At 42.2% G+C, this 71,556-nt stretch overlaps 2 protein-coding genes and 3 pseudogenes across 5 annotated transcripts; 4 read left to right on the top strand and 1 right to left on the bottom strand.

Moving 5' to 3' along the window:
• Positions 1-7,905: 7,905 nt before the first annotated feature.
• Positions 7,906-8,499, top strand: LOC142840046 (zinc finger protein 436 pseudogene; annotated as a pseudogene).
• A 5,256-nt stretch (positions 8,500-13,755) lies between these two features.
• Positions 13,756-24,421, bottom strand: LOC142840000 (uncharacterized). The gene is made up of 4 exons (XM_075956454.1): positions 24,309-24,421; positions 16,512-16,635; positions 16,253-16,313; positions 13,756-15,108 (listed from the first exon to the last, which is right to left on the bottom strand). Exons 1-4 carry the CDS (start codon positions 24,309-24,311, stop codon positions 13,971-13,973), a joined length of 1,326 nt encoding a protein of 441 aa, XP_075812569.1. The 5' UTR covers positions 24,312-24,421; the 3' UTR covers positions 13,756-13,970.
• A 15,745-nt stretch (positions 24,422-40,166) lies between these two features.
• LOC142839888 (BTB/POZ domain-containing protein KCTD20 pseudogene) lies at positions 40,167-41,114 on the top strand (annotated as a pseudogene).
• A 444-nt stretch (positions 41,115-41,558) lies between these two features.
• Positions 41,559-70,681, top strand: Mettl21c (methyltransferase 21C, AARS1 lysine). 4 transcript variants are annotated; one of them, XM_075956284.1, is made up of 6 exons: positions 60,132-60,176; positions 60,626-60,745; positions 62,569-62,659; positions 65,511-65,662; positions 68,967-69,084; positions 69,541-70,681. In XM_075956284.1, the coding sequence occupies exons 3-6, from the start codon at positions 62,578-62,580 to the stop codon at positions 69,933-69,935; spliced, it is 747 nt and encodes a 248-aa protein (XP_075812399.1). In that variant the 5' UTR covers positions 60,132-60,176; positions 60,626-60,745; positions 62,569-62,577; the 3' UTR covers positions 69,936-70,681. The 4 variants fall into 4 exon arrangements, with proteins under 4 accessions (XP_075812398.1, XP_075812400.1, XP_075812399.1 ...); XM_075956286.1 differs by having other exon boundaries at positions 60,150-60,176; positions 60,644-60,745; XM_075956283.1 differs by lacking the exons at positions 60,132-60,176; positions 60,626-60,745 and adding an exon at positions 41,559-41,686.
• LOC142839925 (far upstream element-binding protein 1 pseudogene) lies at positions 51,906-55,236 on the top strand (annotated as a pseudogene).
• Positions 70,682-71,556: the final 875 nt, after the last annotated feature.

Below are 71,556 nucleotides of genomic sequence, written 5' to 3'. Positions count from 1 at the left end.
GGGCCGGAGACAGAAAAGTTTAGAAAAAAAGGAGGAGAAAGCCGGAAGCACCGAACTCCCGGTTGTGGGTGACACAGGCCTAGGCCAAGGGCAAGAAGCAAGGGGGGGGTGTGGGAAAGGAGGTTGGCGACCCAGTCCGGGACACAGCAGAGAAAGCCGGCCAGACAGTCTCTGAGCGCGCCCCGGGGGAAGGGTAGCCAATTCAGGTTAACTCACGGTTGAGGATGAAGCCGTGGCAAACAGGTGAAGTTGGCCGCAGGTAATCGGTCAAGATGAGTCAAACGGCACCAAATGTTAAATATTAAAAATCCTGGGTTGGCTGTAATGTAAAAGCGGAGGCGGTTACGCGAGGAAAAGACACAAACACGCGGCGATCCCACGTGGGTGCACTTTAATGGGGGGAGGGGCAACGGGCAGGTACAGGTGTGCAAAACACTAGGAGAACAAGGGGGGAAGGGAAAGAGAAGAGAGGGAACTCGTAAAGACCTTCGCTTTTAACGGGGAATGCAAAGGCTTCTGGGAAATGTCCGTATCCAGGAGAATGCTGGGAACTGTAGTTTGGCAAAGGAATAACACGATCCACATAGTTAAACTTAAATGGAGATTCTATGTAAGTTAAATGCAAAGTGCTCAATATCGAGAAGATGCTCAAGAACCTAGGCTTCACTGACTTTGGCATATTGAAGTTGACAAGATGTTTGTACACACCGCACCCTGCTCCCAATTCTCTAAGCGGATTAAACCCAAAGCGCAAAGTTATTTAGAGGTCTGTCCCTAGGTCTAGGAATTAACAGGACCACGTGGGACTTCACAATGCAGAGGATCTGGCGGCAGGTTCCCATGTGGATCCTGGGAGGATGCACCATGCTGTCTTCCGCACCTCACCCTCTGCTCCTCCCCATCTGGAGACAGCATTCCCCTGCTCACCATGTTGTGGTTTCTCAGCTCGCCAAAGCTCTCAGTTTATCAACTCCCTGCAGCAGCAACTTCACCGGAACACAGAAACTTCACCGGAACACAGAAAACAAACAGCCCCAGCTCCTCTGCAAAAACGAGACTGAAAGCGGTGCCCGGAAGAGCCCTGCATAACACCTGACTGGCAGGTCACCTGGAGGGCCTGATTGGCTAGTGAGGGAGACCTGAGTGACAAGAACTCCTCCCACAGGACTGAAGTGCGCTTAAAGAGACAGCACAGAGATTTTGGGCCTCTCCAGCCACCCCAGTCAAAGATCTTTTCTTGATTGGCCGAGATATGCATTTCAATAGCACTTGCCCCTGGCTATAAAAACCGACACCATCTTAATCTTGCACTCCACAGGAACTCTCCCTTTTACCTCCAGAATAAGACCTGGCCAGTTAGCTTGTACAGTGCACTGTGCTGTGCTAGGTGGGTGTAGGGATTTCCTGTCCCACAGGGGAAAGATGCCCAGAATATTAACAGCTAAAGAGAGTTTTAAGGTCACAAAAGGAGATGTTTGTTCTGTGGCTTCATGCTGAGGTCAGATGAACTGAAGATACTTTTTACATGGTTTTCATATGGATTCACACAACAGAAAAGAGAAAAGGAGGAACCAGATCTCAAACAAGATGACTGGTCTTTCCCCCATCAGAAGGCTGGATGATGGCTCCATTGCTTTATGGGTTTTATTACTGAAATTTGAAGCAACTCCAGGAAAATGAATAATAATAAAAAGAGTAGTGTTCATGGAAATGTGAATATGTAGAGAATAATGGCGCTAGAAGGAACTGCAGTATTCAAGATTCTTCACATGAGCAGAACAGGTAGAATGAATCTCAACATGTGTGTAAAAAGTGGGCTTAGTAGAATGTCTCACAAGCTGTGTTTCAGGTTGTCTAAAAATAGCTACTTATAAATGACAATTAAAGAATTCCGTAGATTGCTTCTCAGCTTTTTCCCAAAGATCAAGTGAAGAATCCAGTAGTTGTTCAGCCCATGAGGCTTGATGTCTCAACTGATTTTAAGTATTCACCAAAATTTCAAAGAAGTAGTCTCTAGTACTAGTAAAGGAATAGCTTGGTAGCCAGAGCAAGTTGATAAAAAAGAGACTTTTCTACTTCAATATACTTTATATGCAATTGCTGGTACCAGAAGGTGAGAAGGTTAAAATTAGATCATACTCTTGTTTGATTCAGATTTTCTTGCTTTTGTGATTTCAAAACAGGATTTTTCTGTGTAGGTGTGGAACTCATTCGGTAGGCCAGACTGGTCTCAAACTCAGAAAATCCCAGTGCCTCTTGTTGTGCCCAGACTATGACCACCAGAGAGAGACCACCAGATAGATCCAGTCTGTAATAAGCAAGGTTTAATCAGCATAATGCAAACATGTTTGGAACTCATCTCCATCCCCCTTACAGCAAGGTAGAAAGGAGTTGTATCTCCTCTGTGGGGTAAGTTTTAAAGCCTTAACTACAAAGAGAATCTTTGATGTTGCCTTGGCATGGGTACAAGGACTTTTGCTCCCTCCCATTCTGTTAAGTCAGCTTTCTCCTTGTTCTTAGAGCAAGGTCATTGTCCTTGAGTTAGGCCATCTTTAACAGCCTGTACCAGGTGGCTGAGTGGGCTGACCTAGGTGACCTTCTGCTTGGAATCTTGCAGGTGGGAGAGGGGAATTCCACTATCTTCCTGAGAAAACATTCTGCTAGGAAATTTCTTTTCTTCCCTTTGATAATAAGGGGTGAGGGTCCCACACCTCTTGCTCCTGTGTCGTGGTGTTAAAGGTGTGCATGGCCACCAAGCAGCTAAAGGTGGGTCCTATTATTTCAAACTATCCAGATTAGTGGAGGATTTTCTCATTTCAAAACCTTCAAGTAAAATCTCTCTCAGGTATAATTAATTCTTTGTGTATTGATTAATTCCAGAGGTAGTCAGTTTGACTACCAAAAATAGCCATTTCTACAGCCAAGACAAAAGACATGAAAAAATTTATTCTTGCTGGAGGCACAAAGTGCAAGGGAGTTATTTTCAAAACAAAGGAAGAATGGGGATTTTCCTTAGGATGTCTGAACACACTCATGGTATGTTCTCCCTTTTCTTAAGCATGCTAAATTAACAAATCCACTAGTGAACATGATTCTGATGTAAAAACAGATATTTAGGGAATTCTTACCATGAAGTCTTGTAGGAACATATCTAAATTAGACAAATGATGGAAAAAAATGTCTCTGGCATGTTCATATTTTACCATAAGGTCTTAGTTGAAAATCAAGTAGATGACATTGTGAAAAGTTGATTGTCAATCTTGATGATCAATCTAAAAGATAACTGTACCAACACCATATATCTCACAGACACAAAAGATAGAGAACACAAAACCAGAAAACTTCAAGGAAAAGTCACCTAAAAGCCCTCTATACAGTGCTCCTAGATGAACGGTTATGATGATCTCTGTTACTCTCAGAGCAAAGCTGGTTTTGCTCTGAGCAGGGTGGCAAAACAGAAGGCCACAGCTGCTTCCATGCAAGGTAAGAAGGAGTCCATTTTAACTAGACCTGGCTTGCTCGGGGTCAGGACATCACTGTAGAAAATTTCATTTTTTCTTTTTTCTAACCTTAAAAACTCTTTAGTTATATAGTGTTTTGCTTGCATGTGCCTGTGCACAGCACCTACAGAGGGCAGAAGAAGGGAGGAGATACCTGGGACGTGAATTAGAACATATGGTGAGCTAGCATGCAGGGGCCGGGAATGGAATCAGGGTCCTCTGAAAACACCCAGTGACGAGCCATCTATCTAGCCCCTCTTTTTAATTTATAATTAATCTTTAAAAATTGTTAATCAAAATACAATACATCACTTTTTTTATCTCTTTATTCCATCCCTGCCACAATTCCCTTCCAACTTCATCCTTGTTAAGTGTGGGTAAATATGTATGCTGAAATACATAAATATGTTATACCCAAATCTGCAAAGTCTCCAAAAAGCCAACAAGGAGATCAAGTCCTATACATAAAAGCAAAGAGCCTTTATTTTATGCAAGTTTGCAAACTCGGTCTCTCTGCATGTCCTGTGTATTGGAATAACTGGAGAGCCCTGAGCTGAGTTAGAGTTTGGTTTTTATAGTAGTAAAGGTGGGGATGAGGGGTTTCTAAGGTTCAGGACCCCTGATTGACTGACATTTGCCTAGGGGTGTCCTGGTGAGTGTGTCCTGGCAGATGATCCAATCTAAAATGTTTGGAATGTTAGGCATTTCCTTTGGATGGTCTATTTTTGGGTGGTGCTTGGGTAATCTCAGTTTATATTGATATGGATTTTTGTAAATTGATGCAAATTTACAGTTGTTTTGTTAGAAAATTATATATATACATATATTTGTTTCTAATCTCAATCAAAGTATTGTACCTATATACCTTATTTAACAATTCAATGCAAATTTGTAGGCCTTGAAAATTATTATACCAACTAACTAGAATATCATGAAATATAATTTAGTAGTCATCAATTATAATCCATCTTGTAGTTATATTAGGTATATTTTCAAGGTCAGGCTGAGATATATTTTATATAGCCTATGACAATTGGCATGACTTACCATGGGTATGTTTTTCTCTGTAAATGTGACCAGAAAAAGGGAGTAGGAGTTTATGTTCTCTCTTTGTTAGTCAGAGCTGGTGCAATCCTGGCTGTTGGTCATCATAGCTCTTGGGAGAATTACATGACAGGAGCATCTAGAACAGTGGCATCTACCTAGTTCTCTATTTCTGAGTTTGTTTTTCCTTTGATCCCTGAATAAATTGTTAAAAACACTTTTGTGGGTTCTCACTTCAATAGGAAGCCTGGTGGTGTGCACGCAGACTTGGTACTAAAGAAAGAGCTGAGAGCGCTACATCCAAATCACCAGGCAGCAGGTAGTGAAAAATACTTATATGTCCCTTGACCCAAGAATGAACAAGGAAAGTGGGCTACATTTACACAACTGGGTACTACACAGTAAAATAATGACATCTTGAAATTTGCAGGCAAATGGATGGATCTAGAAAACACTATATTGATTGAGGTAACCTAGACCCAGAAAGAAATATTGAATATATTCACTCATAAGTAACATTTAGACATAAAGCGAAGAAACACCAGCCTAAAATTCACAATTCCAGAGAACCTAGACAACATGAGGACCCGAAAAGAGGCATACATGAATCTAATATACATGGGAAGTAGAAAAAGACAAAGTCATGACATGTTAGTTCTCAGTCACAGTTGTGTTTGTTTATACAGCTTGTTCCCATGTAATAGACAAGAACTTTTTCAATGCTGCTATTGACATGATATTTTTATTAATTCTGATGTCATCATCACATTTCTAAACAATAATTATTCAGTTTCTACATTTCCTTATGCTAGAGGACCTGACAGACCCATCCATGCTATATATATATATATATAGCATGGATGTCATATATATATATATATATATATATATGACAAAGCCTATTCCTGATTATATCTTGAACCTGAAGAAACAATGGAGTCAATTCTGCATCATCTGGTATAAATTCTGTGGTTTCAATATGCAAAGTTACTCTTTCTGCATATTGCAAATCAATAACTATGTTGAGAATTCCTTTAAATTCCCTTAGTACAGTAAATAGAACAATAAGACAAATAACTATTAAAGGGACTAAAGATAATCTAAGATAAACTATAATTATGCTCTAAACCTACATCATCCAAACCTCTCCAGAATCACAAAAGTTCTAATCAATTGATTGTTCCTGCAGAAGGCCCAGTGTAGGTGTGGCGTTCTTCTGAGAACAACTGTTCACAGTTGTTTAGTCCTGTGCCATTAGGCAGAAATTCACAATGACTGGAAAGGTTAGTGAGAAGTTTCTTTATGACATGGGGACTAGAAAGCAGAGAGAAGGAATACACGAAAGGCCAGGGAAATATATAACTTGCACGACACATCTCCAGTGACTACTTCCTCCAACTATACTCTAAAGATCACACTATCCCCAAATGGTACCACTATCTGGGAAACAAGTCAATAAGCATGTGAACTATGTGCTCATTTCATTTTCAAACTCTAACCATGGCAATGAACTCCTAAACACTAAAGCTAGACTTCACAATTGCTAGCCATTCTGTCTCATCTGTTTATCTAACATCTATCCATCTGTTCACACTGTTTTCATAACCTGCTTTCTAGGAGATGGCAGTGGGGCATGGGGGGATGTTAAAGTCCTTAGTGCAAGAATTAGATACCTGATATTGGGTTCCCAGCACCCACATAAAATGTCAGGTTCTGGATGCCTATGCCTGTAATTCCAGGTCAGGGGAAGAAGCAGACAAGAAGATTCCTGGGATTTATTGATTAGATAGAGTAGGAGAATTTGAGCGCTCCACGTTGAGATACTGTCTCAAAAAAATTAGAAAGACAGATTGATAGGTACATAAATAGGTAGGGAGATAAAGCACTTGGAGTCCAATCTCAAGGCTACATGGAACTATCTGACAAACTAAACCAAAACTAAACAATGCTGACAGAATATCTGTAGTTGAGAGGGCCAGAGAAGACAGGTGAGATTTTCTTGTAAGAAGAAGGAACTCAGTTTGAGCACAAGAATCCATGCTGAAGAGAAAAACGAAAAAAGTCACAAGGACTTTTAACACTAGTAATGGGAAAGGGACATGGAGACAAATGAGTACCTGGGGCTTGTTGGTCAGCTAGCCTAGTCTACTTGGAAAGTTACAAAGCAATCAGAGACCCTATGTGAAAAGAAATAGAAAATAAAAGTTTGGTCAAATCAAAGGCCTGAAACCAGAGATTCTCTTCTGTCTTCCAAATATATACACACACATATATACAATCACTTACTTATATTTCCACAAGTATATACACACAGAATGCCCAAACATACACACACAGTTGTACAATAGCACATACAAATTCATACAATAGTACATACAATTCATTGCTAGCTCTGATTGTGTCTTTCTATGGTTATTTATGCTGGTTTATATTTGTAACACACATATTCTCAGCTATTGAGTAGGTCTGATGTAAAAAAGATATCAACTTTGTGACAGGTTTTGAGTATTTTGCAAAGGAAATCCCATGTACAAGGAACATCTGTGGTGGAGTGATTATTCTGTTGTATACTCTGAAGATTTGTCACTCAATTTGCTTTAATAAAACAATGACTGGCCAGCAGATAGGCCTGAGACAGAGGGAGCATGTCTAGATTGTGTAATGCTAATAAACGTTCTCCTATGTGGAGAATATGTGTTAACTTAAAAATCTCACAGGCAGTTAGTAATAACCCTGATATATTGGTCAAGTATTTTCAATTATTAAAAGCCTCTATGTAGTTACTTTGAACTGATATGTAGGGAAGAAATGACTGTTTAAAAATGGCATTCCGGAAGAGCAGAGGTGTTCTGTAGGGCTGGGTTGAACGCCTCTGTCTAATAGCATCGGCCTGATCCCCAGTTCGGGGGGGCACCTCGCCAGGGGCTGTCCTCCCTTACTCTAGCCTTGCATGTACTTGGTATTAACCGAGACATGGAGAGCGAGCCTCGCTCGGGGGTCAGAGAAGGAGGAGAGTGACCAGTCCTGGGCCTTCCTGCATACCCCGCGGCCACCATAACTCCAGCCCTAGGGAGTGAGCAGAGCCTCTAGCCAAGCCTCGCTCCCTGCTTTTCCTCTCCTTCAGCATTGTCTACTACCTACTTTTCCTGCTCTCTTTCCCAGCAGACGAACGTTTGAGCCTGAGATGGCAGCCACCCTGCTCATGGCTGGGTCCCAGATCATACTTAATGCCAATGCCTTCTCGACATTTCTAACCATGTTTCTAATTTCAAGAAGAAAGGCTGGGACTAAACTCCTAGATGCTAAGTAGTGAGGAAGCATTGTGTGATTTCAGGCCCCTGTGACATTTGAAGATTTGGCCATGCACCTCACTCGGGAAGAATGGAGACCTCTGGATCCTACACAAAGTGACCTTTACAGGGACGTGATGCGGGAGGATTACGGAAATGTTGTCTCACTGGACTTTGAGATCAGGAGCGAGAACGAAACAAATCTGAAAGAAGAGCTTAGTGAAGATGTGGAGTTTGTGACCATGTCCGAAGAGCCTATTGGGGATGCTGAGAAGAACGCGGAAAGCGAAGAAGTCTTTGAAAGTGGGGACAGGTCCGAAAGACAGTGGGGAGAGCTGACCGCAGAGGAGTGGGTCGGCTACCCTCTCCAGCCGGTCACTGACCTGCTGGCCCACAAAGAAGTTCACACAGGCATCCGCTATCACATGTGTTCTCAGTGTGGGGAGGCCTTCAGTCAGATTTCAGACCTCAATCGACACCAAAAAACGCACACGGGACACAGACCCTACAAGTGTTACGAATGCGGCAAGGGCTTCAGCCACAGCTCCCAACTTATCCAGCATCAGAGAACACGCACGGGCGAGTATCAAGGTTATGATAAAAATTTTTACTTAAGGCTAAAGAAAACTGTGATGTCTAAAGAAAGTAACCAATTGTTGTCATGAATTGAACTTTCTTTTTTCTAGGAGTGTGTTCCTATTTCCAGACTTCAGAAAGATATAAATAGACTAAAAATATATGAGGCACTAGAGTCATGCCTAGGTGAGAACTAAGTCAGATGTTTCACAGCTTCCTATAATTTCTTCTGCAATAATATCCAAGGTATTATCCGTAGTGAGCCGGACAGGATCGCCATTACAAGATGGTGCCGACATCCTGTCTTGTTGGCAATAACTCCATATTTGGCTATGGCTTTGAAAGCTGCGCGTCCAGCTTCCCGCATGCGTGGTGGATGAGGATCCTTGAGCCTATCCTGATGCGGTCTGGTGTCAGCTGTTGGTGGCAGCCAATCACAGGGCGACCCGTGTGCCAATTCCCTATTTAAGCGGCTGCCTAAGTGCACCCCTTCCCTTCGCTTCCTGCTGCCTCTCCCCTTCGCTCCCTGCCCCTCCGCTTCCTGTCCCTCATTTTCCTGCCCCCTCCTTTCCTGCTCCCCATCAATCAAGGGCACTCCAGTAAAGCGTGATCTGAGTGGAATCCTGATGTGGTGATCGTTCTTCCATTGCCGGTCGAGAAGTCCGCCACAATTATGTTTATGTGGATACAGAATGCACATTCAAATACACACAAGAAGATGCAGGACTGGTTCAACATATGAAAATCTATTAATGTAATCCATCATATAAATAAACTGAAAGAAAAAAACTATATGATCATTTCATTAGATGCTGAAAAAGCATTTGACAAAATTCAGCACCCCTTTATGATAAAAGTCTTGGAGAAATTAGGGATACAAGGGTCATACCTAAACATAATAAAAGCTATATACAGCAAGCCGACAGCTAACATTAAGTTAAACGGAGAAAAACTCAAAGCCATCCCACTAAAATCAGGAACACGAGAAGGATGTCCACTCTCTCCATACCTCTTCAATATAGTGCTTGAAGTTCTAGCAATAGCAATAAGACAACATAAGGGGATCAAGGGGATTCGTATCGGAAAAGAAGAAGTTAAGCTCTCGTTATTTGCAGATGATATGATGGTATATATAAGCGACCCCAAAAACTCTACCAAAGAACTCCTACAGCTGATAAACACCTTTAGTATTGTGGCAGGATACAAGATCAACTCCAAAAAATCAGTGACCTTCCTATACACTAAGGATAAAGAAACAGAGAGGGAAGTTAGAGAAGCATCACCTTTCACGATAGCCACAAATAGCATAAAATATCTTGGGGTAACTCTGACCAAGGATGTGAAAGATCTATTTGACAAGAACTTTAAGTCTTTGAAGAAAAAAATTGAAGAGGACACCAGAAAATGGAAGGACCTCCCTTGCTCTTGGATTGGGAGGATCAACATAGTAAAAATGGCAATTTTACCAAAAGCAATCTATAGATTCAATGCAATCCCCATCAAAATCCCATCAAAATTCTTCTCAGATCTGGAGAAGACAATAATAAACTTTATATGGAAAAACAAAAAACCCAGGATAGCCAAAACAATCTTATACAACAAAGGATCGTCTGGAGGCATTACCATCCCTGACTTCAAACTCTACTACAGAGCTGCAGTATTGAAAACAGCTTGGTATTGGCATAAAAACAGAGAAGTCGACCAATGGAATCAAATAGAAGACCCTGACATTAACCCACAAACCTATGAACACCTGATTTTCGATAAAGGAGCTAAAAGTATACAATAGAAAAAAGAGAGCATCTTCAACAAATTGTGCTGGCAAAACTGGATGTCAACTTGTAGAAGAATGAAAATGGATCCATATCTATCACCATGCACAAAACTCAAGTCCAAATGGATTAAAGACCTCAACATCAGTCCGAACACACTGAACTTGATAGAAGAGAAAGTGGGAAGTACTCTACAACACATGGGCACAGGAGACCACTTCCTACGTATAACCCCAGTAGCACAGACATTAAGGACCTCATTGAATAAATGGGACCTCCTGAGACTGAGAAGCTTCTGTAAAGTAAAGGATATTGTCGCTAAGACACAAAGGCAACCCACTGACTGGGAGAAGATCTTCACCAGCCCCGCAACTGACAAAGGTCTGATCTCCAAAATATATAAAGATCTCAAGAAACTAGACCATAAAACGCTAATCAACCCAATTATAAAATGGGGCACGGAGCTAAACAGAGAATTCTCAACAGAAGTCCAAATGGCCAAAAGAAACTTAAGGTCATGCTCAACTTCCTTAGCGATCAGCGAAATGCAAATCAAGACAACTTTAAGATACCATCTTACACCTGTCAGAATGGCTAAAATAAAAAACACCAAGGATAGCCTTTGCTGGAGAGGCTGTGGAGAAAGGGGTACACTCATCCATTGCTGGTGGGAATGCAAACTTGTTCAACCACTTTGGAAAGCAGTGTGGCGGTCTCTCAGGAAATTCAGGATCAACCTACCCCTGGACCCAGCAATACCACTCTTGGGAATATACCCAAGAGAAGCCTTATCATACAACAAACATATATGCTCTACTATGTTCATAGCAGCATTGTTTGTAATAGCCAGAACCTGGAAACAACCTAGATACCCTTCAATAGAAGAATGGATGAAGAAAGTATGGAGTATATACATATTAGAGTACTACTCAGCAATAAAAAACAAGGGCTTCTTGAATTTTGCATGCAAATGAACGGAAATAGAAAACACTATCCTGAGTGAGGTAAGCCAGACCCAAGAAGAGGAGCATGGGATGTACTCACTCATATTTGGTTTCTAGCCATAAACAAAGGACATTGAGCCTATAGTTAGTGATGCTAGAGAAGCTAAATAAGGAGAACCCAAAGAAAAACATATAGGCATCCTCCTGAATATTAACCTTCATCAGGCAATGAAAGGAGACAGAAACAGAGACCCACATTGGAGCACCGGACTGAAATCTCAAGGTCCAAATCAGCAGCAGAAGGAGAGAGAGCAAGAGCAAGGAACTCAGGACTGCGAGGGGTGCACCCACACACTGAGACAATGGGGATGTTCTATTGGGAACTCACCAAGGCCAGCTGGCCTGGGTCTGAAAAAGCCTGGGATAAAACCGGACTCACTGAACATAGCGGACAATGAGGACTACTGAGAACTCAAGAACAATGGCAATGAGTTTCTGATCCTACTGCACGTACTGGCTTTGTAGGAGCCTAGGCAGTTTGGATGCTCATCTTATTAGAACTGGATGGAGGTGGGGGTTCCTTGGACTTTTTACAGGGCAGGGAACCCTGATTGCTCTTCGGGCTGAGGAGGGAGAGGGACTTGGTTGGGGGAGGGGGAGGGAAATGGGAGGTGGTAGCGGGGAAGAGACAGAAATCTTTAATAAATAAATAAATTTAAAAAAAGAAAAAAAACAAATACACACAAGAGACACACACATACATCACATATCTACAATGAACACAACTTTTAAGACAGTTTTTCACTCATGAAAACTTTTCTCCTGTAAACATTCATTCATTTCTGTAAAAGAGGAGCTGAGAGTCATCGTACAGCTTACTTACACAATGAATTGGTTCATGTAAAGAAAAATCAAACTTAGACTTGAAGTAAAAGAAATTAATTCTTCTAAGAAAGTTTTCCAGGCCGGGCAGTGGTGGTGCACATTTTTAATCCCAGCACCTGGGAGGCAGAGGCATTTCCAGGACAGGCCCCAAAGCTACAGAGAAACCCAGTCTCAAAAAACAGAAGAAAAAAAAACAAAAACAAAAGAATGTTTCCCAGTAGAAATATCTGGTGCTGATCTCCTCTACTCCCAAGGGAATATTTCATAATATATGTCCAATTCTTCTGTCATCTTCTGAACTAAGTTCCCAAACAGAAGCATTAATTGTATCTTGGCTCAACTCCAGGAGTTTCTGAAACATTCCAGTAAAAGAGGTATTCACATAAATCTTGAATCAGATTTATTTGAGAAGGAAGAAAACATGAGTATGAATACCTCTGCAAAGTGTGGAAAGGGGCAGATGTATACGGAATGAGCATATGGCTCAAATAGGACTTCTTAATAACAGAGAGCAAAGGAGATTTTGATGGTGGGAATTTGCTGGATTTCAATCCCTGATCCTGAAAAAGCTCCGGGATGGGCTTGATTTTATGCTGAGGGATTGGTTGCTTTTGTGCTCAGTTGTCAGGAGCCAATTTCCTCCTAAAATCATTACAGGAACCATCACCCTGGGGAGTCTGCAGAGAAGCCCACACCCTTAATTGTGTTAAGAATGGTTCTATTGACAGAGCCTACCCCACGCCCAAATTGGCTGTTAATGAGAGCTATCTGTTAGCAGAACCCACCCCACATTCCAAACTATCTAGGGAGCTAGGCGTGTCAACTCGTAACTTCTTGGCCTACAGTGACCTGACCAAAGGTAACCTGGCTACGTTACCAACGAGAACCACGTGACCAACGAGAACCACGCAGCAAGAGCCCAGACCCCTGTGCCCATCCCCCAACTCTTTACTCTATATAAGTTGTCCCCCATCTCTAATAAATGGAGGCTCTGACAAACTTAGCATGGCCTTCTTCCTGTCTCCTAGCCCATATCTTACAGGTAGTGCCTCTCCCGGACCCTGGAATAACTGATTGCAGGGTGGGTTACCAACCCCTAGACTAAGTAACCCCCCAAAAGGCAATCGACAGAGTTTGTTTTTATGGATCTCATTTGAGAGGCAAATTGTGTGTCTTTACTGGCCCCCTTTTTTTAAAATTATTATTTATTATGTATACAATATTCTGTCTGTGTGTATGCCTGCAGGCCAGAAGAGGGAACCAGACCCCATTACAGATGGTTGTGAGCCACCATGTGGTTGCTGGGAATTGCACTCAGGACCTTTGGAAGAGCAGGCAATGCTCTTAATCGCTGAGCCGTCTCTCCAGACCCCTTTTAATGTTGGCTCTTTTCAGAGAGTTGTTATTTCTTTAACTACTTCTAGATTCAGAGACAAGGTACTTTCTTTTGGCTCTGGTTTCAGGACCAATGTATGTTTCTTTGAATACCCTTTCACCAACCAAAATGCTTCATAAAATGTTTGTCCATTAGTTTGCTACTTCAAACTAAAATAATAAGTGGTATCATGATGCTTGAACAAATTGCTGACACTATAAAATAACTGCTTTTGGTTAAAGAATAATTTACAATAAGCCCTCAGTTTTTTCCTCAGGTCAAAAGATTATGGTAATATGCACAAAATTAATCAGATTGATTACACACAAAAAGTTATACTCCTATATGAAGCACAAAACATGCTGACACTGATTTTCATAGAGTATCACTACAGTATGATTTTCGTCATGATTTCATAGAACACACATATTAAACTCAGAGTTTCTCTATAGGATGTCTTATTTTACATATTTGGAGATGATTGGGAAAAAGGATTCACGACAGATTCCATTCACATGTATCTCTCCAGTATGTGTTCTTTTATGCAATTGAAGATGATTGTGACAGGCAAAGTCCTTACCACATTAATGACATTCATAGGGTTTCTCTCCAGTATGTGTTCTTTTATGTGTTTGAAGATGACTGTGTTGAACAAAGGTCTTACCACACTGATGACATTCATAGGGTTTTTCTCCAGAATGTGTTCTTTTATGCGTTTGAAGAATACTGTGTTGAGAAAAGGTCTTACCACACTGATTACATTCATAGGGTTTCTCTCCAGTATGTGTTCTTTTATGCATTTGAAGAGTACCACGTTGAGCAAAGGCCTTACCACACTGATTACATTCATAGGGTTTCTCTCCAGTATGTATTCTTTTATGGTATTGAAGGTGACTATGACGTGCAAAGGCCTTACCACACTGATTACATTCATAGGGTTTCTCTCCAGTATGTGTTCTTTTATGGTATTGAAGGTGACTATGACGTGCAAAGGCCTTACCACACTGATTACATTCATAGGGTTTCTCACCAGTATGTGTTCTTTTATGGTTTTGAAGAGTACCACGTTGAGCAAAGGCCTTACCACACTGATTACATTCATAGGGTTTCTCTCCAGTATGTGTTCTTTCATGCAATTGAAGACAATCCAGACGTGCAAAGTATTTACCACACTGATTACATTCATAGGGCTTCTCTCCATTATGTGCTCTTTTATGCATTTGAAGATTACAGTGCTGAGCAAAGGCCTTACCACACTGATTACATTCATAGGGTTTCTCTCCAGTATGTGTTCTTTTATGTGTTTGAAGATTATCCTGACGTGCAAAGCATTTACCACATTGATTACATTCATAGGGTTTCTCTCCAGTATGTGTTCTTTTATTCTTTTGAAGATGACTGTGATCAGGAAAGGCCTTACCAAGCAGATTAAATTCATATGATTTTTCTTCATTATGTGTTCTTTTATGACTTTGATGAGTGTTATAAAGAACAAAGTCTTTATCATCTTGACTATATTCATAGGGTTTCTCTCCAGTGTGTGTTCTTTCATGCACTTGAAGATGACTGTGATAAGCAAAGGCTTTACCACATTGCTTAATTTCACAGCATTTTTCTCTGGTATGTGTTTTTTCATTCCTTAGAAGGTGAGTGTCATAAGACAAGGCTTTAGCACAGTGAGAACATACTGAAAATTTCTCTCCAATTTGATTTCTTTCAATCCTGCAAGAATAATTGACACATATAAAACCTTTACCACATTCAATACACTGTTGAACCTAAGATCTGTATGAATTAATTTCATAATTTGTTCCAATTATAAAAATGAATCAAATATTAATGTCTTATAACTTCGTTTAAAATCATGTTTTCTTCTTTCATTAGGGGTCATTTTGCATCTGGAAAAATATTTGTGATGATAAATTCCTTTGTGTCATGGTTTACCATTTCATCTATACCTATCCCTATATTTTTCTATGATATTTTTCACATTTTTGAAAAGAACTGCATACACTGAGTGCCTTACGAACTTTACTGCATTCATAAATTTTACTATGAATCATTATACATTGGCTAAGTGAACTAAGACACCAAGAAGTATTGGCAGAACTAGAACTCATGGGGCTTTTTTGTAATGTGAAGTTGTTTATGTATTAACAATGATGGTAGAAAACCAATTACTGTATACATGGACTTAACTGAACAAGTATACTCTCCATGGAACTACAGTTTATCTTCTAATTGTTCTTAATGAGACGTATGCTACATCTTTCCATATCCATATTCTCATATGCTTGTATCAAGAGGAACATATGATATACATAGTAAAGGAAGAATAGTAAATAAAAGATTTCCACTTTGTATCCACATGGTTTGACTTGCTATTCCTCATAGACTTGTGGTATAGATATTAAGGTTTCTCCACAACAACTGCCCCTTGACTCTAACTGCCACTTTCACTAAACTTAGCACGTCACAAAAAGTATATGAGTAATCCAAGTCTTACCATGGGCTATTGATTTAGTAGAAAGTTTGCAGCTATACCCATCACTGAAATGTGTATACAGTTTTGTCATGAGTAGCAAGAAAGGAATGGACTGGCAGATCTACTACATAGCTCTCACGTTGCTATGATTCAAATGGTGATATCTGCTTAGTCATTGCTTCCTTGACTTTTTCTTAAACGAATGCATTGCAAATGCAATTAACATATGAGAAATTGAGGAATATGGATTTGTGAGAATTTAATAACCATCAATGCATTTAAAGCTGTGCTTATTTACACTGCTGCTTTTAATTCATTGTTCCAGGACATATTACAAACTCATCAGAGGCACATTGTTATAAACTTGCACAGGAAAATTACCTTGCAGGTCTTCTAGAACATTGACTATGTTCTTCAGTGTTACAGTCCTCCAAAATGTACCCTGAAATACAGTACCAGAATATGTATGTTATATTATTTAATATTGTACAACAATTAGCTCATTAGCTTAAGTGCACCTAAGAACTATGATTGTGTTATTCATCTCATTTTCTTCTTTCTAAATCAAATTACAGAACAACATTATAAGGCAAGGAAAGGTTGTCTCCAAATTTTGAAACATGAAGGAAATTCATTTTACCTATAGTAGTGAGGTTCCTGAAGGTCTCCAGCATCACATCTTTGTAGAGATTTTTCTGGGAAGGATCCAGCAAATCCCACTCTTCCTGAGTGAAGTTGATATGTAGATCATCATAGGTCACTGCCTTCAAAAATATACCACACATGTGTACAACGTAAGCATGACAGTGACATCATTGGAAATGCATACTTCTTTGAAAGTACAGTTGTATGATTCTGGTGTTCCCCATTCTTATTCTGTGATATAGTCAGTTACTTTAGAAATAAATTGAAAAGGAGAGTCAATTCTGTCATTTCTATACACTTTAAATGGGATTTCACCTTATAAGAACAATATCTATTAACAGGGTGAGACAAGAAAAAAGATCAACAGTAAATTGTATGCATGAGAAAATTGTATGAAAAATTACTTATTATTAAGGAAAAAAGATACACAAATGGGTGAATTGGTGTATTGTGCCTTTAACCACAACACTTAGAAAACAGAGGTGGGTATATTTGTCTCTGAGTTGAATGCCAGTCAAGTCTAAGCAATCAGGTCCAGGAGAGGTGGCAGTAAAGACTCTGTCTCCATTGCAAACCTCAATAACACAAACAATGGGATAGAAAAACTAACAGGCTTTTATTGAAGTTTCTACAAAGAGTTGTTTTCACTCCAGTTCTGTAGTCTTCTTCCAGACCCTGAAGTACCCTAATATAAACTGCAATACCAATAACATTTTGTAGAAAAAGAACTTCCTGTATAAAACAGTTACAAGTGGACAGATGAAAACAGTAGAAATATAAATGTTGGTCGTAAATAATCAACACAGGCCTGGAGAGAGGGCAGATTAATTCAGCACTCTGGCTGATCTTGAATGGAGATGGACAAATTTGCCTGTCCTTACATGGGGATTACAACTATCCATTTTTCCATGGTCAGGATTTCTGATATCCTTTGATCTCTCTCATGGTACATATCCATGCAGGCATATAAAACAGTCATATTGATTTAAAAAAATCAAAGCAAGCATAACAAGCAAGAGGATGTTCATACAACTGTAATTTAATAACTCAAAATACTCAGGCAGTATTAATGCTATCAATCCATGGGATGGCATCCTGGGAATCAGAGAGATACCCTCTGTCAAATTTTTTTTAAAGATTTATTTATTTATTATGTATACAACATTCTGCCTCCATGTATGCCCGCACGCCAGAGGAGGGTGCCAGATCTCAGTACAGATGGTTGTGAGCCACCATGTGGTTGCTGGGAATTGAACTCAGGACCTCTGGAAGAGCAACCAGTGCTCTTAACCTCTGAGCCATCTCTCCAGCCCCACTCTGTCAAATTTTAAAATTCAAGATAAGCATGAAGCTCAGCACAGCAGCATATACTTGACATAAAAAATACCTGCATTCCAGGGCCATCATCCAATAACATAGAACAAATAGAGCCAGGAATGATGCCTCCCTTTACTTTCAGGAATTTAGAGCCACACAATTACTTAGATAAGCAAACAAAACAATTAAAACAGCAGGTTACCAAACTCTTGAGCACTGAATAACAACTGTTTCTGCTCTATCTTATGTGATTTAGAGATCGAGCCTATAATGATGGTAATAGCATTTCAGTATAAGTAGGAAGTTGGCTGATTAATGTCAAGCATAACACAGTATATAAATGTCAGGAAATTACTTTAGGGTATTGAAACTCATAGCATACAATAAGGAATTTCATCTAGAAAGGCTTCTCCTACTAAAGATCCACAGAAAATTGAAATAAAGCCAATAAAGAGAGAAAGTTATTCAAACTCATTATGTTTTCTGGGAGGTTGTTCATTCAATCAAGTACATTCTGAACCCAGTCACTATTGTTCCATGGTCAATAACTGAAAAAAATCATTTCATCACTTCAAAGATTCACATTTAATGATCCTTAAAGAAGGACTCTTAGAACAAATGCAATACTATCTCAGAATTGAGAAATAGAGGTTTATTTATTAGGGATAGACTCACAAATCAGAATCCTATGCTTGAGCTGAGTTCAGAAACCGAATCATGCAGCCAGAAAGAGACTGGACTCATGCTCTATACTGGTATATAATATAAGAGGCCATGCCCCAGTGATCAGGAAACCACTGGCTGTAAGACTTCCTACAGCACATTCTCCTTTTGTTTAAATAAGAGAGTTCTAAGCCCAATACACAATTCTATACAATAAATAAGAACAATATATTCATTAATTATCCTATCCTAACTAATTTATGTCTTGTATAATAACTTGTCCAAGTCATGAGAGGAAAGTAACTTCAACTATCTAGTCTTCAACCCCATAGAAGATCCAAGAAGGGAAATAATATTACTTGAGTAAGCAGGAAGTGCAATCTAGCAACTTTCAAAATGTGCAACAAATTACACAGACAACTGGCTCCCTGGGCAATCATCCAAAGTCTCATTTGCAATGTTGAAGCAACCAACTTTGGCAAAGACCTAGAATAACTGACTGACCACTTAAGGAGGTAGGAAATTTTTAAGAATCATCTTATCCTGTCTTGGCAAGATTTAACAGTCCTGCTTGTCCATTTTTGGATATCATGTATCTTGTCAGTAGTTGAGATATGTACATGTCTTTGCCTAAAGGCCAGTTTTGCCAAGAAGAAAACAAGCTCCAAGTAAAATGACTGGTGCTCAACATTCTCTGGGGAATAGATCCGTGCTACCAGAAGCAATTGTGTCTCACTTCAACAGTACCCTAAGTTATTAAAATGTCATATTCTACAGCTCTTTCAAGTGGTTGAAGATTATTTATCTATGCAGAATATAATCTCTACTTATCTAAAAACCCTGACTAGTCTAACTATAAGTATGACAAACATAGATGACTATTGATCTATAATTCTTAATACCTATATAATTTAAAGACTAAGACTTCATAAGAGAATATTATACAATAAACAACTGTGCAACAAATGAGGACAATGAATTCAAAATGTAAACAATGTATAAGTATCTCTATCAGAGGTAAATGTACATTGCAATATGATAAATATATTTCAATATATAAAAATGTTTGAAGCAGAGGTAGAAATATGGATGATTCAATATTCAATATAATTGAACATTGTATCAATGTACAACAATCTATACCAAAGTAATTGCCTGTAAATTATAACTCACAAGCATTCACTCTATTACTCACTATTATTAGTGTGAGTAAGCTCACACTATTCTATTATGCCATCCAATTTTCCCTTTTTTTTCAAAGAGATCATTGAGCCTATAAAATTTCCCTTCCAACCCACAACACTATACCAATTATTATCAACCCTTAAATGATGTCCCTAACCCTGAGGACAACCTTTGTTGGGAGAGGGGATGTCATCTTTTAGAATTACTTCCAGCTGTCATGGGGGTGATATTCTTTCTATGGGAGCCTATGAAAGTAAAATGATGGTTAGGTTCCAAGATTACTGTCTGGTATAATTGCAAATAGTCTCTGAGTACTTGGTAGGGTTATTCTGACTTCCTATTGGGAGGTTTGCCCAGAACATTGTAAAAAAGTGCACCATTTCAGCTAAACAAGTTGGAGCCATCTTGATGAGCTGCTAGGCAAAACAGGTCTAGTAGTAGTGCTATCATCATCAAGATGTAATATCAATCAGGTTGAGTTGTTGTTCCTGGAAACTTCAAAAATTACTGCAGGAAAATTCATTGTTCATTGTGGAAAACTTAAACTTTATTTATATAGACATATGCAGACATATATATTCAATGACATGTACAATAGAGACAAAAATTAGATATGAAGAAAAGTAAAATTTTTTCTAAATTCTTTTTTTCTTTCTTTCCCATATTATGGCTCCTAACAGGAGACAGAATCTCTGATTTTTATTTTAACAACATGCTTGAATTTATAGAGGGACAAAGCCTGTGGCCAACTCCAAAGCCAACTCTATAGATTCATAAATATACATCTACCTACAAAAGGCATCCAATGAAATGAGGATAAAAGTGTAGATTATTGAATCTGCTCTAAAAAGAATAAAGGGGCATATATATGTATTCTGATAAGATAAAAGGGTAGATCATTAAAATTAATTTTAAAAAGTAACTACTTATTTATGTATTTTACATTGATATAGATATGGATGCTTCCTTTTGATACTAATTTGACATTATTTTTTGTTAAAACATGTCTATAATTTTATATTCTTACTCAAGATATTTAGTAATATATAATATCTAATACAACTCACTTAAACATGTAATGAAAATATCTAGTCCTTGAAAGTTATTATTATCAACTAACTAGAATATGAAGTACTGCATGTTAATAGTTTGTTACTTATATATAATTGAAATTATATTCAAGTTAGGTATGTTTTTCAACATTATACAGAATTTTATTAGCTGATTCATATGTACATACTTTAGAGAAAATGTTTGCTGAAGTAGAGCAAACTTTGTCTCATTGGGGATTACAAATTACTTCTGAAAATATACAAAAAAATATAAAAAAAACATTCTAAGTGAGGTAACCAAGACACAAATGCCAATGGTGTGAACTCCCTTATACATTAATATTAGTTGTAAAGGGTAATCATGCTACAACTCACAGACACGGAGAGGTTAGTTAACAACAAAGGCTCAAGGGGGGATACATGGATCTCCCTCAAAAGGGAAACTAGAATAGGTCTTCTTCTGGATTGATGGGGGTAGGTGGGGATGGGTATAGGAGAAAGCAGGATCAGGACGGTTGGATGTAGTGAGAATGAAGAAAGTCTACAGGAATTGGAGAACATTTGGGAGTTGGTATTGTACCTAGTACAGTAAATACTCATTAGAGTGTATGAAAATGCCCCTAGCAAGGACTTTTAGGAAAAGGGGATAAGAAGCCTGTGGAGCCTTCCCTAAGCAGGCAAAGTTTTCTATGTTAAGACTGAGACACCAACCCAGCAAGAGTACCTTCACTCTACATCTAGTCCTGCTTACAAGATATGTTGAGTTATTTGATTCCCAGAACTTGTAGAAGTAAACAACAAATAACTCGTGAAACTTCAGGCCCATTCCATTAGAGGGAGACAATGCCCATCCTAATTGGATGACCAAGAACCTGAAGCTCACTACACTACAGGTCTATGATAGAACCAAACAAGATAGGAAAAAAGTCCAAGAAATGATTTTTCATGATATTCTGCTATTCTCATAGAGTGGTGCCTCAGCCAATTGTTATCAGACTGGCCTATTCCAGGAACTCAAAGCAGCAGGAGCAGACACAGGCAGTCAAACAATAAGAGGAGCTGCTAAGGAGACCCTGCTGCCAATGGGGAGGAAGTATCATAGCAACCACCTCCCACCTTGGTTGAGGACACTAGGTTAACACAGCCCACAGAATCAACTAAGCAGGAGTTATTGGTGCTCACAGAGACTCATGATCCTATAGGGGCAGTGCTAAATGCTTTTCATATATGTTATCAGTTCATACTATGGTGTTTTGTGGGACCTGTAAGACTGGGTGTGTATATGTGGGGTGTACTTTAACTCATTTGACAGTTCCTTTTTTTTCCACTTCTATTTATTTATTTATTATGTATACAATATTCTGTCTGTGTCTATGCCTGAAGGCCAGAAGAGGGCACCAGAGCTCATTACAGATGGTTGTGAGCCACCATGTGGTTGCTGGGAATTGAACTCAGGACCTTTGGGGGTTTCTTTTTTTTTTTTTTTTTTTTTTTTTTGGTTTTTCGAGACAGGGTTTCTCTGTGGTTTTGGAGCCTGTCCTGGAACTAGCTCTTGTAGACCAGGCTGGTCTCGAACTCACAGAGATCCGCCTGCCTCTGCCTCCCAAGTGCTGGGATTAAAGGCGTGCGCCACCACCGCCCGGCTTCTCAGGACCTTTGGAAGAGCAGGCAATGCTCTTAACCTCTGAGCCATCTCTCCAGCCCCCCATTTGACAGTTCTTGAGACCACTTTCCTTATACTGGCTTTCTATATTCAAGCTTGATATGGATTCTGCCTAGTCTTTATTTTACATTATTGTGGATTTTTTATATTAATACATATTTGAGAATATTTTTGTTATACTGTATAGATTTCTAATTTTGTTTAACATATTTTTGCATATTTACGCAAATTCAAGGTTATTTTTTATAAAAACATACTGTACATATATTTCTACTCTTATGTAAGGTTTTTGTGCCCAACAAGTCACTTAACGATGTAAAATAAATCTCTAGCCCTGTTGCCAAATAAAGAGGTTCAGGCTCTTTCTAAGAGCGGATCTGACCCAAGAAAAACAGCCTACTGAAGGTTCCCAGGCTTACCGGGTCCTGTGGGGAGGAATTAGCACCAGCTTGGACTCCGCTGGCATGTGTTTCCACAGGAGGCCTTAGTTCCGTGACCCTGGCACTAGCACCGGCTACCTCCCCTGGGCAAGGGCCACAGATCTTTGGCACGAGGCTTCACATGGCGCCTGCAGAAGGGAGGCTGCCATTCAGTCCCGAGCACCTTAGTTTCCAGGGAGAACAAGCCTTCTCTTTGGAAAGGAGACCCTCCCTCACTCCGGGAACCCCACTGGGGATCCTCCCAGGACCTGGCTCCAGCCTCAGCTCCATCCACAGTGAGCTCCTAGCTGTATAGCACAAGCTTCCCACACCCCCACCTCAGTACTCACAGCAACCTAGCAGCTTTTCTCTGAATGGGATGCCAGAGGCCCCAAGAGGAATCCCCTCCAGGGAACTTGTCAGGTCAGGATTGGTGGGCCACCTGGAAGCCTCAACTCAGTTCCTTGGGAAGGCCACATCCTTCACCGTGGGAGGCTCCTCTTGAGCCCTCACACTAAGCCCAAGGATTGGGGAGCACCAGGCCTGGCTGAGGTGGCGTTTGGGAAAGGCTAGCTTTTTCACATAGGCAGTGGGCAGAAGTGGAAGAGGAAGGCCCTTGAAGACACTCCTGCCTGTAAGAGCTGGGAAGACCTTGGCATTGGCTGCTATAGGGGAGGGAACACCCCGGACTGTCTAAGGCAGCCCTCCTCCCCCCGAGTCCTCCTGCACGGTGCTGGTGGACTCCAGGTCAGCACAGGGACTTCAGGGGCAAGCATCCCCCTCTCGTGGATGCTCTGGCCCCAGTCTCTACCCGCTGTAGCAGGGAGAACTAGCTGTGAGCAGGGGTGGGCAGGATTACACAGCCCAAGAGGAATGATGAGCCATCAGCTGGGCTTATTCCTAGCAGCGACTAAGGGAGCCAAAGCCTTTGTTTGGTTTTAATACAGCTAAGACGGCTCTCCCGTTAGTCAGCTCCCCTGTGGTGTGGGGTGCGGAGGAGGCTCAGTGCCGCCCCAGGACCAGGCACTGAGGGAAGAGTAATGCGCCCTGGGCTCCGGAGATGATGCTAGGAGTTCGAGCGTCAGCGCGCCGGCGACAATAGCGGAGGCGCCTTGCCCAGGCAACAGTCCTTGACACCGTCCACATAGTTAAATACAAATGGAGATTGTATGTAAAGGTTAAAGGCAAAGTGCTCAATATTGAGAAAATACTGGAGAAATTAGGCTTCTCCGAGTTTGGCATATTGAAATTGACAAGAAAGATGTTTGTACACACAGCGCCCTGCTCCCAATTCTCTAAGCCGATTAAGCCCAAAGCGCAAGTTATTCAGAGTTCTGTCCCTAGATTTAGGAATTAACAGGACCGCATGGGACTTCACAACACAGGGAATCTGGCGGCAGGTTCCCACACGGATCCCGGGAGGACGCACCATGCTGTCTCCCGCCCCTCACCCTCTGCTCCTCCCCATCTGGAGACAGCATTCCCCCGCTCACCATGTTGTGGTTTTCCAGATTGCCAAAGCTCTCAGTTCATCATTTCCCTGCAACAGCAACTTCAGTGCAGCACACGTGGCCACTGGCGCCAGGTTCTCTGCAAAGTCCGTTCTGAATGGGACGTCCTGAAAAACCCGGCACTACTCCTGACTGGCAGGTCACCTGGAGGGCCTGATTGGCTAGTGAGGTCTGAGTGACAAGAACACCTCCCACAGAGCTGTAGTGTGCTTAAAGACGCAGCACAGAGGTTTCTGGTCATTTCTTCCACCCCAGTCAAACATCTTTTCTAGACTAACTAAGGTATGCATTTCAATATTACTTTCCCTGGCTCCAAAAGTAGACACTGCCATCTTCTTGCACTCCACAGGAACTTTCCCTTTTTCCTCCAGGATACACTGTGGCTAGCTAGCTTGTACAGTGCATGGTGCTAGGTGGGTGCAGGGATTTCCTGTCCCACAGAGGAAAGAATGCCCAGAATATTAACAACTAAAGAGAGTTTTAAGGTCATAAAAGTAGATGTTTATGCTGTGGCTTCATGCTGAGGTCACATGAACTGAAGGTACTTTTTACATGGTTTTCACAGATATTTCACACAACAGAAAAGAGAAAAGCAGGAACCAGATCTCAAACAAGATGATAGGTCTTTTCCCCATCAGAAGGCTGGATGATGGTTTTATTACTGAAATCTGAAGCAAACTCCAGGAAAATGAATAATAATAAAAAGGGTAGTGTTCATGGAAATGTGAATACACAGGGAATAATGGAGCTAGAAGAAATGTGTTCATGAGCACTATTGTTAGCCAGCACATCTTCCTCTATGGTCAGGTGAATAAAATATTCAACTGCAGTATTCAGGATTCTCCACATGAATAGGACAGGTAGAATGAATCTCACCATGTACGTAAAAAGTGTGCTTATTAGAATATCTCACAAGCTGTGTTTTAGGTTCTCTAAAAATAGCTACTTATAAATGACAATTAAAGAATCCAGTACATTGCTTCTCAGCCTTTTCCCAAAGATCAAGTGAAGAATCCAGTAATTGTTCAGCCCACAAGGTTTGATGCCTCAGCTGGTTTTAAGTATTCACCAAAATTCAAAGAAGTAGTCTCTAGTACTAGTAAAGGAATGAGCTTGGTAGCCAGAGCCAGGTGATAAAAAAGAGACTTTTCTACTTCAATATACTTTCTATGTAACTGCTGCTACCAGAGGGTGAGAAGGTTAAAGTTAGATCATAGTCTTGTTTGATTCAGATTTTCTTGTTTTGGTGATTTCAAGACAGGATTTTTCTGTGTAGGTGTGGAACTCATTCGGTAGGCCAGACAGGTCTCAGACTCAGAAAATCCCAGTGCCTCTGTCTCTTGAGTCACAGTGTTAACGGTGTGCATGGCCACCAAGCAGCTAAAGGTGTATCCTATTATCTCAGACTATGCAGATTAATGGGGATTTTCCATTTCAAAACATTTAAGTAAAATCCCTCTCAGGTATAATTAATTCTTTGTCTACTAGTTAATTCCAGAGGTAGTCCGTTTGACTACCAAAAATAGCCATTTCAACAGCCAAGACAGAAGAAATGAGAAAAAAATTCTTGCCTGTAGAAGACATCAACATCTACGGGATTCTTCACTTGATCTTTGGGAAAAGGCTGAGAAGCAATCTACTGGATTCTTCAATTTTTATTGGTAGGCAGGTATTTTTAGATAACCTGGACCACAGCTTGTCAGACATTCTAATAAGCCCACTTTTACATACATGATGAGCTTCATTCTACCTGTCCTGTTCATGTAGAGAATCTTGAATACTGCAGTTGTATATTTTATTCATCTGACCATGGAGGGAGATGTGCTGGCTGACAGTGGTGCTCATGAAGACATTCTTCCTAGCTCCATTATTCTCTACGTATCCAAATTTCCATGAACACTACTCTTTTTATTATTAGTCAATTGCCTGGAGTTGGCTTTGAATTTCAGGAATAAAAACTTAAATCAACGGAGCCATCATCCAGCCTTCTGATGGAAGAAAGATCTATCATCTTGTTTGAGATCTGGCTCCTGCTTTTCTCTTTTCTGTTGTGTGAAATCCCTGTGAAAACCATGTAAAAAGTATCTTCAGTTCATCTGACCTTAGTATGAAGCCACAGTATAATCATCTTCTTTTGTGACAGAAAAACTTTCTTTAGCTGTTATTATTTTGGGCGTCCTTCCTACTGTTGGACAGGAAATCCCTGCACCCACCTAATATTGTGCACTGTACAAGCTAGCTAGACATTGTGTCCTGGAGGAAAAAGGAAAAGTTCCTTTGGAGTGCAAGATTACAACAGCGTTTGCTTTTGGAGCCAGATGGAAGTGCTATTAAAATGCATATTGTGGCTGATCTAGAAAAGATGCTTGACTGGGGTGGAAGGAATGGCCAGAAACCTCTGTGCTGTGTCTTTAAGCACACTACAACTCTGTGGGAGGTGTTCTTGTCACTCAGGCCACACTAGCCAATCAGACCCTTCAGATAACCTGCCAGTCAGAAGTCGTGCAGGGCATCCGCATTCAGACCCGACTTTGCAGAGGAGCTGTTTTCAGAGGTTTTTTGTGCAGCGAAGTTGCTGTTGCAGGGAGATGATAAACTGAGACCTTCGGCGAGCTGAGAACCACAGCATGAGAACCATGGTGAGCGGGGGAATGCTGTCCCCCGATGGGAGGAGCAGAGGTTGAGATGCAGGAGACAGCATGCTGCGTCCTCCCGGGATCCGTGTGGGAACCTGCCGCCAGATTCCCCGTGTTGTGAAGTCCCACGTGGTCCTGTTAATTCATAGACCTAGGGACAGAACTCTGAATAACTTTGCTTTGTGTTCTTAATCCGCTTAGAGAATTGGGAGCAGGGCGCTGTGTGTACAAACATCTTGTCATCTTCAATATGCCAAACTCGGAGATGCCTAATTTCTCCGGTATGTTCTCGATATTGAGCACTTTGCATTTAACTTTACATACAATCTCCATTTGTGTTTAACTATGTGGACGGTATCAAGGCACCTGTTGGGTAGCACTGCACTTCTAAGCCGCAATGTATAAGAGAATTGCTGATATAAATGATTTTCCAATGCCTTGGGAATAGTTCAGTCTCACAAAGTAGAATTAGCTGAGGGAGGACTGCCTTTACATCACCCAGAAGATAAATGTGTTTTAATCAGGGCTGTTAGAGTTTAGGATGCTAGGATACACATTCTTCAACCGGATTGTCCAGATATTTGGCTCCAAACCATGACAAAGAAGCCACCACTGATTTAAAACCAGACACCAGGCACATCCCCATATCAAAAAACAAGCCTCTAACAAGCTTTTCAAGGTGGTTTTACAGGGTCACAACCAACCTTAAGGCCTGATGTGCCTTAAAGTTCCAGTTTTCTTTTTGAGAAAAGCACAGTTGTTCCAGATGGGCAATAGGACACCGGGTGACATATATTGAAATGCAAAAACATTGTTGTGAGAAGGAGTTACCTGATCAGTAAAGGCTTTCATTTTTGCTCTCAGTCAGAGAGGAGGGACATTCTCAGGTCTCCTAGTAACTGTCTGGGACCTAAGCCTTGTGAGTTTCACTAAGGACCTGATGTATTGATAATAAAACAGAGCTCCTTCTCTAAAACCAGGAATATGCACTGGAGACTCATAATGATCTGGTGTCAAGGCCTTTGTGAAGCAGTTGCTTCAGATCTTGAGAACCCAACTCTTCCCACCATATTGAGCTATGGTTGTCAGTCCCAAGGCCACTCTGCATTTAGTAAAGTTCTTGAGATACCCTGTGTTCCCCTTGTGTAGAATTGTTTGAGTATCCTCCTCCTCAATTTGTTTGATAGTTTCTAGTGACTTCTGATAATTCTCCCATTTGCTTCCATTTCCCCCCTGGAAGTACACAAGATGCTATTCTTTTTTTAATTTTTGTTTTTATTTTTTAAGAGAGGGTTTCTCTGTAGGACTGTCCTGACTATCCTGGAACTCACTCTGTAGACCAGGCTGTCCTGGAACTCAGAGTGCTCACATGGCTCTGCCTCCTGAGTCCTGAGATTAAAGGCGTGGTTCCCCACCACCCAGCAAGATGCTTCTTTTCTTACGAAGCTTACTAGGCATCTGCAAGACCTCCTGACCCTAGCTTTTTATCTTTTTTACATTTTAATTTTCCTATCTTTCTCATCCTCTGTGACCCTCACCTCAGGACCCTGTCACTGAAGCATGACCTGCTGATTCCTGTTACCAGTGTAATGAAGAAATTACCCTGGGAATACCTTTGCTCTGTAACTCCGCTATCTGCCTAAATGTCTAGCCTGGCAAGGTGCCTGTTTCTATTTCAGTTGTTCAAAGTGTAACCTGGAGCCTGAACCTAAAGGAGGCTTAAGGACAACAGCAAATGTGGAATCTGTCTAGCTGGCTCCTCTTTGAGCACTAACCAGAGATTGATGTCTACCATCATTAAAGAGGTTTTTCTTTATTAATCTCCAAGGTATGTGAAGTATTTGTCAATGGAAAGGCATATTAATTCTAGAACAGCTGCATTTCCATCCTGTTAAAAAAAATTGTTCCAGAGACAACTTCCCTTACATTGATTCAGGTGTCCTTGGTCTGTTGCTGTCCAGGGCAATGACCTTGCTATCCTTGATATTACTCTTTTAAAAATCTTTTAAAAAATGACTGTACCATCTCACAGTTTCAAAGTTATGTATTTGAGGCATGTAGTTGACTATCCAATGCAGACACAGGAAAAGGATTTGCATATGGAGCATTCCTTCTGTCCTCAGACCACAATAGGAGGAATAGATTATTGTGTGCACTGCAGGGGGCACAGCATAGGCAATCAGCTGTTGGAGCCACCACTATGGAAAAGGGTCTGACTATAGTAGTGGGAATGATTTGTAATTTCCCAGCATGTTGAACTTAATGTCATGTGAATGAACACAGACCAGATTGTGTGGGTATCCAGATTGGAAAGTTTATATTGAGCCAATGAACATTGAATTTGCAATTAGGCCACTATCCTATGCAGATATGATTGATTTTGCTTGACACAGTTATGCCAGCTCAGAAATTTGAGAAACAGGCCATTGATTGTAACTCTATGTGTCAGGTTACAGATCTCTGCAGCCAACATATGTATATGGGCAACATCAATCTATATCTTGTTAATGACATCCCGTCTCCTATAGAAAGGATTACTCTTTTTCAAAGTCTATATAGAAAGTTTTATTTGACCTTTAAAGTGCAGTATTTTTATCATTTGAAAATCACTTATTGGTGTGATACTTTCAGATACTTTCTTTTAAGTGTATTGCTGCTTTTGTCTTTATTTGTTTCTGTTCTCCAATATTTCAAAGTCATTAAGAGATAAATTTCATTTCTCTCAAGTGATGTTTACTGTTGATTTCTGTGTAGAGCAATGTCTCCTATAATTTATGCTTGCCTCATGGTATGTTTTTATTTATTTATTTATTTATTATGTATACAATATTCTGTCTGTGTGTATATCTGCAGGCCAGAAGAGGGCACCAGACCTCATTACAGATGGTTGTGAGCCACCATGTGGTTGCTGGGAATTGAACTCAGGACCTTTGGAAGAACAGGCAATGCTCTTAACCACTTGAGCCATCTCTCCAGCCCCCCTCATGGTATGTTTTTAAGAATTATTGTGAACACCTAATTCTGCCTCTGTTGCCCAGTGCTGGGAAGACAGTCCTGCAATTACTTCCTGGTTTGGCCTTGACTTGTCAGTGAGAAAGAAAAATAGAACAGTTAATGAGTGTCTGCTAATCTTTCTGCCTTTTATTTGGGGACTTAGAAGCAGAGGGACCTGTGTAAGGGTGGAGCTCATTGACTAACTTGAAGCTAATGAAGACACAGAGTAGAAATGGAGAGGTTGAACTGAGCGTGAGAGCTTTCGTCCTTTATAAGTGGTTGGGATTAGCTATGTGGAATCAGGTAGTCAATTGTAGATGCTCTGTGAATGTCCTGATGGACCATTGTTTGCAGTCCACAGACCAGGGCAATCAAGAATCTGGTTAAGAGCCTGACCTTATCTTTAAACCTAATTGCTATATTTACAGTAGCTCATCCAAAATAGAAGGTCTGTGTAACATGTTGTAGCCCTTCTTAACAGAACTGTTCTTTTCTGGATTAAGACATTCATCTTTAGAGAAAATATAAGAGAAATCTTTACTTTTTTCTTTTTTTTGGTTTTTCGAGACAGGGTTTCTCTGTGGCTTTGGAGCCTGTCCTGGAACTAGCTCTGTAGACAAGGCTGGCCTCGAACTCACAGAGATCCGCCTGCCTCTGCCTCCCGAGTGCTGGGATTAAAGGCGTGCGCCACCATAGCCCGGCTAAAAGAAATCTTTAATGTGCTCTAATACAAATCCCTAATCTCTGGAGTACATGGTCATAAAGTCTGTCTCAAGTTTTCAAAATAGTTTTTGAGATGACAGCTACATCATATTTACATTCTCCTTGCTGCCTCCAACCCCTAACATGACCATGAATTGTTTTCTAATTCATAGTCTGTTTTTATTTAACAACAGTTACAAAGTAACCACAGTTACACAGTAACAGTAGTTGCTTTATGACTGTGACCTGTGTTTGTCTTCAGGATTTCCCATCTCTGAGGGAATGGGATGGATGCACTGGAAAGTGAGTGTGCAATGCAATGTGCACACAAAGGACCCTGTGCTTTAGATGAGGAAGAGGATGTGCTATAGGGGAGTGGAATAATGTGTACTAAATACAAACTGTCTAAACTGCTGGGCTGGGAGGGCAGAACTGGAAGGACTGTGCTGTCTAAGTAATTTGATCTCTGATCCTCCTGTAGAGGAGCTGCTAATATTGTGAGTCCCAGCTGGGTGGCCCTAGCTAGTGAGGGATTCTGGGAAGGGTTAGCAATCAAGAGTACTAGTGGCAGGCAGTTTGTGGGTTCTTTCCATGATTCTCTTCTGTCTCTGCTATACGGAGCAGTAAGGAACCACAAGCTATCACATAGTGAGTGTTGGGTGTTCAGAGCAGGTCTGGTGAACTGCCATTTCTGCTGGGACTTGGAAGGACCACGAGCAAGACTGTAGTTTTGTTGGTCCATGTGGTTCATGTTGGCAGTGGCCCTTGTTCTCTGAGCCTCCTGTGTGTGGATTTAATGGGGAAAGGGAGACTCTGCAGCCCTGGAATGGAAAGATATGATGCTGGTTGTATCTCTGTCCAGAGTATACATGGGCACTGTTTTTGTTGTGCAGTGGAAAGAGAGATTAGAAAACTGAAGGTCTTCATCCCAGAAGTTCTCAATATTGCATTCCAATTTCAGGTTTGTGTTCTAAAGATTACAAATAGTTTAGGACCTGGTAGAGCAATGCGTGATTAGAATGCTTTTAACATGGTGTTACCACTAGCCGCAATGGTGTGATCCAGTGAAGCTTAGTTCCAGGGCACAAAAGGAGTTTCTAATGTGCAGAGATTTCTTAGGTGTGCCTTGTGTTAGACAAGTAGATAGGCACAATCCACACCTTCTCATGGAGCAGGATGCAGATTTTAAATCGTTTTTCTAGGTTGTTTTGGGATTGCGCATCAGTGGAACTATATTTAACTGAAGTCCAAGAAAGCACAAGGGTCTGGAGAGTCATAGCAAGAGATCTCTCTGAAAAGAGAATATCTATATTATGATGCTTCTGTCTTTGGAAGACAGATCAGTAACCGGGGGTCAGAGACAACAGTTTAAGGGTCACTTTGTGATATCTTTCTGAAAGTTGTGAAGTGTATGTTTATTTAATTTCTGTACACATATAATCAAAGATAGCTGGGTAACCTTGGATTATTGGTCAAGATCACACTTGTCCTTGTGTAAGTTTATTTTGGTCTTTTGATTAAATGTTGACTATATCTTCCTGCTTTTGTTCTGGTCTTTTTCTCTTTATCATCTTTATTCTTTCACAAACATTGTATACGTTCTTGACTGATGTCTCTATGTGGCAAGTAAAGAAGTCATATTATGTAAATCTGTATACTATTTTTCCTGTAATCTAATTATTCAGTTTCTCGAATATGATGGATCTTCGCTAATTTCATTCAGAAAATTCCTTACCTCATCAGGTCCTTAAGTTTTGGGTTTCTGGAAAGTTTCTGTGCAGAGACTGTTTTTTTCCTCTTAAATGTACACATATGTAAGGCATTTTGTCTCATGCACAGACACTCTCAAAAAACAGCAATAACCTTGTTTTCAAAAGTGGTTGTGACTTATAAAGCAGTCAGAGTAAAGCAAGTTACTTTATATGTCAAATGATTCTTTAAAAATCTGTTCTCTTGAAATTTCTTTTAAAAAAGTTTTCACTTTCTCACTGTGAGGCAGACTTAGAGGCAATCACCAATTGTAGGAAATGAAATGGTGTCTAAGTGATCCTAACAGACATCATTTTCTTTATCATAAGAGAATGAGGTTCTTTTAGTAATCAAAACTATTTTCCACAAAGCAAAACATCAGAAGGCGTCAAGTGAATATTGCAAATTTTGGCAGAAGAGCCCTTCTCACCCAACCCATTCTCTGTTATTGGTAAAGGAGAGAACTGGAGTGTACAGGATGAGGGATGGCCAGTGATTTCTTACAGTTTGACTTTGACTAGAATCTTGTAGTTCTTGTTTGAGGGACCATAATGTATATTCGTAGCTCTGTCTTTGAGTCTTGTTTAGTCAGTCTGCCACGTATGTTCTTGAGTTTATGAACTGTAATCTAATTATATCATTCATTTTTTTTGAAAAGGATGGACCTTCACCAATTTGTATTCAGAATATTTCTTCTGTTGTCAGTTCCTTAAGTTTTTGTTTTGAATAGTTTCTGTGGAGTGACAATTTTAGTTTTCTCTTCTTGATCTTAGCTGCTTCCCTCTTTCCATTTTCTGGCATGTCTGTGTTTTTCAGTTGTTATCTTCGGGTTTAGGTCTTTGCTGCTTAAGTGAATGACAAGAATAATACCTTGTCTTTTGTTCTCTAAAACCTTTCCATATAATTCTGTCTCTGTGTGATAATTAGCCTCAGCTGTCAACAAGACAAAGCCTAGGGTCATCTGAGGAATTATCAATTGAGTCTGTGCTTAGATCAGAATGTCTGATTTCTGTCTGAAAGAGACTGTGTTGATTGATATTTGATGTTAGAAGAAGACTCTTCCGCTGAGTTGGCAATGTCTCTAAGCAAGTGGGCTTGGGCTCATTAAGGGGGCTAGCTGAGCACAAGACAGTGACAAAGAACAAGAGAAAACCAGGAATCAATGGTTCCAAATGTTTTGCCGCCAGTGATTAACTTGAGTTCCTATCCTAAGCTCCCACAGTGGTGGATTCTGACTTAAGGGTAACAACCAGATAAACCTGTTCATTACCAGAGTTCCTTTTGGTTAGATCATTTAATCAAAGCAACAACGAAGAAAGTTGGAACAAAAGTGGTACCTTTAAAGTGGTTTTGTTGCTGCAATGGATTTGGGAATATTGACTGTGGAAGAAGTTTCAAGATAACAGGACTTTAGATGGCAAAAGTCATAGAAAGCTCTACATGGCTTAATTGCCTGTTCTTGTAGGACCTGAAAGACGGGAATGTTGAGAGTAATGGCAGGCAGTGGAGGTCAAGGTCATAGCATTTTAGTGGGCACAAGATGCTGTGGGGAACAAAGGAATTGGATTGGCCTATGTACCCTGTGAGACATGTGTCTTAGTTTTTTTCAGGTTAAAATCCATGGCTCCTGGGGCACACTGCCTTTCAGTTGCTGACATGGTGATGCACCACTCCCTTAGGCAGTGAGGCATTCAGGCTAATCTGTGTTTCTCTGAGTATTCCCTTAGTGGTCAAGGAAGTATGGAAGTTCAACAGGACACTTGGTCAATAATCCTGTATTCCTTGTATAGCTTGCGATCTTCACAATATCCTGGCAACTACACTGTAGTGACCCTGGAAATTTCTATTATCTTCTATTTCTGATAAAGATATAAAAACTCTGATTACTCTCAATAGACAGTCCTAGCCTTGGCTTGCTGTGGCCTCTCCAGCCCAAGCCTGGCTTCATTCCTTGTGGTCCTATTAGGTGATCTGTTCTGGTAAGTAAGTGCAGGTGCTTAGAAGACTTCATAAAAAAATAAAACTAGGGATCATTTGTGTGATATTTTGGCCCCAAACCTATCTTAATTTTTCCATGTCCCAAGAATAAAAACACTAGGTAGTTTCAGATGGCAGTGCAATGGTTAAAAAGAGGCAGGGATTTTCGAGGATCTTAGCACCATTAAAGGAATTGCTCTGCATTTAAAGCCTAGGAAGGTGCCCTAAGTCTAAGACTCTGTCTATGCTCCTAATTTATGGAAGGACTATGCAATGTAATTCCTTGTCGCAGGAGCAGCATCATACAGAACCTGCAGTAAATTTATTCCAAGGTTGGCAGGGTCCATCAGACCTTGGCAGGATCACCTATGTTTTGCTAATTCTGGGAATAACAGAGATGCAAAATGTAAAGGTCACAGATTCTTCTTCTGTGGTCTGTTCATCTCAATTGTAGCCATATATGATTGGAGATTCAGAGCCCTAGTGAAGAGACTGTGGGAGTTCATTGTGTTAAGTGTTGAAGATGAAGCTGGCTTACATTTGAGACCAGGATATTGAAATTTCCCAGCTATGAGACATCTGTCATGGAGGTCTGCATATGAGGAATAGAAGTAGCAATAGAGTAATATATATGAGAAGTGGCAGGGGTTGTGTAATAGTTTGACCTTATTTTGATAATAAACTTCGTTTGTAGTCAGAGATCAGAGCTAGCCATTAACTGAACAAAATATCATAGAGGTTTTGAGAACTGCGAACTGGTAAGAGACAGGAAGTAGACAGGTGGGGCTGGGAGAAGATCTTTCTCTCTTTACATGGAGGAGGTCGGATCACTGGTGGTGCTCTGCTGCTTCTCTGATCTCTCAGGTTCACACCCCCATATCTGACTCCTGATTTTTTTATTGATAAAGATTAATTAGATTAACACTTCATCAAGCATCTTAAAATATATGCTCAGTTAACAGAAAGGGGTAATTAAGGCCCGCAGAGATAGGTTACAGAATAGATTATTAACTTTTAAATTTTTAAATGCTAATAAAAAGGAAACAACAGCTGTGAAGAGACATTAGACAATAAAAAAAAGCCCTGCTAAATTAAATCAAGCTGTTTGCTTTAAAGATATGTTGAGCTCAGAATAAAAACCGAGCTATGTATTAAATTGGGGAATAAAATTATAGCGACCACTAAAATCGTTAAAAATTAGTTTCAAACATAAAAATCTCTTGAGTAAAAGGGACAGGAGTTCATCAAAGAGCATTGCCATTCAATCCTTACTAATTTGTAAGACTAACAGATGTTATCCTTTTGATTAAATATAATTGCCAAGAATCTAAAAACCACTGGACAACAGAGACATCTAAGAAAAAAAACCCAACACATCATCCAAATAAAATGTGCCCCTCAAACAGAAAAAATTGGCCTAACAATCACTTATTATAATCATACTTACAGTCGTGTTAGGTACATTTTCAAGGTGAAACAAAAAGACATTTTCCTTTTTTTTAGAGACAGATTCCTCTGTGTTGCTCTGGCTTTCCTGGAACTCACTTTGTAGAATAGGCTGGCCTCTAACTCAGTGAGATATACTTGCCTCTGCTCTGTGAAAGTGCTGGGACTGAAGGCATGCATCATCACAGCCTGGCAAAATTTTAATTTAAATAGACAGGTGGTGTCGTTTCTTCATTTTAAATGTTACCCACTTTACACTTCCTGTTTACACAGGTAATATTATCTCCTTCTGAGTTCTCTGATGGAGCTAAAGACTCAATCATTGTAATTATGCATGTTACCAAATTGAAAAAAAAAAAAAGAACTCAAAAAAATGTGCCAGCGTCTGATTGCAATAAGAAAGGAATCTGGGAGAGCAATCTGTGTCCAGCAGAGGGCACTCTCTTTCTCTCGCAAGTTAAAAGGGATGCATTTGCCTTGCTACACATCCTTCCAACTTCTGTCTTGTATCTCCTTCAATAGCACATTTTCTGTATTTTGTTCAAACGTATCTTCCAGAGCAACACGACAATGAAATTCGATAAAGGAGAAACTTGAAAGGAGGAAGCTGTAGACCTGGATTCACTGCTCTCTGCCAAAGGGCTACCCTGGGTACATTAGTCTCTCTAATCAAAATCATTTTTTTATTATGACCAATTCTGTCTGGCCTTAGTGCATTTACCACAGAGTATTCTCTGCTAACCTTTGTCCAGGGTAATTACCCAGCCGGGAAGCCATTGTTAAATGTTTACCTTTGGACAACTGTGGGATGTCTGCTCTGAAGGCAGAAAGCCATTGTGAGAAGGTAACAGTTGCTGTCAGCTTCAATTTTCCCAAAATACGTTTAGACTTACAATCTTACATGTTGGGCTCTTCACTTCAGAACTTTCCCTACAAGTAGAGTAAATATGATTTTAACTGTTACATAAAAATAGAAGGAAGTTATATTTGTGGGGTACCATTCAATACATACATACATTGTGTAAAGTTGAAATCAGGTTAAATATGCATGTCTAGTTAACATGGATGACCACTTTTGCATTTAAATATTTACTTTTCTCAAGCCGCGCGGTGGTGGCGCACGCCTTTAATCCCAGCACTCGCAGAGGCAGGCAGATCTCTGTGAGTTCAAGGCTAGCCTGGTCTACAAGAGCTAGTTCCGGGACAGGCACCAAAGCTACAGAGAAACCCTGTCTCGAAAAAAAAAAAAGTATTTACTTTTCTCAGTCTTTTTTCATAATAAATGCTTTTAAGTCTACATGTTTCTTGGGAATATTTTTTTCTGTGTTCCCTATATTTTTGTATTTAGCTCCTTTACTGTTCATTTTGATAGTTTATAATTTGTATTTTATTAACATATCATAAAATGCTTTCAGTAATTCTCATTATGAAATATTTTAAACAGCACCAATAAAAAATAATGGTGAACTCTGTGTAAAAAAACGAGGCTGAGAACCAAGCAAACTTGATTTCAATGTGCTTAGACTGCTTTATTGGAACAGTGAGGGAGCCCAATCTTTCTATAGGATGAAAGTTGAGGAACTTTACAGGGGCTGGGACACATATGAGAAAACTGTAGCTAACTGTGTGTGTGTGTGTGTGTGTGTGTGTGTGTGTGTGTGTGTGTGTGTGTGTGTGTGGTTTCACTTGGATCGAAGTGGATTGTTTGGTTTTGATACCTGAGCATATTGTTTTTGCTAGTAGAATGGTCAGGCTGCAGTTTTTTATGGCTAGAAGCTATTGTTCAGTACACGCTGATGCAGTTCCTCCTTACTTGATACTATCACCCAACGCTAACATTCTCTCAGATAACGAAAGTTACCAAGTTTCTTTTATTTTTATTTTTTTATTTTTTTTGGTTTTTCGAGACAGGGTTTCTCTGTGGTTTTGGAGCCTGTCCTGGAACTAGCTCTTGTAGACCAGGCTGGCCTCAAACTCAGAGATCCACCTGCCTCTGCCTCCCGGGTGCTGGGATTAAAGACGTGCCCCACCACCGCCCGGCTTTTTTTATTTTTTTAATTTATTAAAAATTTCATTAAAAATTTCCACCTCCTCCCGTCTCCCTCCCCCAGTTCCCAAGTTTCTTTCCTGTTTTCTTTGTCGTTGTTAAATTATCTTCAGGAGGGTGGGCAACAGCTGGGAGTGTAAGAGCACGTGCTTTGTAAGTTAGAGGGCCTCAATCTGAACCTACAGCTCCCAGATGAAAATGTGGGTGTAAATGCACCTGCCTGGTACTGTGTGGTGGGCAGAGACAGGAGAACCCAGAAAACTTGCTGCCCAGGAAGTTCAGCAGAAATGGTGAACTTCCAGTTCAGTAAAAGACCTTATAGCAAGTCAGTAAGGTCAAGAGTGATGGAAGAGAACGTGTTTATGTCTTTTTGTGGCCTATGTGTGAACACACACATACACACACACACATACAGGGTTTTTGTTTGTTTGTTTGTTTGTTTTGGGTTTTTTTTTTTTTTGAGACAGGGTTTCTCTGTGGTTTTGGAGCCTGTCCTGGAACTAGCTCTTGTAGATCAGGCTGGTCTCGAACTCACAGAGATCCGCCTGCCTCTGCCTCCCGAGTGCTGGGATTAAAGGCGTGCCCCACCACCGCCCGACTCACACACAGGGTTTTTAAGAAACAGTTGTAAGAGACTTTCTCTCCTGCATGTTCTTGTCCTTAAACTGTGAAGACACTATTTTCTGCAAAATACAACAATATTAGTCATTGTAATTATCACATCTAATAGACTTTCAGACTATTTTACCAAGACTGTGATTGACTTATCTTATTCAAATTTGAATTAAATGCATGCCAGGCAAACACACTAATAGCTGGGCTGCATTTCAGCCTCTCGGATTTCAGACCTATTTCACTTGGTCATTTGTGTGTTTGAGGGGAAGGAGCTATTCAGATTTTAGAACAATCTGCAAGAATTTCTCATCTCCTTTTCTAGATGAGTTTCTGGGTTCAAACTCCAGTTGCCATGCTTGCTGAGCATCTCCTGTAGACTTCCCTTTCTTTACATTTTCTAGACAGGGTTTCTCTGTCTAACAGCTGTGGTTATTCTGGAACACACTTTGGAGATCATGCTATCTGCCTCTGACTCCCAACGGCTGGTATTAAAGGCATGTGCCACTACCACCTAGCTGATTTACTCTTGTTTAGCTACTGAAGCTTGGAATTGTTCTATTTTTAGTTTCTGACTCTTTTTTTTTTTTTTTTTTTTTTTTTTTTGGTTTTCCGAGACAGGGTTTCTCTGTGGTTTTGGAGCCTGTCCTGGAACTAGCTCTTGTAGACCAGGCTGGTCTCGAACTCACAGAGATCCGCCTGCCTCTGCCTCCCGAGTGCTGGGATTAAAGGTGTGCGCTACCACCGCCCGGCTTAGTTTCTGACTCTTTGATATTAATCTGAGAGGCTGCTAACCGTTTTGTTGCTATCGTCATTGTTTTTGAGACACTGCCTCACTGGGAATCTCTGGCTGACTTGGAATTGGTGTAAGACAAAGCTGACCTGGAAGACGTGATCTTTGATCGTTATGCTGTGCAGGCACTGTATTATATACCCAAAGCACAATGTAAAAAGTGACCATATAAATAAGGAGTAAAATCTGTAGATAATAGTATGGCCAGTGTTGCCTCTTGACCAAATCATGTCCATATGGGTAACTTACAATTCCTATGTTCATGGGAATTATTTATGGAAGATAAAGAAGAGTCCAATGAAACCTGTTTTTAAAAGATACTGGAAATGAATTTGGAAGGATATTATATGACATTACAGAAATATATATTTGTTTTTATTATGATGAATAATCAGAAGTTTAGTTGTGATAAAGGAAATTATAAGAATTATCTAGGCAGGGACTGGGCTAGGGTGGGGGCAGGAACACGGGGTGGCCGGAGCCCAGCGGGAACCGGATGCGGCTTGCTCGCACATCCTGGGTGGCTTCGGGGGTTCCGGGGCCAAGAGCGCGGCGTCGGGGGACCGATGTTTCCGCTTTAATTACTTTTTATTTGTCTCATCTTTCAGACTTTGCACTTGACTATGCCCCGCAGCCAGCAAGCCTTCAGTATCCTCGCATAAGGCCACTTCCTGCAGACAGCAAGGGCTCACGCATCCAGACTGGAAGCAAGCGGAGCGATGAGCCGTTCATCCTTTCAGAGAGATTTGGGAACAGCAGCGTAGGCTTCAGAAGTAGATCTCGCTCCCACTCCCAAGCCCCCCCCCCAAAAAAAAGTGACGCTTCTTGGAGATGGCACACGCTTTGTGGTGAACCCCCAGATTTTCACTGCTCACCCAGACACCATGTTGGGAAGAATGTTTGGGCCAGGAAGAGAATATAACTTCTCAAGGGCCAAGGAAAAGAGGGAGTAGGAGGTTGCAGAAGGGTTCAGTGCCTTCCGCACAGTACTGGATTATTACAAAACTGACATCAGCAACTGTCCGGACGGCATCTCTATTCCCAGATCTGAGAGACACGTGTGACTATCTCTGCATTAACTTTGACTTCAACACTCTCCGCTGTCAAGATCTGAGGGCTTTACTTCCATGAGCTGCCCGACGACGGTGCTCACAGGCAGTTTGATCACTACCTCGAGGAACTGATTCTGCCCATCACGGTGTGCTGTGCCAAGAAAGGGGAGCAAGAGTGCCACATTGTGCTGACAGATTCTGTGGGCTGGGATGAAGACCACCCCCCCACTCATGGAGGAAGAGTATTCCCAAATTCTTTACAGCTCCAAGCTCTACAGATTCTTTCAGTACATTGAGAACCGAGATGTTGCTAAAACAGTGCTAAAAGACCGGGTCCTGAAGAACATTCGCATTGGAATTGAAGGGTATCCTACTTGTAAAGAAAAGATTAAGAGGAGACCTGGAGGGAGGTCTGAGGTGCAGCGCCCCTTTATCCAGATGTCCTGGGAAAAGGAGGAAGGGAAGAGTCGCCATGTGGCTTTCCAGTGTGTTCGCAGCAAGTCTTTCACTAATCTGGTGGCTGCCAGAGAGGACGGCTTGGAAGACCAGGAGCTAATAATGCATCATCCGCCACAGGTGGACGAACTTGCCCGGCTAAATGCTCCACGCTCTCAGGTGGCTTCTAATGACTTCCAAGATGAGGGTCCGCCCCTTGCCAGAGCGCTTCTCTGTGGGCGCCCCCAACCTGGCCTCCTGGTTTCTCATCCCACTCCCCTCCTATGTTTCCATCCCCTCTCCGTCACTATTGTGCCCCTTCTCAGTCTGTCTCTGGCCGTGTGAAGAAGCTTTCTGGTAATCAGACGACCAGCTTAGCCGGCCCTGGTAAACAGACGTTGGGTCTCTTGCTGTTGGTTGAGTCTTGCCCAACTGCGGGAGAGGAAGTGGACTCCTGTGGCCTCATAGTTGACACAGAAGTGCACATCCTTTACACCCAGTGGGTGGGGTTTTTGCCTCCGACAAATTGCTTAACAGCAAAAGGACCAAAGGCCAGAGACAGTCTGTGTGCTAAGGCAAGTGTTCCCTGCCGAGGAGGAGTGCCAGGGTGGATGAAAGGCAGTTCCTGGGTGCTGCAGCCACGTGCCATCCGGCTAGAATGTCTGAAAGGAGTCCCCGGGAGCTCAGACTCGTCACTGCTCTTCATCAACACGGGAACAGGTCTGCAGCAGGAGATCAGTGACCAGCCGTGTTAGTGCAGCCTTTGGCCTCAGGGAGTCAGAGCCCAAACTGAGGCTTCGTTTGGGGAGAAAAAAAAAAACCTTTTAGGTGGCAGAATGGCTCCAGGCCAGGCCTGCGGACTGCACCCAGGGACAGCGTGGTGCTGTGGATATGGCAGGAGATGTGGTGCCTTGAAGGTGAGAAGAGATTTGCTTGGTATCTTCCTGTGAGCGCCAGGGAGGACTGCGCTGAGCTCAATAGAATCATCAGCTGTGCAGACCTTGCCCGCGTTCTCGCACCAATATATTCACCTTTCTTTCTTTCTTTCTTTCTTTCTTTCTTTCTTTCTTTCTTTCTTTCTTTCTTCCTTCCTTCCTTCCTTCCTTCCTTCCTTCCTTCCTTTTTCTTTCTTTCCTTCTTCCTTCCTTCCTTTCTTTTTTCTTTCTTTCTTCCCTCCTTCCTTTTATCTTTCTTTCTTCCTTTCTTTCTCTCTCTTTTCCTTCCTTCCTTTTTCTTCCCTCCTTTCTTTCTTTCTCTCTTTCTTTTTCTTTCTTTCTTCCTTCCTTCCTTTTTTCTTTCTTTCTTCCCTCCTTCCTTTCTTTTTCTTTTTCTTCCTTTCTCTTTCTCTCTCTTTTCCTTACTTCCTTTTTTCTTCCCTCCTTTCTTTTTCTTCCTTCCTTCCTTTTTCTTCTTTCTTCCTTCCTTTCTTTTTCTTTCTTCCCTCCTTCCTTTCTTTTTTCTTTCTTTCTTTCTTTCTTCCTTCCTTCCTTCCTTTCTCTTTCTTTCTTTTTTTTTTTTTTTTTTTTTGGTTTTTTCGAGACAGGGTTTCTCTGTGGTTTTTTGGAGCCTGTCCTGGAACTAGCTCTTGTAGACCAGGCTGGTCTCGAACTCACAGAGATCCTCCTGCCTCTGCCTCCCTAGTGCTGGGATTAAAGGCGTGCGCCACCACCGCCCGGCTTTCTTTCTTTTTTTTAAATAGCCCATTAGCTGGTCAAACATGGTGAGAAAATGATACTACTGTCCTCCCCAGGGTCAGGTCCAGGCCTTGCCTCTTGGTTTGATCTGTTCACTCTTACATGTGTGGTATATGGCAGTCCAGATCACTCCTCAGCTCCTTCCTCTGACATTTCCTTGGCTGTTTGCAGAGTCAAGCCAGACAGCAGTATCTGGGATTACCTTACTTTGTGGTAGAAGTTGAACTTTGAGTCGGTCCTCCACCCTAAACATTTTCCCATCATAAGTGGTGCATGTAAGCTGTTTGTTTCAAGTTCCTTAACGAACATGGTTGGTTTCTTGAAGTCTGTCTGCTTCCATTAGGTTCTGTATAGTATACTACTTGATGGTAGTAAATTCAGGTTTGGAAAACCCTTCTCTCCAGAATTGAAGGACAAGGATGTTCTTAAAAGGGTGTGTTCGTTTTGTGGCACCATCACAGTCAGAGTTGGTGTGCGATCTTTCTTGCTCAGAAAAGGACTGAAGGGCAACTAAGCAGCTCTGGATTTTGTGTTGACCGTTGGTGTCTTGGTGAGGCTGAAGACCAGCATCCAGAATACAGGTTAAGGTTATGTGTCCAGAAGTTACATGTGGGAAGCTGATGGGCTTGTATTTGAGGTCAGGTCTGGCCTTGACGTTGTTGGTGCTACATGTTTGTCCACTCACAGTGACCAGTCCAGGCCCCTGTTCAGTGGTGCTTCCTTTGTGCTAACTGATGGCCACTGGAGTATGACTGTTTGCTTGTGTGGTGTTGAGGTGTGAGCAGTGCTTTCTTTGTCCTTTGGAGTTGCTTCACTGACTTCAGCCTTTGATGAACTAGGTCTTTGATGAACTACCCCATTCCCCAAATAAGTTAACATGCTGTGGCTGCAACTCATGGGGTTTGAGTAGGAAGCGGTCTGAAGGCTGGCCAGTGCTGTGGGACACTGGTGATTAAAGGAAGGCCTGGGACAGAGGCCTTGGGGAGAGGAGGTTTCTTTTGCACCCTCAGCCCCACCCTTCCCTAAATTTCAATGTCATTTGTAGTTTGGTGTCTCCCGTCAGCCTTGCCTGCTGTTCCAAAGTTGAGACATTCTTTAGTGCTCCCTGCAGGACTAAGGACTGGGTTACTGTCTTTGGAATTGGTTAATGGCTTTATGAGTGAGAGGACTGTACCAATAAAAAAAAATGGATTTTGAGCTCATGTGTCTCTTGCAAGTGCCTGAATAAGCAGGCCGGGTTGTGTGCACAGAAACAGCTTCATGAGAAAAATGACTTTACCTAGAGTCTCAGAACATCTTAGCAAGATTACCTACACCCAAGGCTTGACTGTTCAGTGTCCTTTTATGCTATGTAATTGATGATAAACCCCAGCCAGTAAGGCCCTGGAGAACAGAGACATAGCATTACTTGGTGGAGAAAGGTGACGGCAAAAGTTGAAGATTGAAGTGACTGGGTACTGTAGCGAAAGTTACTTTACCCAGCCCCTTGGGAAAGCGAACAGGCCTGAGGAGAGCTGTGGGGGCAGCACAGGAAGAGGGGCATCCTCAGAGTCAGGGTGTGTGTCTTCGGGAGAATGAATGTTCAGAGCACAGACTTCAGCTCAAACTGTGTGCTTGAGTTTGAGCTGGGCGATTTCTGAGATGGGCGCAGGGAGCTCGGTGCACAGCAGAACACCGCCACCTCCCTAGGGGACAGAGCCACTTTTGTGTCTGGATGGGGTCATTTCTGGACAACTGTTTTCTCCTAATGGCAAAATGCTTGTAGGTTTCGCCTCTTACTTTGTATTTACTTTTGAAGTTGCACTTGTTCGGCTACCAGTGTTTACGGAATCCTGTATGTGGGATGCTTCGTGTTTTTATTTGTAAAAGAAAGGAAGGAAGGAAGGAAGGAAGGAAGGAGGGAGGGAGGGAGGGAGGGAGGGAGGGAGGGAGGGAGGGAGGAGGGGGGAGGGAGGGAGGGAGGGAGGGAGGGAGGGAGGGAGGGAGGGAGGGAGAGAGAGAGAGAAATAAAGAATTGTCTAGGCAAAGAAATTCAAGACGAATTCAGTGGATGGTGGGGGAGAGAATTGTTTAATGAAAGGGGATCGAGGTTGGTTTTTTCACTGATGAAACATTGGAACTGAGGGAATGGGGAAAGACCCCGCATAAATAAAGTGTATAAGGAAGAATGAGTTCTAGTCTTAACTAAAATGACTTAATATGGGTGGAGTGAAAAACACTGATGAAAAATCAAAGTTCCATCTGCTCTTGTTGTGCTAGGAAAGTGAAGAGCAGAGGAGCTGTATTTGGGTCCCTGTCCATTCCAGGCTATCTGCTCATGCAGATGGGTTTAAGCGGTTGGGATGATCATATGTGAGTTCTGGCTATAGTTGGCACATAGGGGGACATGCGAGTGATGTAGATCTCCTTAGGTAAATGAACATTTAATCATCTTCATCCTCTCAAGGGAAAGGAGTTTGGCGTTTTCATTCCCTATTCTGATTACCCTGGGATTCCGAAGAGACCCTTCAGAATAAGGGCCCGTTTTTTTTTTTTTTTTTATGGGCCCCGTTTTTCATGCAAGTGTTCCCAAGTATTTCTGATCGTACTGTCTCAGTATTAAGGCATGCTGCAGTCCTTTTCTTTGGGACGTGCCACCGTGTCTTTATTCCAATACCTAGAGTGACTCATATGTCAGCAATGAAAAGATGATCCCGTGTAGGAGCTGCTGCTGCTGCCATCATGATTTCTGCACCGGGCAGAGAACCGAGTCTGTCACCGTCAGCTGATCTTCTCACATGTGGGAAGCTCATAAGCTGCCCTGCCATCCGGGGTTTCAGCTTGCACCGAGCTGATGATTGAATTCTGATCGCCACTTAGGGTTTTCTGCTCACATTGGAAGAAAGGATCCACAGAAGAAGGACCTCCAGGAATTGGTTTTCCCTTGGAGGAATCCAACAGGATCTACTGTATTATTATGGCAAAGATCTCTTAACTAAAACATGAAACCTTGATGTCAGTTGTCACTCCTTTTTGCTAGGTATGAAGCTTTTCAAACGGATTTCTAAAATCCATTGGACATTTAGGTCACAGCACGTTTGTGTCACATAGCCCTTCACAGCTGTCCCTGCAAGCACCTATACCAGAGGGGTACATTTGTGAAAATCAGCCAGACTACATCAACACCATCCAGCACTAAAGTCTATGGTACACACTGTAGCTCGCTCTCAGGGCTGTGAGTCCTCTGGGATGGGATAAACATTGTAGCATGAATTCAGCATTACAGTATTACACAGAGTAGTTATAGTATCCTAAAGATTCCCTGTGCTAAAAAAAAAAAAAAAAGATTCCCTGTGCTGTTTGTCCCGCAGTCCCCACTTTTTCCCACTTAACCACTAGCCCTTTCGCTATCTGTAGTGTTGCCTCTTCAGACTGTCTGTTATGATTTGGATATCAAGTATTTACTGCAAAGACTCATGTGCCTAAGGCTTGGTATACACTATTGAGTAGCTGGTTGTAGGAGGAGGCCGCTTGTTTGTTCCCAACTGTTCAGCCCCAAAATAATCACACAGAAACTATATTATTTAAATCACTGCTTAGCACATTAGCTCTAGCTTCTTCTTCTTCTTCTTTTTTTTTTTTTTTTTTTGGTTTTTCGAGATAGGGTTTCTCTGTGGCTTTGGAGCCTGTCCTGGAACTAGCTCTGTAGACCAGGCTGGTCTCGAACTCACAGAGATCCGCCTGCCTCTGCCTCCCGAGTGCTGGGATTAAAGGCGTGCGCCACCATCGCCCGGCTAGCTTTAGCTTCTTATTGGCTAACTCTTACATCTGAATTTAACCCATTTCTAGTAATCTATGTATTGCAACCTGGCTGTGGCTTACCGGGTTAAGTTACTTTTATCATTGCCGCAACAAAGCACCTAACAAAAGCAACTTAATGAGAAGGGTTCCTTTTGGCTCACAGCTCAAGGGCACAGATGTTGGCAGACAATTCATGAAGGCAGAAGCTTGGGCTGCAGCCAGGAAGCCAAAACAGATGAATCTTGATGATCAGCCTGCTGCCTCATTTTTATTCCGTTCGGGATCAGCCCCTGAAATGGTTCCATCCATACTGGGGTTAGCGTATGTAGACTTACCTCGTTTAACCTCATCTAGAAACATCCTTCAAAGACTTGTCTCCTAGGTGATTCTAAATCCTAGCAAGCTAACAGTCAGGATTAACCACCACAGCAGACAGGCTCCTCTGCACGCTGTCTCTGATGTAAGACAAGTGAACCCTTTGTGAAGCTGCTGGCTCTGTTGATTGAGCAACTTGGAAACGTAAAGAATTATATTTTTATAATATATAGCCCTTGCCCAATGTCTAACAGGTCTTCTGGGAGATTAATTTGGTTTACATTTACAAAGTCCCTCAGAGGTGAGTTCTTTTTTTTTTTAAATTTATTTATTTATTAAGGATTTCTGCCTCCTCCCCGCCTCCGCCTCCCATTTCCCTCCCCCTCCCCCGATCAAGTCCCCCTCCCTCATCTGCTTGAAGAGCAATCAGGGTTCCCTGACCTGTGGGAAGCCCAAGGACCGCCCACCTCTATCCAGGTCTAGTAAGGTGAGCATCCAAACTGCCTAGGCTCCCCCAAAGCCAGTACGTGCAGTAGGATCAAAAACCCACTGCCATTGTTCTTGAGTTCTCAGTATTCCTCATTGTCCGCTATGTTCAGCTAGTCCGGATTTATCCCAGGCTTTTTCAGACCCAGGCCAGCTGGCCTTGGTGAGTTCCCATTAGAACATCCCCATTGTCTCAGTGTGTGGGTGCACCCCTCGCGGTCCTGAGTTCCTTGCTCGTGTTCCCTCTCCTTCCGCTCCTGATTTGGACATTGAGATTTCTGTCCGGTGCTCCAATGTGGGTCTCTGTCTTTATCTCCTTTCATCACCTGATGAAGGTTAATATTCAGGAGGATGCCTATGTGTTTGTCTTTGGATTCACCTTCTTATTTAGCTTCTCTAGGAACATGAATTATAAGCTCAATGTCCTTTATTTATGGCTAGAAACCAAATATGAGTAAGTACATCCCATGTTCCTTCTTTTGGGTCTGGCTTACCTCACTCAGGATAGTGTTTTCTATTTCCATCCATTTGTATGCAAAATTCAAGAAGTCCTTGTTTTTTACTGCTGAGTAATACTCTAATATGTATATATTCCATACTTTCTTCATCCATTCTTCCGTTGAAGGGCATCTAGGTTGTCTCCAGGTTCTGGCTATTACAAACAATGCTGCTATGAACATAGTTGAGCATATACTTTTGTTGTATGATAGGGCCTCTCTTGGGTATATTCCCAAGAGTGGTATTGCTGGATCCAGGGGTAGGTTGATCCCGAATTTCCTGAGAAACTGCCACACTGCTTTCCAGAGTGGTTGAACAAGTTTGCATTCCCACCAGCAATGGGTGAATGTACCCCTTTCTCCACAGCCTCTCCAGCAAAGGCTATCATTGGTGTTTTTGATTTTAGCCATTCTGACAGGTGTAAGATGGTATTTTAAAGTTGTCTTGATTTGCATTTCCCTGATCGCTAAGGAAGTTGAGCATGACCTTAAGTGTCTTTTGGCCATTTGGACTTCTGTTGAGAATTCTCTGTTCAGCTCAGTGCCCCATTTTATAATTGGGTTGATTAGCCTTTTACGGTCTAGTTTCTTGAGTTCTTTATATATTTTGGAGATCAGACCTTTGTCAGTTGCGGGGTTGGTGAAAATCTTCTCCCAGTAAGTGGGTTGCCTTTGTGTCTTAGTGACAGTGTCCTTTGCTTTACAGAAGCTTCTCAGTCTCAGGAGGTCCCATTTATTCAATGATGCCCTTAGTGTCTGTGCTGCTGGGGTTATACGTAGGAAGTGGTCTCCTGTGGCCATGTGCTGTAGAGTACTTCTCACTTTCAGAGATGAGTTCTGATTGCCAATAGCAGTAAGCAATTGGAATTTTTTTTAAATATTTATTTATTTATTATGTGTACAGCATTCTTTCCATGTGTGCCCACAAGCCAGAAGGGGGCGCCAGATCTCACTACAGATGGCTGTGAGCCACCATGTGGTTGCAGGGAATTGAACTCAGGACCTTTGGAAGAGCAGTCAGTGCTCTTAACCACTGAGCCATCTCCAGCCCCCAGCAATTGGAAATTTATACTGAAATTACCTTTTTTATTTATCTCTCTGTTCCTAGCCCCACTAATTAACTAAGCCTTGAGAGAAACTTAAAATAGCACAGCGAGGCAAGGAAAAACATCCAAAATGCAACCACACAGATGTGATCACTATTAACATTTTGATTGCCATTTATTCATATATGGGATCTCACTACAAATAAGTTGTAAAACTATAGCCCTGCAGCTCAATTGTTCAGCAGTTGGATGTAAAGGGTCCATCATCTCTGTACCCAGGCTTACACTTTGTCTAAGGTAGAGAAGAAAAAGGAGAGAAAAGCCCAGAGGTAATTCACTTCAGCGCACTTTGGAGATATACTAAAGGCATTGAGGTCTCTGATAGAAGAAAGAGATAGTGCCTTAGAGACTGATTTGTCTGAGGTTTCAAAGTCAGAGCATGGAAGACAAATCTTCCAAAGGGCAGAGGCTTTCTCAGTTCTTTTTAAAGCCAAGAATGATATTTAAATAACTCAACACATCCATCCAAGATCGGAAGTTTAATCTCTCAAACGGAACCTACTCTAGAAGGGGGAAAGAATGGAAGGCATGTCACACCATGGAACATTCCTGAATAGTTCCACCAGGTAAACACATTTTTTCCTAATAGAATTCTGCTGGGGAAATAATTATCTTTCTGAACAGTGGTCAAGAGCTGTGGCTAAAATCAGAGTCTGATCAGTTCTAGTTAAGTCTTATAAAAAGCTGTGCTTCCAAGCTTAGGTGATATCACGGAAACAAAGATGATGCTTGTCCCTATCAGAGTTGTGGGCAGTCTGTGCTCCCAAGTTCATCAAAAAGTGGCTTTAATAGAAAATCATTCTTGTCTTGTGGACTTATATATGTAGTTTAGAGAGTAGATACTTGTAGTTATCTCTATTTTAGCTTTTTGTAACAGGTCTAACAGAAAAGCAATTTGAGTTAAGTATGCTTCTTTTTTGTTTGGGTGTTTGTTTTTAAATATGTATTTATTTATTATGTATACAATATTCTGTCTGTGTGTATGCCTGCAGGCCAGAAGAAGGCACCAGACCCCATTACAGATGATTGTGAGCCACCATGTGGTTGCTGGGAATTGAACTCAGGACCTTTGGAAGAGCAGGTAATGCTCTTAACCTCTGAGTCATCTCTCTAGGCCCTGGAACTAACTCTTGTAGACCAGGCTGGCCTGGAACTCACAGAGATCTGTCTGCCTCTGCCTCCCAAATGCTGGGATTAAAGGTGTGCGCCACCACCTCCCGGCTAAGTATGCTTCTTTTACAGTCTCAAATACAAGTCACTAGGAAGAGCTGTTAGCAGAATGCTAAGTCTATTTGGCCCTACATGTGCTTGGTTCAGATTAAGTCAGAAACCTGCAGTTTATTAAAATGTAAGACTGAAGAAATGTTACTATCAAGCTCAGCCTTATTTTGAAATCCTTTTAAATATTAAAAATTATTGTAGATTATATATACACAACTCTGTGTGTGTATACGAGCTTTCATGTGGATGCATGAACACACAAGTGTGTTTATCGCAGCATACATGTCAAAGGTAACTTCAAGGAGTGAGTACTCTCCTTCTATTATGGATTTCAGGGATCAAATTCAGGTCATCAGCATCCTTCAGGATGTACTTCTGTCTGCTGTACCATCTTGCTGGTCTTTGATTAAAAAAAAAAATCTGTGTCAGAATTTCTCATTTCAACCTGTTTCCCAAGCATGGCATCCTTCTTGTAATTGACTCTCAGGCTTACAGTTCAATCCCAGAGCATGTTTGGCTATTAGGATAATGTATAACCTGTTGATTGCCAATTGTGATTTGCACACAACTAAAGCTGAATTTTACTAATTAATTTTGCCAATGTAATTTTACTAATAAAATTACAACAAAGTATTTTCCCCTAGTGGATGCCTGTTTTGAGAACTAGAATGACCCATACTCACGGATCAGAAGAATTCATATTGTAAAAATTGCCATCCTACCAAAAGCAATCTATATATTCAAAACAACATCAGGTAAAATCCCAACATTATTTTTCAGAGAAATTGAAAAGACCCTGGGTGGCTAAAACAGTCTTGAGCAAAGAGAGTATCTTTCTGTTGCTGGGATAGACTACCTCAACCAAAGGCAACTGCATGAAGAAGTTGCTGAAACTGTGGTCCAAGGAGGCCATGCTCCACTCGGACGTGGTAACAGAAGATAGATGGAAGTTCGCCCATGTAGCTCATGGCTAGGTCTATCACACTAACACAGCCACACTCAGTACTATCTTCTGCATTGGTTGTAGTTCACCCACATGCTATTAATTTTTCATCTTCTTTACTGTGTTGCTTACGCTTCCCAAGTGAAATGCTTCTATTTGAGTCCTTGCCTTTGTGTTTGCTTCTTGGGGAACGCCGGACTCAATAATATCAGGACTGCTGGACGCTTGGAAGACATAGCTGACAACTGTTAATGTGCTAACTGTTCTGTGACTGCCAATCCATCTCTATTTTACACATAAGGACACTGAGGGGCTGGGAAGGCATTATGCTTACCCAAGCTTACCCAGAAAGCGGATGGCTTCTCCAGGATGTCATTATAATCTATCGCATAACAACAGATCTACTACAATTATGGTGCATCTTAATTTGGTCACTGTTGACATTTCAGGCCAGAAAATTGATTTTTTGTGGGTATTTCCCTGCACATTATGGGCTTCTGAGCTACAGCCTGGCTGCCAGGAACTAAATGCTGATAGCAGGCCTGTCTGTTGTGGAGTAATCTTTTTGGACATGTGAATATGTGTCACTCTGATCGGTTTAAGAAAAGCTAACTGGCCAATCACTAGGCAGGATTTTCTGGGCAGAGGGGATGCTGGAAGAAGGTGCAGTCCCCAGCCGGAGACAGAGAAGCAGGATAGCAATATGGGCGGTACAGGGTAAATGTAATAAGGCCAGGAGGCAAAAAATAAATGAATAGAAATGGGTTAATCTAAATTACAAGCGCTAGTTAGAAACAAGCCTAAGTTACAGGTCAAGCTTTTATCATAATAAGTCTCTGTGCCCGTTTTTGTGATTTGGCAATGCAAAGAAAAAAAATTATGTCTATGGGCTGGAGAGATGGCTCAGAGGTTAAGAGCCTTGGCTGTTCTTCCAAAGGTCCTGAGTTCAATTCCCAGCAACCACATGGTGGCTCACAACCATCTGTAATGGGGTCTGGTGCCCTCTTCTGGCCTGCAGGCATACAGACAGAATATTGTATACATAATAAATAAATAAATATTTAAGAAAATTATGTCTATAAATGGCATCCAATATGGAAGCATGTATTCACAACAATGGATCCAAACACCCCTTTCTAGCCCTGCATTCCCTCATGCAGGGTGTGATAGAGACACGACTCCCTGCTGCAGCCTGTAGGCTTGAATTGCCATTCACCATAACCTAAGCTGTGCAGCAGTTGAAGATTTTGCTCATAGCAGGGCGGTGGTGGCGCACGCCTTTAATCCCAGCACTCGGGAGGCAGAGGCAGGCGGATCTCTGTGAGTTCGAGGCCAGCCTGGTCTACAAGAGCTAGTTCTAGGACAGGCTCCAAAGCCACAGAGAAACCCTGTCTCGAAAAACCAAAATTTTGCTCATGTAAACAACAACAACAAAAAATTTTAAAGAAATGCAGTAAAGCAGGTTCAGATGGAAAAATAAAGTCATAAAATAACAAATAAATAGCTAAAAATAATAAAGCCTTTAATGAAAGAGTAAGGCATAATAAAAAAGAATAGGCACATAGAGAAAGGAAATATACAGAGAATCTGGGTCCTGTATGTTATTCTGTTGTCTTTGAATTTTTTTGGTTGCTGATGGACAACTGACAGCTGCTGAGAGACATTGGATTGTGGAAACTGCTAAATTAAACCAACCTATACATTTAAGAATGTCTAAACTTCAAAATAGAAGTCAAACAATATGTTCCAGGGCTGGAGAAATGGCTCAGTGGTTAAGAGCCTTGGCTGCTCTTCCAAAGGTCCTGAGTTCAATTCCCAGCAACCACATGGTGGCTCACAACCATTTGTAATGAGGTCTGGTGCCCTCTTCTGGCCTTCAGGCATACACACAGAAAGAATATTTTATACATAATAAATAAATTAATAAATAAATATTAAAAAAAATATGTTCCATTGGGGAAGAGATTATGTTTTTGTTCCCACAGGAAACAAAAGGTTGTGGATTCATTTCAGGTTAAGAGGATCAGGTTTAATCAGGGGAGACCCCCTAAAAATCCTGGATACAAATATAAAAAAAAATAAACATAGAAAAACTCCAGGACAGGTGACATATATTCTACCTACTCAAACATAAAACAAAACACTTATCTTTGGGGCCTGCTAGTGTACAATGCACATTCAATACTTGTGTTAATGCAGACAGAATGAATGTTACCTCTGAAAGCTTGTGTGTTTTCAGAGCAAGGGGACCAGACACCAAGGAAAACGGGGGGCCCAGAGGATCCAGCCTCTCAGAGTGCCTCTGCTGCTGTTTCCTCAGCAGAGTTCTGCATCCAAAACAGCAACAAGGGTGCTGGCTGAGATGATCCAGCCTCACAGAATATTCTAGCCAGGACTTGATCATTATGATAATGATGCCAGTGTCCCCAGACAATAGGAAACAGTATGGAGAACACACCGCTCACATTCCCAAGAGATGGGATGGGTGGCTTTTGGTTATTCAATGGTTTATGGATGTTTGTCATTGTTTGGGATAATATAGAAATGTAATGTAGGATAAAAAGGCAACTATTACCCTCAAATATTTTACATTGGTATGGATTTTGCTATATTGATACAAATTTTAAGTTATTTTTGTTATACTAAATGTATGTTTCTACTCTTGTTTAAGGTATTACACCTATGTCACTTATTTACCAAGGTAATTTAAATTTCTAGTCCTTGAAAGTTATTATTATGCCAGATTGGGGTGGTGCATACCTCTAATCCTAGAACGCAGGAGGCAGAAGCAGGCAGATCTCCATGAGTTCAAAGCCAGCCTTGTCTACAGAGTGAGTTCCAGACAGGCTTCAAGAGCTACAGGGAAATCCTGTATCAAAAAGCCAAAATAAATAAGGATACACAGGTTGTAAGCTAACCGGAACACCTGAATCTGTCCAATCGGCAAAAAGATTACTGGACCAGGCTGTTGAAAAGGGAAGACCAGCACCTGGCTTTCATCATGGTGATGGATGTGGAATTGCAGTTCAGGAAATCATGATTTTAGCCAGCAAGGCAGGACTCGTTATTGGAAAGGGGGAGAGACTATTCAACAGCTTCAGGAACGAGCTGGTGTTCAAATGGTTATGATTCAAGAGGGGCTTCAAAACACTGGTGCTGATAAACCCCTTAGGATTACGGGTGAGCCATACGAAGTTCAGCAAGCCAAGGAAGTGGTATTAGAGTTAATTCGTAATCAAGGTGGTTTCAGAGAAGTGTGGAATGAATATGGCTGAAGAATAGGAGGAAATGAAGGGACAGATGTCCCAATTCCAAGATTTGCTGTTGGCATTGTAATAGGAAGAAATGGAGAAATGATCAAAACCACACAAAATGATGCTGGTGTTTGAATTCAGTTTAAGCCAGATGATGGAACAACACCTGATAGGTTAGCACAGATAACAGGATCTCCAGACAGATGTCAGCGTGCCAAAGAGATTAACATAGACCTTCTATGAAGTGTTCAGGCTGTAATTCTGGTAGACCTGGACCTGGTGGGCAAGGACGAGGTAGAGGTCGAGGCAACTGAGATATGGGACCACCTGGTGGACTACAGGAATGTAATTTCACTGTGCCAACTGGGAAAGCTGGATTGATAATTGGAAAAGGAGTCGAAACCATAAGACGCATAAGCCAACAGTCTGGTGCAAGAATAGAGCTTCAGAGAAATGCTCCTCCTAACGCAGATCCTAATATGAAGTTATTTACAATCCGTGGCACTCCCTAGCCAATAGACTATGCTCGACAACTCATAGAAGAGAAGACTGAGGGACCAGTAAATCGTTTCGGGCCACCTGTACCCCGTGGGGTTCCAGGTCCTCCTGGGCCTCCAGGACCTGGAATTCCAATGGAACCATACAACCCTGCACCTTACAATCCAGGACCAACCACTTGCTCCAGCTCCTCACGGTCCTCCAGCCCCACACTCTCCCCAGCGATGGGGAAATGCATACCCACAATGGCAGCAACAGGCTCCTCCTGACCCAGCTAAGGCAAAAACAGATCCAAATGCCCACTATTACCAACAGCAGGCACGGCCCCCGCCTGCAGCTCCTGCAGGTGTACCAACTACAACCCAAACGAACAGTCAAGGTAACTAAGGAGATCAGCAGAATCCAGCTCCAATTGGACAGGTTGGTTATACAAAGGCTTGGGAAGGGTGCTCCAAGAAAACGGGTCAAACAGTTCCTGCTCCTACTGGGGCCCCACCAGGTGGGCAGCCAGATTATAGTGCAGCCTGGGCTGAATAGACAACAAGCAACATACAGTGCCCAGACAAGTCCCCAAGGAATGCCTCAGCATCCTCCAGCATCTCAGGGCCAATAGGAGGAAGTGCACAATACAGTATTTGTTTCATTGTGTAGGGGAAAAACAAAACCTTTGTTAAATATATGGATGCAGACGACTTGATGATCTTAATTTTGTTTTTGGTTTAAAGTAGTGTTTCCCCCTCCCTTTTTTTTAAATTTTGAAAATGTACAAAATATCTATCACTACTCATAGGAGGTTAATATTTTTTAAGATTTATTTATTTATTAAGTATACAGTATTCTCAATACTCTGCCTGCAAAGCCAGAAGAGGGCACAGATCTCATTACAGATGGTTGTGAGCCACCATGTGGTTGCTGGGAATTGAACTCAGGACCTTTGGAAGAGCAGGCGGTGCTCCTAACCACTGAGCCATCTCTCCAGCCCCAGGAGGTTAATATTTCTGTGTAGAAATGAAAATTGGTAGCCGGGTGGTGGTGGCGCACGCCTTTAATCCCAGCACTCGGGAGGCAGAGGCAGGCAGATCTCTGTGTGTTCGAGGCCAGCCTGGTCTACAAGAGCTAGGTCCAGAACAGGAACCAAAAAGCTACGGAGAAACCCTGTCTCGAAAATAAAAATAAAAAAAAAGAAATGAAAATTGGTTTGTTTTCCTTCTTTAGTGTAGATGTACACATTCCAGCAAATGTATCTGCAACTCTTATGTGGTCAATGCTTTGTGATAGAAATGTACTTTTTCAGTGTATAGTTTCACTTTTAAAATGCCTGTTTTGTGCTTTACAATAAATGATATGAAACCTCCTGTGTGGGAAAAAAAAAAGCTAAATGGCCAATAGCTAGACAGGATTATCTGGGCAGAGAGAATGCTGGGAAAAGAAGGCAGAGTCTCCCGACAGAAACAGAGGAAGCAGGAAAGCAATATGAGCAGTTCAGGGTAAAGGTAATAGCCACAAGGTAAAGAGTAAATTAATAAGCCGGGCGATGGTGGCACACGCCTTTAATCCCAGCACTCGGGAGGCAGAGGCAGGCGGATCTCTGTGAGTTCGAGACCAGCCTGGTCTACAGAGCTAGTTCCAGGACAGGCTCCAAAGCCACAGAGAAACCCTGTCTCAACCCCCCCCCCAAAAAAAGAGTAAATTAATAGAAATGGGTTTTACTAAGGCAAAAGAGCTAATGAAAAACAAGCTTAAGTAATTGGCCAAGCTTTCATAATTAATATTAAGTCTCTCTTTCATTTTTTTATGAGTTGGTAGCCCAAAGAAAAATATGTCTATACATGTCCATTGACGTGACAACCGAACTTGCTTCTACACAAGGGTTAAGATCCTCTGTGGGAGGGGAGGATGGATTCCTATGCGCACCAGGGGTGCAGAGTCAGGTTCTGTGAGAAAAACTGAAAACCAAGACATTTGTGCCGAGGGAGAGCATCAAGTGACCGTGGCCGGTGGCCCCGTGTAAGCAGTCACCCTTCAATGTCTCCAGATATGGCCTACTTTCCATTGGGTTGGCCTTCCCAGGAACATTTGTTCTGAGCCGCGCTTATTAGAAAGTTCTTTCCTACTGAGCCCAAACTCAAGCCTGGGGCCTTACCTCATCAGTGCACCCTGCAGAGGCTGGCACTTCATGGGCTGGCACTTGAAGCTATGCGTGTTCCTGCCATCTCCCAGAGACCCCTGCGGACCCCTGGCACACACAACAAAAAACAGCAACTGCACCTGTCAGGAGGTCAGGGATTCTTTGTCTGAGAATTCAAACCTCTGGGCTCCTTTTCAGGCCCCTAAGCAAAGGTTGCCAGGGATATTAAGGCTTCTAGAAATTTCTGACATAGTTTCCTGTGGTCCTGTGTTTAGGAACCTCTGATCTAAGTCGTTTGAGATCCAGGAAACAGTTGTGATTTACTTCTTAAAAGAGCTACAGGGGCTTTAGAAAAAGTTATTACAAACAAACCCTGAGATAGCAGACATGCTCACATCCAGACTTTTTTTCTTCAGTTTAAAAAAAAAAACTAGACAAACAAGTAAATGAACAATCCCCCACACTTTTTAAGTAGTTTCAAAAGCTTATGTAGAAAAGTATGGGCAAGTAGGGGCCTCGATCTTAACTTGCCCTGTAGTCAGATTGATGAATATCTTAAATACCACCATAAAACCTTCATGCAGTAACTGATGGAAACAGAGGCATAGACCTGCTTTGGAGCACTGGACTGAGCTGCCAAAGTCCAGTTGAAAAGTGGGAGGAATGAGAATATGAGCAAAGAGGTCAAAACCATGATAGGTACCACCACTACCTGAGCTAATGGGAGCTCACCAACTCCAGCCGGACTGGGAAGGAACAAGCATAGGACCAAACTAGTCCCTCTGAATGTGGTTGACAGTTGCATGACTGGGGCAGACTGAGGGGCACTGGCAGTGGCACCAGGATTTATCCCTACTGCATGTACTGGCTTTTTGGGAACCTATTCTCTTTGGATGGATACCTTGCTCAGCCTAGATATAGTAGGGAGGGCCTTGGATCTTCCGCAAAGCAAAGTGCCTTAGCCTCTGAGGATTGGATGGGGGTGGGGTGGGAGGGTATGTGGAGGGAATGAGAGGAGGGGAGGGAGTAGGAACTTGGATTGGTATGCATAATGAAAAAAAGATAGTTTATTTTCTTTTTTCAAAAAAAAGAGAAAGAGAAGGAGGGAGGGGAAGGAAGAAGGAAGGAAGGGAGGAAGAAAGGAAGGAAGGAGGGAGGGAAGGAAGGCCGAAAGAAATCTATTATAAGGACATTATATGATAAAAACTATTTACTGCCTAAAGTGTCAAACAATATTAAAACGGGAGGATTGCACTAAATGTTACTTCCAGAAACAATAATAGAACTTGAACTTTGTTGCTTCAAATATTCCCAAAGTCAATATCAGTGATCAGCTAACCCAACAGTAATAAAAAAGAAATCAAAAAAGTATGGATGATAACAATACAAAAAAAATACTAGCTAGATTTATCTTTTCATGAAGGTGGGATTAAGTATATTTAATTTTCCTCTTTGTTCCCTTATCTTTATGTTGAAGCTTTTAGAATGAATACATTCTATTATTTACACCCTATGCACTGCTGTCAGTTTTAAAATTCACAAGCTAGGCAAGGGTTCTACCACCGAGCAACACCTCTAACCCTTTATTTTTTAAAACTTTCTTTTAGATTTATTTATTATGTATACAGTGTTGTTCTGCTTGCACAACAGAAGAAGGCACCAGATCTCATTATAGATGGTTGTGAGCCAACATGTGGTTGCTGGGAGTTGAACTCAGTACCTCTGGAAGAACAGCCGGTGCTCTTAACCTCTGAGCTATCTCTCCAGCCACAAACCCTTTATTTTTATTTTGAAATCAAGTGTCCTAAATTGCTCGGGCTGACCTCTGACTTTTGATCTTCTTTCCTTCAACCAGATTACAGGTGTGTGATACCACGTAATCTATTTTCCAAGGTTTCCTAAATCTTTTAAACCAAATTGTGATGATCATGTTGATACTGTTTTCTTAGAGAGAAAGGAAACTGGTAGAAACAAGTGTAAGAAACACAGGTGTAGTCAGAGAATTGGACTCACTGGGAGAAAGAGAACGTTCGACTGATAGAGTTGAGGAAACAGCACTATGACCCTCACGCCACAAGAAAGAAGACCTAGGGCTGGAGAGATGGCTCAGCGGTTAAGAGCATTGCCTGCTCTTCCAAAGGTCCTGAGTTCAATTCCCAGCAACCACATGGTAGCTTACAACCATCTGTAATGAGGTCTGGTGCCCTCTTCTGGCCTGCAGGCATACACGCAGAAGGAATATTGTATGCATAATAAATAAATAAATATTTTTTTAAAAAAGAAAGAAGCCAGGCGGTGGTGGCGCACGCCTTTAATCCCATCACTCGGGAGGCAGAGGCAGGCGGATCTCTGTGAGTTCGAGGCCAGCCTGGTCTACAAGAGCTAGATCCAGGACAGGCTCCAAAACCACAGAGAAACCCTGTCTCGAAAAAATAAATAAATAAAATAAAAAAAGAAAGAAGACCTAGCATGCATGGGACCCCAGGGCCCCAGTGAAAGACCTTGAGTTCAGAGAATGTAACCAAGGACAGTAGTGATGATGGTGGCAGAGTAGTGAGTACTAAGATTGGATAGAAAAATAAACATTGATTTGTTTGTGCACCCAAGTTAAATCACTGTTTACTCTGGGTAATTCATTAAGTCCCATCTGCCTGCACCTTTACTTTCTGTGACCTGGATTCTAATTCCAGAGTTAGTGAGCCTCCTCTCTGAGCAGGGATTTCTTCTCCTCCTCTCCGTAGATTTTCCCAGGAGGAATCTTTCTAAAGTTCTGTTCCCTCTGTTCCCACCCCCAAACACTCTGTATTCAAGTTTAAACCTCGAACTGTCATCCCTTCTTAGGGGTAGATGTTCTTTCTTCCTGGAAAACACTTTCGTTTTTTCTGGGCAGTGGCTTCTGTTCTTGGAATCCAGGCTCAGAATTTTGGGCAGCCCTGCAGCAGGGCCGGAGTGCCTCTTGAACCACAAGGAGTGTTTGCAGGACTTGGTGAAATCCAAACCTCGCAAGCTACACTTCTTTTTTTTTTAATTATTATTATTTTTCATTACATTTCCTTCAGGTTAGCTACAAAGTACTGAGTTTCATTATGGAATTTCCATACATATGTGCCCTGTTTTTTTTTCCCATTCATTCCTTCCTCCACTGACCTCCCATTTCTTTCTAGACCTGAAATAGAAGTCTCCATTTCACCCTGCCCTCAGCAACAGGACACCACAGAGCTAGTCTCTGTTTAGACATTATGGATCTTTGGGGGACATTCCATTTCATGTTGCAAGGGCTCTAAGTGTGCTGGATGGGGCAGGAGGGGGGGTTGTCTGGAAGTGTGTCTGTGAATTCTCTGGGTAATGATACTATAAATAACTTGAGCTCCCACTGGTTGGCTTTCGGTCATAAAGAGCTCATCATTTCGAGTGCAGGCCTATATAAAAAAAAAAAAAACACTGGAGATTGGAGGCCGCACGAGCTGAGATCTTTGGTGCATAAGGTAAAGGCATGTTTAAACTGACAGTTTGAAAAGGTTTTGAGGGTTTTGCAGGCACTAACTAGGAATGGCTTTAAGAGAGATAAAATTCGTTAATAATAAATACTAATCTATGTCAAACTAATCTCAGACTCGAAGTAGATGTAGTAATTGTGCAAGATTTCTTTTTTCTTTAATTCACAGCTCTCTTTGGGGAAAATGAATTTTTCATGTTCTCCCTCCCATGCATGGGAAATAAAGAAGTGTCTCAGATTGCATGTTTGGCATGCCATGTGGCAGACAGCTACTTTGTTGCAGGGCCTTACTGCGTGCCCATTCCATAGCCTGGAGGTGGTAAAAGCAGTGGGGACGTTATGGGTGAGAGGCTTTGCGGGAGTACAGCTCTCCGTCCTCCAACCCCGTGTGGTAGGTGTCCCAATTACCTGCACAACAGGGCCAATGTTCTAACACAGGCTTCTCGCTACACCAAGGACCCTTTGGAACCTCACAATCACCAGTCGGCTGCTTTTTAAAGGGGAAACCATCCACTCCCTGAAGTCACTGCAAAGCTGAAAAGTTAATAGTGAAGACAAGTAAGTGTCTGCAAGGGCAAGGATGCTCCTGAGAGGCACAAGGGTGGAAGAGTCCTGGCTAGCTTGTAAAACTGGAGAACTGAGGCAATTACTTAATGACTTGGCGCTAGAGCGGATGAAAATGACCCGTCACACCCGCGCGCTTAGACACTCCCTTTACCAGGGATGCTGGGGACATGCAGCCACGCCACAACCCCACGATCTCCAGGCTCATAGAACCTCATCAGATGTATAGTCTGTATAGACTGGAGTATATGTATATACTGTATATATATTCTGTGTAGCTGGAATGCCTCTGGGATTCACCGCTCGATCGTGGGCTAGAAGGGTTGAATGGAAGCGAGTTTAGTAGTGATGCCTGGTCACCACCACCTCCAGCGGCTGCAATAGCATGGGGAAGCTCTCGTGCGTGGCAGTAAACTCAGGATAGTAAACGCAGACAATGAAAACCACAGAGGCTTGTCGGGAAACCATAACAATGTGGACTTAACATACATTAAGCACTGGGGGTCATTTCAGGAAAGCCACAGGGAACCTAGGCAGCCTCCCGGACACAGTGTGCACTGCGGCTGAATGTCCCACTCAAACTTCCAGCTCTTGGATCTCTGTGAGTTCGAGACCAGCCTGGTCTACAAGAGCTAGTTCCAGGACAGGCTCCAAAACCACAGAGAAACCCTGTCTCAAAAAACCAAAAAAAAAAAAAAAACAACAAACAAACTTCCAGCTCTTTTGCCCACAAACTTCACCTCTATACCCGATTCTCTCCCCCAACCCCATCTTAACTGGACTGAACACCAGCTTGGTGCATAAAGTCAGGCGTTCTACCACTCAGCTACATCTCAATCTTTCTTTTTCTTTTTCTTTTTATTTTTTGGTTTTTCGAGACAGGGTTTCTCTGTAGCCTTGGATCCTGTCCTGGAACTAGCTCTGTAGACCAGGCTGGTCTCGAACTCACAGAGATCCACCTGCCTCTGCCTCCCGAGTGCTGGGATTAAAGGCATGTGCCACCATCGCCCGGCCATCTCAATCTTTCTGTTTTAACAGAGCCTCTCTCTGTTGCAAGGTTGGCCTTGAACTTGTGATCCTTTGCCTCAGCCTCCCAGGGAGGCAGGAGAGTAATGGGAAAATCGTGATTTTGAAGCTGATGAATGGATAAGCCATCCTGGTGCTGGTACTGTTTCTGTTTTTATCTCACTGACCTCCAAATGGCTGTGGTCTGCTTTGTCGCTCAGCAAATATCAAGTGCCCCGACCCTTTCAGGTGCAACAGGTCTGCGGCTTTTGTGCCTGTCGGTGCAACTACAGTTCTCTTGTTGCAAATCAATCTTCCTGTGTGTGAGTGAAGGTATTAAAGAGGTGCCAAGCACTGAAAGTGGGGAGCCAGGTCAGACTCCTAACTGTGCAGTGTTTGCCGCCACCATGTTCCAACACAGCCGCAGAGTCTGATTCAAGCTGGGTTTCTTATCCAAGGTTCCATTAACCCACAGCGTCTCCAACAGCACCCAATGTTGGGCCAGCTTTCATCAAAAAATTCTGTTCCAAACTTATTTGAAATATTTAAAACTCCAGAACGCAGCGATGAGCTGCACATCGCTGGGTCATGACAAGATGCGGCAGCATTTGCTCCCAGGTGCATCGGCTCTGGTTTGTATTTCTTTGTGAGCATAGGTGCCTCCTCTCACTCCGTGGGTGGCCACCTTTTTCTCCCTGAGGAGCCAAGCTGAAAAGCAGAGCTCTTCTCCACTCAGCAGATGCTAAGGTGATAAGCTCTGCCTTCTTGGACCCTGCAAGGCTGAATTTGAAGTGTCTTTTCCCTCTCTGAAGGTTCTGGCGATGGACCAGTGTCTCCACACAGGACAACAGCCCTTGTGTCTGGGGACTCCACAGAAGGATGGCTTTGCAGGACCCTCAGTAGGTAAGCCCTTACAGCATTTCCCGGCCACAAGAATTTGCATGTCCTCTAAACTCTAGGATTCTTTAAACTATCATAGGGAGTAGCAGAAGAGTGTCTTTATGCAAACCTCCTATTTTTCATTGTTAACTTATCATTTCCACAATGTTTTATCATCTGTTACAGGTCTGAGAGAACTGAATGTTTGAAACAAGAGCAGATGAGACTTCAGATTTGTCTTTGCTTTTAACTCAGATGCATTTTTGGCAAATTTCTCCTGTGGTGGCTCGTTGTCAAGGGTAGTTTCCCCTTAGAGCTATGTGGAAGTTTAGAATTACATCTGGGCATAGATTCAGAAGCAAATAAGCAACAGACATAACCAAGGATGTCATGAGTCATTTAAAACTACTATTTAAAGTAAAACAAAAAATGTTTCACCTCTGCCAAAAAGGGTGGTATCTTTCCTATATTGCTTTCAAAAACTACAAAAGTCTCTAAAATCTGATGTTTAAAGTGATCAATATTTAAAGTGTAATGCAGACATTTTTCTTTTTATAGACCTTCAGGTGGTCTTACATAGAACTATTTATATGCTCATAACCATCTTAACTCCAGTTCTGGAGATTTGATGCCTTCTCTGGCCTCTGCAGAAACTGTACCATGCCCCGTACCCACATGGTACACAAACCTATCTGTATACACAAAGGCCAAATACCCATATCCATGAAATAAAGGGATGTAAAAACTACTTAAATCTCACCTTTACTCATCTTCCACACATCACCCGTGCTTTCCGTGTTACTTCCATCTCCTCTGTCGCAGGAACACACACCACCCAAGGCGGGTGTATTTATAGAGTCCTTGTCAAGCCCTGTGAATCTGTAGGCACTGGGAGGGAAACATCCCCCATTGTATTCCTTGGCCTCCTCTTTGTCTGAAGCAGATTCGGCAGCAGCTCCCAGTCCTGTGTAGGAATCTAGGACCTTCCCGGTCATTCCTAAAGATGGGGCTTATCTGTCAGATCCCTGTGAGGGCTGTGGGGCTGCCCCTTGCAAGTCTACGGTGGCCGGGAGGCCCCCAGGACTGTGTTGCTGGCTCTCGATGAGTAGAGTCCTGAAAAGTCAGCTGAAACTCAGCTTTCGGGCCACTGCACTCGCTTCTCTGAGTGTTGGAAATCAGAACTGTCTGCTTGTTAACAACCATGGGATCATCAGAGGAACCAAAGGCTTCCCCTAGGTTAAATGACTCAGTCAAGCTGGGCGATGGTGGCGCACACCTTTAATCCCAGCACTCGGGAGGCAGAGGCAGGCGGATCTCTGTGAGTTCGAAACCAGCATGGTCTACAGAGCTAGTTCCAGGACAGGCTCCAAAGTCACAGAGAAACCCTGTCTTGAAAAAACAAAAACAAAACAAAACAAAAGACTCAGTCACCCTCACTGTGGTCAAAATTGTCCCTAATATATCCCATGCTAATACCATCGTAAAAGAGAACAAACTTCTAGAAAATAAAATTAAACCGCATATAGACACATAACCTATGAGCCCTAGTTTGTTTTTAAAATTCTATGCAACAATCACTATCACCTGAAGTCGCTGTAGGGCCCGCCTCCACTGAGTAGGGTTTTTTCCAAGCTCACCACCTTCCTCTTCCACCTTTAGTGGGTGCTCTGACGGACATCAAATGTTCATTGATTGTTTCCCCATCGATTTCCTAGAGCCCAGAGTCTACTCCTCTGTCAAAACCTAGTCTTATCTCAGGACACAAAGACAAGGGCCACGCATGTTCCTTCTACTCCAAGGCAGAATCTCTACTGGTGCCGCTTTAGTCCTTGGCCAGTAATTCATGAGCTCAGCACCCTCATCCTCCTTCCTGACTCTTTGCCCCACTGCTCTTAAACTCTGGAAAGCCTGTGAAGATTAATGATCACATGGTCACATGGTACCAGACCCGTCAGGTGCTCTCTTCCTCATTTTATAGGACATCTGAGACCTGCTATCACGGTCCACGGGGCTGAAGGAGTATTTAAAGCAGTTGTAACTTAATATCTGGAGTTCAGCGAACAGCCTTCCCTAGGCTTGGAGAACTGATTCAACTGTGGGTACCCTGGGCCCTTTGAGGGGCAGTTGTGGATTTAAGAGTGCTCCTGCCAACATGTGGGAATACTACCTCACCCCAAGACCTAAAAATAGCCAGATGTGTTTTATCTAGCCCCGCCAAGTTCAGAAAGCTCACTCAGGCTACTTACTTTGCATACAACCAGATAACACTGGTTTCTTTGGGTGGCAAAAGACAATGGAACAGGTCTTTCTTCTGTTTTCTCCTAATGAAGGATCTCCCTAGGAGATGCCTCCTAAGGGACATCCTTTGTCATTAATGACTGAGAATGAGGGAACCCCAAAGATGCCTGTTGCCAATTCTAAACTAAAAATTCTTAACTTTTTTTTCATGTAATAGTTGTATGAGTGTTACATCCCATTTCCAATGTGGTCTACTTACATGTCTTGAAATAGTTCAGTAAATATTGTTTAGGGATGGGGGTGTGTAGCGTGTGAATTCCAGTCCCCATCACCCCAGTTATAATTCAGTTTTGTGTTCTATACACAGTCAATAGCTGTTGGCGGTGGCCCTCCAGAGAAAGTTATATCTGTTTGTTTTTTGGTTTTTTTTTTTTTTTGGTTTTTCGAGACAGGGTTTCTCTGTGGTTTTGGAGCCTGTCCTGGAACTAGCTCTTGTAGACCAGGCTGGTCTCGAACTCACAGAGATCCGCCTGCCTCTGCCTCCCGAGTGCTGGGATTAAAGGTGTGCGCCACCACCGCCCGGCTAGTTCCGTCTGTTTTTATCATACTGATCCATCTGATTTTTTCTGCTTCACAGAGTCCGACAAGATAGAGTCATCTCTTTGTAGTATCGAGAAATTTGTTCCTACAGACTTTGCCAGCTACACGCAAGAGCATTATCAGTTTGCAGGCAAGAAGATCATCATCCAAGAATCCATTGAGAGCTTTGGCACGGTGGTGTGGCCAGGGGTGAGAAGTGCTACATCTGTTTGTGCTCGGGCTTTCTGGCGAGAAAACGTTTCATACATCTGTGTTGTCTAGGACAACTGGCCATGTGCCTTCCCACTTCTGTGCTTTTCCGACTGATGACTAACAGCCTGGCCCCCAGGGGTTTGGGCTGTGTTTGGACGCTGCAGACATATATTTCTTCCAGCAGCACTGGCTTTGAAACAAAATCCTCCTCTGCCTTTCCTGTATCTCCCTCCTCTTGCTCCCTGCCCATCCTTTCTCTTCCTTCTTCCTATCCTGACAGACACGCGCACCATCACTGAGCTACCCACCCCCATCCCTAAACAATATTTACTGAACTATTTCAAGACATGTAAGTAGACCACATTGGAAATGGGATGTAACACTCATACAACTATTACATGAAAAAAAAAAGTTAAGAATTTTTAGTTTAGAATTGGCAACAGGCATCTTTGGGGTTCCCTCATTCTCAGTCATTAATTAATCCCAGACTTATCTCACAAGGTAAATTGCAGAGACTTCAGAGGAAACACTCAGCAGCCAGTTCCCTACCTCTCACTTCCCATGCTCGTGAGGATAGTAGTGAAAACCGACGGAAGTCCATTATCTTCAGGTTGGGCGGTCATGGGCAGACATTTGTCCATTTTTCTTTGGTTGCCTTATTTCGAATGTGAACTAATGGTAACAAGGAGTTGCTGACATGCTTGTTCAGATTAAGGAGGCACTGCACCCAGGCCCCTATTAGCTCTGGTTATTCATATGTTATTCCTACCTCACAGCTGAGAAGACAAGGGCTCAGTAAGTTTATACAGTTTATAAGTTTATACAGTAAGGGCTGTATAAACCTTAACTCTGGGGTGCTCTGGGGTCAAGTATTACCAGTCTTCCCAATGCAAGCCTGCCCAGAAGGTTAGAAAGGGTCCACAACAGAATTTCTCAGACTTTGGAGTCATACTGAGATCTTACTGAAATGCATATTTTGATTGAAGACTGGCTCGGGGAAGGAGGAAAGTCGTGACTATTCTTTCCTAAGAGCTGTCTAAGAATACATATGATATGGTAAGGGGCTCTAAGCTGGAAAGCCATGACGGTGGCTCTGTGGAGCACTGAGCAGTCATGAAGAGCGTTCCAGGAAGAGGACTCTGCAGGTGGTCCTGGAGATTGGTAGTAAGTGGGAGAAGTTAGGTCTTCTGGGGGCTCTTTTGCTATTAATACATGGGTATGACTTTATTCCAGCAAAGGTCTTTTCCCTGATCCAAAGTCTGAATCCTTTCCTATTACATCAGACAAGCAGGTAACTATAGTGATGGTAAACACTGAGAAAAGACAGGCCTCAGTGCACCAAACTGGCCTCTCTTGGGATCTCTAAGTGGGAAAACGGCACTTCCTGTGTGATTTACGGTGCAGCTGTCCATGAAAAGAGATTACTTCAGAGTTTGCTTGGAGGGATAGAACTGGGGGTTTGAAATGTCAAAAGGATACTTACTGGAGGCCAGAGTGTCCTCAGAGGGAGGCTGGCCTTGGCCATCTTCACAAAATCACACAGAATATGTGTTCTGGGCCACTCCAGGTGATACTCAATACTGAAGGTCCACACAAGAACCAAAGCCCCCTTCCTCGCCTTGCTGCTCTCTGGCATCTATGACTCTCACCTGGCAGGCCACGTGGATCTTTCTTCGGCTGGTGCACCTCTTCCCACAGGAGGAAGGCTGTACTGAGTTCCCGGTGCACCTCTTCCCACAGGAGGAAGGCTGTACTGAGTTCCCGGTGCACCTCTTCCCACAGGAGGAAGGCTGTACTGAGTTCCCGGTGCACCTCTTCCCACAGGAGGAAGGCTGTACTGAGTTCCCGGTGCACCTCTTCCCACAGGAGGAAGGCTGTACTGAGTTCCCGGTGCACCTCTTCCCATAGGAGGAAGGCTGTACTGAGTTCCCGGTGGTCTCTAGTCTGCCCTGTACCACTTGTATGCCTCGCCTATACCACGTAAACCACAGTATTTTGTAACTGGTTTACAAGCCTTAGCCCCTGCCACCAGTATGCCTTGGAAGCCTAGATAACTGCTGTTATCCTTGCAGATATCTGTTCAACAGGGGCACAGGATGCAATGGAGGTGAATAGGGTTACTGTGCTATTCACCTTATGAACTGCAATGGCAAAAGCGAGTGTTCAGCAATTCCCTAGCCAATAATCTCCTGCCTAGCTCAGATAGAAAGTAGAGTGCAAACTATTGAGCTCAATGGCTTTGCATCTCCAAGATCCACACCCACACTGCAATCCTGGCCTGTGTACACATGGGTTTGTTACTCTCTTGCACATACTTGCATTGCTAGGTGGCATTCCAGTCACACATAGGGGGGGGGGAGTTCTGGCAGTCCTGGGGCTCACTACATAGGCCAGACCAGCCTTAAATTCACAGGGATCCTCTTGCCTCTGCCTCCTAAGTGTTGGGAAGAAAGGTGTGTGCCACCATGCCCAGCTGATTGCAAATAGCACTTCTTTGGTGAATCAATGAGTTATCTCATTATAGAAAACTTTGGGGAAGTAGAAACAAAAGAATAAATGAACAATGGAAAGGACACTTGATGGCATTCACAGAAACTAATTTGCTCTCATTGGTAGTCCAGACTGGTATCGTCAGGACTCATCCAGAACCACAGAAGCTACAGATCTGCGTCTTTAACCCGCTACTCTAAATACATGAAGTACTATTCTGACCATGTTTACCAGCTAAGAGGAAGAAGGGAAGGGGGAGCGGGGGAGGACTCCAAATTGGCCAGCTGTCCAAGGCCACAGTCCTTATTAATCTGAATTTTGATGAGAGAACTGGGGGAAAGATGCTCAAATTTATTTAACTTACCTTAGGGTACTTAGAGACCCACCATGACAAAGCTGGCAGGAATTGCTATTTTGCAGTCCATGGTTCCCATTTGTTCTAAAAGTGGAACAAATTTCTCTTCCTTTCCCTTCTTTCTCCTTTGAGATCAGTCAGGTCTGACACAGACAACAAGACCAATCTATTTCTCCAGTTCCTCAGCTAGAACTATAATATCCACACATTGTCTCTTTCTTTTTCGATGTAGGAAAGAGACGGAATCATACAGGAACTTGGGCTGGCTCAAGTTCCTCAGTGTTGTGCTTACAGATCTGAGCCTCAGTAGCTGGCTATCTTGGTTCTTAGAGAACACTTACTAAGCTGAAAATATTTGGAGTTACACCATAATGTTCAACTACAAGTGTACAGTGGTCTGCTCCTAGCTTCCAGCGATCCAATTCCCAAACAGAAATTGTTGTTAATGTCTTCTAGGCTACAGTTCTGTGCCAGTATTTGGAAGACCATACTGAAGAATTAAATCTCCAAGATGCTAAAATAGTTGAAATCGGTGCCGGACCAGGACTTGTTTCCATCGTGTCCAGTCTTTTAGGTATGTGTCTTCTTGTTCCCATTCCAAAGAAATCTCTTCTGTGACAATACTGATCTCTTACTGCTGACAGGGTATGGCTTGGCTTCAATTTCATGGAATCATTCCCAAATGTCACATGACAGGCATCGTTAGTTATTCAGAGATACCAGTCTTGGAGAAGCTAGTCAGCTACTTCAATTCATTTAGTTTTCAGGCAAGGAAGTTGAAAGTCCAAAGGTATGAAACCAAATGCCTTTGACATTCATGAGTGGGGGGTGGAGGTTCAAATTGGGGTGCTATTGACATCAAATGTGGTAAACAAAGAACACAGGTCAGGAATACAGGAGAAAATTGTCCAGCTTAAACAATATCAGCTTGCTCAGCCTATCCCAAGGCATGGTTTAGAGATGCAGATGGTCATTGTCTGTCTTCTAGTAAAGGAAATTGTGGTTGCACTGCCATTTCTCTTTCTTTTAGGAGCCCAAGTCACAGCAACAGATCTGCCTGATGTCCTAGGGAATCTTCAATACAATCTTTTAAAAAACACACTGGAACGCGCAGCTTATCTACCTCAAGTGAAGGAACTGGTATGGGGGGAAGACCTGGACCAGAAGTTCCCTAAGTCAAACTTCTATTACGATTACGTCCTGGCCTCTGATGTGGTCTACCACCACTACTTTCTCGATAAGCTTCTGGCTACCATGGTGCACCTTTCCCAGCCAGGCACTGTGGTGCTCTGGGCAAACAAATTCAGATTCAGCACTGACTATGACTTTTTAGACAAGTTCAAGCAAGTTTTTGATACCACTCTCGTGGCTGAACATTCGGAGTCATCAGTGAAACTTTTTAAAGGGCTACTAAAATGGGACTGATATGTAAAGGACCTGCCTTTCAAAGTACCAGTGTCTTGTGAGCTCTCTACCATACTGGTATAGCTAGGATAAGTGCAACTCAGTACGACAACTTTCCAAGATGATAAAACAACATGGTCAGTCTAAGTATCTATAGAGAGCAACACAGAAACATGAAAGCTGTCTTGCTAACTTCCCAAGAGCCTTAGTTAAGTGCTGAATATATTTTACACAAAGAAGTTAATGAACAAGTGGGTTCTTCCTACTTGTTTCTACTATACTGTCTGGACTTAATGTGTGCCGATATGCTTTTGTCATAATTACTGACATGCAACTTAACAGGGTCTGTGTAGCCCAGGGCAACTTTGAAATAGATACACACCGGCCTTAGTCTCCTGATTACAGGTTTGTACCACAGTGATTGGCATACTGCGGCTAGGAGTACAGGAATCTCCCGGAATGAAGTTGAGAGCACCGGCGGGGACTGAAGTACAGATCGCAGCGCCCATATAACAAGCTGCTGTTCAGCAAACAACTCTTTACAGCCCTAAGGGATCTGATGCCCTCTTCTGGACTCTAAGCACCACAGGTACACACACTGACACATACCTGTGCACACTCAGATACCACATATGTATCTAAATGAAAATTTCTCTAGAGAACTTATACTTTACCTCAACTACATGTAAAATTTCCCATTAGACTTCTATATTGCCTGTCCCCCCCCCCCACAAATTTCTTATTAAAATTCTCACATTAGAAAAGAATGCAATTACTTGTTCATAAGACATCATAAAAATGAAAAAATACGTATCACAAGGCTGGGGGTATCAGTTAGTAATGTGTTTGCCACATAAGTGTGAAGATCTGGATTCAATCCTTCAGAACCATATTAAAAGCTGGGCACAAGCACTATCCTCCTGCAATCCCAGTGATGGATACAGGAAGATCCCTGGTGCTTGCTTATTCTAATCGTTGACCTTGTCTCAAATACAAGGTAGACAGTGATGGAGGAAGATACCCAGTGTTCACCTCGGGCTCCCACACAAACGTGCACATAGATGGACATGCACACTTGCCCCATGCACTAAAGTTTTTCTTTTGAGAAAGGAAAAACCACGTTCTGACAACCATTATCACACACACATACACACACTTAGGTATCTTCTACTTTCACTAAATAAATAAAAACAACTAATCATGGCCAATGCATTAGCTATGCTTTCCTAAAAAAAAAAAAAAAACTTCCTGCAGTACTCTGCTTTAGGATGCAGGAATTACAGGATCAAGTCTCACAGAAGAAACCACGCAGGAAAGGACAGGGCGGCAAACACAGGACATTTGTTTGAGAATACTTGCTGTTACTTCCCTGTTGAGTAAGGGTAGAAGTCCATCTGGAAATCACTGGTTTCTCAGTGTGAATGCCAGTGACTGAGTATGATAAAGCCATGGATAGCCACGATGGTGGTGGGGTCAATGAAACAAAATAAAGTTCAGAAATTCACTCCCACACATACTCAACCAATTCTGAAAAAGGTACGAGGGTCACTCAATGGGAAAGTCCTTTCTAAGTCACAGATGCAAGAATAAACACCCTGTACACAGCCATATAGCACGCTCTTAGATCTTATCCAATTCCACA

Source organism: Microtus pennsylvanicus, chromosome 22 (genome assembly GCF_037038515.1).
Source record: "Microtus pennsylvanicus isolate mMicPen1 chromosome 22, mMicPen1.hap1, whole genome shotgun sequence".
Taxonomy (NCBI): Eukaryota; Metazoa; Chordata; class Mammalia; order Rodentia; family Cricetidae; genus Microtus; species Microtus pennsylvanicus.
This window is presented reverse-complemented; position numbering and strand designations above follow the sequence as displayed.

Coding starts and splice junctions, on each gene's coding strand:
- LOC142840000 (XM_075956454.1), bottom strand. Junction 16,314..16,511: donor CAGGAACCTCACTACTATAG/GTAAAATGAATT, acceptor ACTGTATTTCAG/GGTACATTTTGGAGGACTGT. Junction 15,109..16,252: donor TGTTCTAGAAGACCTGCAAG/GTAATTTTCCTG, acceptor TTATTCTTGCAG/GATTGAAAGAAATCAAATTG.
- Mettl21c (XM_075956283.1), top strand. CDS start 41,606: ATGGCTCCAGGCCAGGCCTGCGGACTGCACCCAGGGACAGCGTGGTGC. Junction 41,687..62,568: donor GGAGATGTGGTGCCTTGAAG/GTGAGAAGAGAT, acceptor CCCTCTCTGAAG/GTTCTGGCGATGGACCAGTG. Junction 62,660..65,510: donor CTTTGCAGGACCCTCAGTAG/GTAAGCCCTTAC, acceptor TCTGCTTCACAG/AGTCCGACAAGATAGAGTCA.